At 39.9% G+C, this 72,089-nt stretch overlaps 1 protein-coding gene across 1 annotated transcript; it reads left to right on the top strand.

The window, feature by feature from the left end:
* The first annotated feature begins 29,551 nt into the window (after positions 1-29,551).
* On the top strand, positions 29,552-62,826 carry ENPEP (glutamyl aminopeptidase). The gene is made up of 20 exons (XM_066549130.1): positions 29,552-30,213; positions 35,057-35,198; positions 38,019-38,150; positions 42,227-42,347; positions 44,471-44,625; positions 45,254-45,367; positions 46,926-47,060; positions 51,099-51,164; positions 52,566-52,631; positions 53,907-54,058; positions 55,298-55,377; positions 57,029-57,156; positions 57,274-57,329; positions 58,151-58,301; positions 59,048-59,121; positions 59,221-59,322; positions 59,427-59,597; positions 61,400-61,540; positions 62,337-62,415; positions 62,662-62,826. Exons 1-20 carry the CDS (start codon positions 29,552-29,554, stop codon positions 62,824-62,826), a joined length of 2,892 nt encoding a protein of 963 aa, XP_066405227.1.
* Positions 62,827-72,089: the final 9,263 nt, after the last annotated feature.

Below are 72,089 nucleotides of genomic sequence, written 5' to 3'. Positions count from 1 at the left end.
TTGGGGTTGTCCTGCACAGGACTAGGAGCTGACTTGATGACTCTTTCACCTCAGGATATTCTATAATATTTCATGAGTCTATGAAAGAGGCGTTTGCTTGCTGAGGAGCACAGACAGAATTATCTGTGTTCATTGAAGCTGTCTCAATGTGAAGGAGAAATGGCTGTGAGCTCATAATAAGAAAGGAAAAATCAGAGAAAAATAGATCAGCACATGCAAAATTAATGGCAGATATGCTGCTATATAAAAATGTATTTTAGAACCATAAAATGTCCTGAATTAGAAGGTACCAACTTGACTTCCTGGAAATCTGGTGTCAGCCCTAGTTGCAGCTCACTTTAGTGTGTTGCATTTAAAGTGCTTCCCTTGTACTTGTAAAGGTTGTCTGAGTCCCCAGTTCAGAAAAGACCCTGAAATATCTTGAGGAGAGAAGTTCTTGATTTCTCAGCCAGGCAGCTGAAATTCAGGCATTTGTAAATGAGTTTCCTGTGTTGTGCCATCCCTCCAGTCCCTGCAGGCTGTGATCTGGGGAGCTGGCAGGAGAGTGCAGCTGGCAGAGCTCCTGCTCCCTGAGCATGGGAGTGAGCAAGGCACCCACTGTCAGCTTCAACACCTGCTAACTGGGAACAGAGCTCGCTGCAGTGATGCAATACCCATCCTATCACTTGTAAAAATACCCACATCTATACCTGTGATAAAGCTGAAGTCTTGGGTTTCTTGTAATCAGTTTTCTGGTGACAGCTAATGCTGCTTATCATCCCTGTACAACTTATGCCCTAAAAGTTCTCTGAACAGCAGTGGATATGAACTGCAAATTCTCTTCTGCAAATGCACTGGGAATAACTTGCTGAAGACCCTATTAAAGAATATTACCTGTGGTGAGAGAGGTACCAATTGGGAGAAATCTGCTTTGCCATAATAGGTTCTCAGAGCTGCTTTAAAGCAGAGTCTAAGATTATTGCTTTCAAACATATAGGGCTTATATATATATAAACTCTATATGTTTGATTATATATGAACTCTATATGCTTTATTATATAAAACTACCTGCTTTTTATTTATGCTTTTGGCATAGAAGTGCTAATGCACAAATTGCAAGAGATCCTATTTTTGCCAAAAAAGAGTCTGAGCAACAGTTAACACTTCTCAGCAAATAGGCCCATACACAACTCCTGACTATAAAAGCAGTGAGGAGCAGCAAGCAGTTGGCCTTAGTTTATTCTTCAAGAGATTGTATCTGGGAACAAATGGCTTTTCAAAAAGCAGGAGTTTCAGGAAGCTTAAAAGTCTTAAAGCAGACTTTTCTATTTTCCATCTTAAACACAGCGCTGCATTCCTGCTCAAAAACTTGTTAGCACAGCTGAGAAAACATGCTTGATAAAAAGGCATAACCCATCAACTCTAAAGATGGGATCAGGTCTTAGCATATGGAACTGAATTAAGGAAAAAAAGCTTCCAAAAATATTTGTGGGAGACACTGACTTTCTGTTCCTAATCTTCTTTGAAGGCTTATCATTAATCTCTCCTTTCTTGCTTATTTGCATGTCTTTCAGTAATTACCTCTTTCCACCATTCATTTTCCTGCTAAGCTCCATATTATTTAATTTCCCCCTATTATTCAACATAATTTCCCCTTATTATTAATCTAGTTTTTATTTTTTTATTTCCACTTTGTGCTTGCATTTTTAAATGTCCTTACAACTCCTTGTGGGTTTATTCTTCCAGGCTGCTCACACCCTGAAATGTTTAGACCTGACAGTTCAATGTGCCTGTGATCATCCTTCTCTAAGATAAGATGTCTTGCCTTAATCTCCCACCTTCCCCACAGGTGCAGAACATTGTGGGTCTTTTCTTATTCCCCTTCAGAGAAGAGGCAAAACAGGTTGCCTCTTTTTTGAAAGAGAGAGCACAAGCTGACAGGTACTGCTTGTGTTTCTTCAGATACCTCTGCTTCTCCTAAAGTGATGAGCATCCCAGCAGGACCCAAGTCATTGTCATTTCTTTTGTAGTCTCTACTGCTGGTAAATCTTCCCTTGTTTCAGCACCAAGGGAAGAAACACTTCTGTTCACAGATGGTCAGAGGGAAAAAAACCAAACCACAGTAGGATTAAATCTACTGCCTCTTAATTATTTTAAGATTTGAGCAGTTGGTGCTGCAAGAAATCAGCCACATGACCTCTTGCCTCCAAAAGAGCCTTTTGCTTCCAAAAAAGTTTCTGCTTGAGTGCTGAGCACAACTTCATCTTCAAGCTGGAGTCTTACTTGTTGGGTTTCAGAGGAATAAAATACTTTAAAAGTTTCTTTTCTGCCTGCTGGACTGTCAGGTAACAGCATTTTGCAGAGGTAGGTGCAGAAACAAGCAAAACAAGCAGACATTGAGTGGCTTTGTACTGAGCTGTTGTGAAAGAACAAACAGCTTTTTTTGAACAGACTTCCTAATCTATTAGTCTCTCTCGCCACACACAGACACACATGAGAAATACCTGTAGGCTGCCATCACTCCTGGTAACACAAGGCAAATTTATGCTTGGACTGTTGGACATTGTGTTATGCAATGTGACACCACACACATGCCTGGGAGAAGAGTTTAGAGCAAGAACATTTTGGTATTTAAACTTGTTTCAGCTGAAGTGGCAGTGCAGAGAGGTCAGCAGAGCAATGCAGTTGGATGTAGCTGCAGAGATTACTGGTGACTCCTGTGACTGGCCAGTCAGGCAAATTCCTGCAGCACTCAGCGAGGGACAGCCACCACATCCCATGCAATGCATAGCAGGAAGCATTTTGTTAGTGACAATGCAACTCTTCTGGTATGACATTCTCCCCCTCTGCTTCCATCACAAACATCACTGGCTGCTTTTATACGGATATACACGTTCTCTTCCACCTTGAATTCTACCTAATCTCCCCACTAATATCAACCTGGAGACTTCTGATTCATATGCACTTATATTCCAGGTCCAGGAGAAGTCTTAAAGCTAAAACTTTGTTATGTCCAATATTAAACTGCTGAGATGAAAGTAACCAGTCCAAAAGTCCTAAGCAGCATCTCAAGCCAAACTTTCAAGTCAGTAGGAAACTGCAAAAGACTAAGAGTTGAAAACATTATTGTGCAGGGAAAGGGCAGGAAAAGTTAAAAGTGGTAGAAGAGCTCAGGGCACAGGCCAGAAAATACATATTCCTATTTTAAAGCATTCCCATCTTAGGCATACTGAGATATGTGGTACTAGATATAGTGTCATGCAGATGGCTGCACACCTAACTCCTTCCAAACTCTTTGCATCCTGTTCCTAGGTGGTTACAAACAAAACACATAAGCAATATTTACAGTGCAATGCAGTCATGATCTATTGAGTGAGGTAAGTAAGGTTCTGGGATGATCTGCTGTCTTTGAAGTTGTCACAGTGCTACCCCTGACACTTCACTGTTCCATTCCTAATGTCACAACTGTCTAATGCAGCCAGAGAGCACTGTGGAAAAGGATCCATGACTTTGTCTTGCATCAGCTGCTTTCTATCTAGCATGGTGCAGGCCTTCTCTTACTTGAGAACCCCTGGTGTTACTGGAGAAAATTGAACCAGAAATATTTATAATTCTAAAAATCTCCAGACTTCAGGGCTGGTTTTGCTGAGCTCACAACACTGGGGTTTAGGCAGCCCTAGCAGGGGAATGAAACCATCAGCACACTTACTGGAGAGTGTGTTTTACATCATCCCTGAAACTGAGGATTATGAAACTGACAGGAGAGGGAAATCCATGGTGTTAAAAATAGGATATTCATGTACATTTGAAAAGCCAAAAAATAGCTGAGCTCATGATTTCCCCTCTTGATCTGTAATTCCCATTGTTTATGGACTATTTCAATTAATTTTTTTTAAATCTTGAAACCTTATGAACATAGCTGAATCTAAAGTCAGTCTTTGCAAACTTTACTAGCATTTAAATGCTTCTAAATCTCAAGAGACTTCCAGATAAAAAAATTCATCCATGTGCCCATATTTTTATTTTCCTGAAAGTGGGGCTGCTGTTTTCTCCCTGTGATAGATACCGAAAATTATCTTTGAGAGAAAGCTTGTTCAATGGTTAAAAGCGTGGCTCAGACTCTGGAAACCTGCATTTGCATTTGTATTTGTATTCTCCTCTGCTACAGGTGAGCCTTATGATGTTGGGCAATGCATTTGATTGTTCCTTGGCCCATTTTCCCTCCTCTAAACTGAAGAAAATAATATTTGCATGCTTCATAGAAGAGTTATGAGCATAAATTAATTAATATTTATGAGGTACTAAAGGGATTCTGATGAGTACCATAAAAAGGCTGACTTATAAACAAAACCCTCTCTGTGTTCTGCATTTCCCCTGATATAGCTGTTTCCCTCTACTTTTTAAAGCAAGGACTTTTTTTTCCAGAGTAATATTTTTTAGCTGTGACATTTCTTGATTTTACTTGAGAACAATAAGTACTTGTACATTGCAGGTCCAGCAATTATTTTTATGCATGATATGCTCTATATGAAACTTTCAGTGTCCTTTATAGCCAAACAGAGCAGAATAGTTTCTTTAAGATTTATTTTTAAAGCCTGTGAAAAAGCACCAGTCTTGCAGCTGACAAGGCAGAAGCATAGCACCTTTACACATAAAGCAGAGGGAGGATGGGAAGCAGAGAAAAGAGCATCATTTATGATTATCATTCAGTCCTCAGGAGGGCTGACTCATGGCTGAGACTGCAGAATAGAACCCAGTATGTGTAAACTCTGCTTTCTTACTCCATCTGCACAACAGAGGTTTGCAAGGTGTTACTGAAGTTATTTTCAAGTTTAGGTGACAACCAAAAATAAACAAATCAGGCTGATGTCTCTCAAAACAAAGCAGAGGAGCCAATTTTTCTCTTCTTGATAGGTTAAGCTTGAACCACTTTATTGGCATAAAACTCAGGAAACCTTTAGCAGAATTTATCCTTGCTGAGAATTTTAACACTAGCTTTGCAAAGGAAATCATGTGTACAAGTTAAGTTTGTTTGTTGACTGAATGTACTTATTTCTCTAGGTATATTTATGATGACACCCAAACATTATGTAGAAATGAGCCACACAGTGCTATTCTAAAATTCACATAGGAAATATAAGCTTTCAAAACAGGAAGGGAAAGAAATCTTTTGACTACTGTAAAAAGCAGCTTTAAAAGCTTGAGAAAAGAAAGGAATTCAAAATCTTTTCCTATGCTTGAGCAGTATTAGGAATAATAGGAAGCAGTGTGACACCATTCAGACAAGCAGACTGTATAAGTAAGCTCCTAGTCAGGGGAATTCAGTCTGCTCTCCAATTATCCTTCCCTCTGAAAGTCACTGAGCTGGATGATAAAGAGCCATAGAAGAAGGAAGCATTTTAAGCCACATACTGCCCCTTGCAGGTCAAACACAGTCCATGACAGCTACATAAAGCAAGGATAGAAGCACACAAATCCCTTGCCGTGTAATACAGAGCTTCAGTGAGAGATTTGGTAGAGGCGCTCTGCAAGAATTTATTTGACATCTTTGAGAGATAGCAAGTTTGAACAAAGTTAGCTTTGTCACCAAGGAGGAAGTTCTAAGCAGCAGGCATGTATCTGAGAGTAACCAGGATTGCATGTTCAGCTGACTGGCAGCAGAGCAGGATGTCCTGGTTTTCCCACCACAGACATAAAGGTACAGAAACATCAGAATGTTGAGTAAATGCTCTTGGATGACACAAACAGCCAAGGACACAGCACGTGGTCAGCTTGGGACTGTACCAGGGTGAGTTCTGGCTGTGGGGAAAGATGTGCACTTTTAAACCATCTTAATCACTCCTCAGGGTTTCTCTGGCTCCTGATGCCAGTCCATGCTGCCCTGGGACAGGTCTACACTGCACTGACAGCAGCATTACTTGTGGGGTGGCTCTGCTGGCAAGGAGTTGTGCCCTGTTCTTCCCCTTTGCTGAGGGAGAAGTGTAGATTTGATCATTTAGGATGCTGTGGCCATGAGTTGCTTTTCTGTAAGAAAAAGATCTCTCTGAGGTTACTCATGCCAAGGGCTTGACTCCTCACCTGGAGGAAAAAAAAAAAAAGCAGTTGAAGCTGCAGAATTCTGCAGACACCATGTACAGAGGAATCAAGGGAGAACCAACAGTCAGGAGGGGAAGGAGGGCAGCAGACCTGCCATTCCCTGCACACCATGGCTCCTGAAGCCTTGGAAGCAGGCAGATAGGCACAGTCAGGGTGACACCAGTTCAGTGTGTTCCACTTGGCACGCTCCCCAGGCTGTGGTCCAGCAGAATTCCACCTCAGGCGGCACTTTAAAGCTACTGTCTGCATTTGAGCAGCACCCCCCTCCAGGGCATTTGTGCTCTGCAAGTTTTGAAAAATGAAATACGGGAATGTTGGCCTCTGGGTCTACATCTCAATCTGTATTTGAAGGGAAGGGGATTCACAGACTTTCTGTTGAGCTTGGAGAAGGCAGGGAGTGGAGAAAAATGAGTCCAACACATATGTAAGAGATGGCCCTCATCTCACAGCAGAGATACATTCCTGCTGACATTTAAAATTAATGATTTGTCAAGGGCACTGGAATTATATCCTAAATATCATATTCTGGCACATCCCTATTGTGCCTGCATGATATCATCACAATAACTTCCTAGCCACAACCTGGGATGATGTAAAAAGCAAAAGTAGTAAGAAGTGAGAGATTATGAAAATATTAATCACTTTCCAGTCAGTAGGGTGATGGAGCACTTCAGCAAGAGAAGATCACCTGGGATTTGTGCTCTGGCTCATACGCTGCTGGACTCTGACCCACTCAGACAAGTGAGCAAGAGAATTTTTTGACCTTGTTGAAAAGGTGACTGAACCATATTGGTTTTAGTTTTTAGGTGCAATGTCAGTTTATTGAACTATTTCCATGAAGCATTAGGAATAGATTAGAAGCTGCCCTGAGAAGGGAAGATTAAATAATGGTATTCACTAAATTAAGTGGAAGTAAAAAAAAAAATGTGTGGAATTGATGGAACATACTCCTTGATGGGAAATTTAATTGCTCTGTTTTAGTAGCAGATTATAAAATTTTTCATTGACAGACAGATAATAATCATAGAACCTAAGCTCAAAGTAATTATTTACTATTTTCAGTTCTTTACATTTTTGCAATATTTGTAATTAAGTATTTTGTTTTAAGCATTCTATAGCAGTTACAAATATACATATCCTATATACTTCTATAGGATTCTCCATGAAAAGTTTGGTAGAAATTTGCTAATTTATAACATGAGTTAAAATTCTACTGAAAAGGTCTGAAATTATTAAAAAAAAAGAAAATGTACAAAAAGTACATATATAAAACATTAACTTGGGGACTCAAAACATTGTGTATCTCCAGATTTATTTTGTTTGTTTGTTATGACTGGAGGACAGAATTTAAATGTCAAGTTCTAGCAAATCTTTATTAGAACAAGTACAGCAGCATCCTAGGAAAATTAAAAGCGTACTAATATTCTGTATTTGGGCACTTCATAATTTTCTATCTTTAGACTTCCAAGAACAAATACAAACTTGATGTCTAATTGGAATAAGTGTATTCAACTATTTCTTAAAAAGTCTTGCAAGAGTAGAGGAAGAGGATATTTGAATTCAAAAATCTGTGTTTTCAAGCTAACCTTGCTTCAACTTCCAGGTCAGTCAGCTCCTCCAAGCTACAGACACCTGTCACTCAGGCAATTAAGGAGAGATAAGCCACATCCTCAGCATTTCTCTTGAAGTGCTGCATGTAACTCTCTGGTTAAGCAGGACACAGGCAACATAAGCACACCACAAAGTTCCATTAATGAGCTTCAACTGCTCTCAGATAGCTCAGACCATGTCTGGTTTGATGTCACAGGCATCAGAGAACTGTGTCTGATTTTGGTGACCAAAGGGTATGGGAAGATCACAACAGTCAATTAATCCAAACCTGTTCTGTAACCTGAGCATAAATTTGCTTTCTCAGAGCTTGGCTGAACCATTTAATTCTCTAGAACCTACATTTGATGAAATAGCTTTCCACTTGCTTTGTCTTAGAAGTTAGCTCTTTCCTATATCTTCTGGTTTAGGGTCTAAATATTTGGTGGCTTTAATACTGACCCTAGAAATGAACCAAAAGAAAATTTTTCCAAGTTAAAAAAAAAAAAAAATCAAGGATTTTGACCCCTTCAATTAAAAGCCATTGAGAAAATTTTAGGATAATTAGAAAAGCTCTAAACACCTGGAATTCTTCTGTCAGGCCCTTTGGTTGCTAATACAAATAAAAGCACCACTGAATCACAGGAGGCTTCCTTCTGGTTTTGGACAGCAGTTACCACACCTTTTAGAAAAGGGTACTGTAGGCACCTGAGACAGTGTCCTGTCCCATTTCATGCATGCTCAGGTCACACTCTCAGTTGCACACCCCCACAAAGAGTCCATTGTTGACCTTCATGGGCACATCAGGGCCCACTGTGCACAGCTTGTCCTCACACTTTCTTCTCCTTTCACGCCATTCATTCTTCATCTGTAGCTTAGCATGCTGCATTATGTATGTTATAATTCTGCTTCAGTGGCCCAAACCCCTGAGGGCCAGAGAAGCCAGAGGTTCTTTTCTGTAAGTTTCTTTTCTGTAAGTTTCACAGAATTTATTGTGCCATGAGGGGAGAGCCTACTACTGACTAAATAATCTGAAGTCCATACGCTGTGCTCAAAGTAGTTTATTTATTTATTAGACAGGTTTTGGCAGAAGCCTTTCCTGAAGGCCTAAGACACACTGCTGCAAAAATAAGCTGAACCCCCAGAAATATTGATATTTTTCATTCATGTTCAAGTCACAGCTATCACATAGCCTTCTTTGGACATCTATAGAAATACTGCCCTTACAACCCAGGCCCTATGATTCTAATTTTTATGAGTTATATGCAATTTTATAGGCACCATTTAAAGACAAAAATATAGTGGTGTAGTGTGCAAGTGACAAGAGCACTTAAAAGCCCTATTAGCCAAGAGAGAAAGAATGAAATTTTAGGACTTTTCACAGTAACAGAACAAACTGTTTGAGTATATATTGAGTATATATATTATATACTACTATAATTAGTTCTATTGCATAGAACTAATGCTTCACTTGGACTTAGCTGGAATGGCTAGAATGATGTAGCTGCATTTAGTAAAAAATAAGAGTCATGAAAGGAAGGAGCTTCTTAAGTGTCTGGGGCCAAGAAGTAGCTTCATGTTTCTATGTATTTATTATAAGGACGTAACAGTTTAGTTATCTACTTCTTGGACATTTTGAGTTAATTTTTACTTTGAAGACCATTAAGTTGTAAGTTTAAATATTAGGAGAGCTAAGGTGAAATGATCAAACATCTCAGTGTAGATCATTTCACTAACTAATTGCTAAACAATAATGATTTCTGAAGTAGTTTAATACCAAAAAAGTAGTTCTGATTATGTCACATCCTTTTTTATTAATTGAGTAGGGAATTTTGATAACTATCTCTTATCTATCCAGTTAAAGGCATCATATAAACATTTAAAGGCAACCATCAGAGCATGAAGTCTGGGACTATGCAGGGCTATCAGGTCAGAAGGATGTGGTGTTGGCTTTATTTCAAGTCTCATAGATACTGATGCATTACTTAGCACACCAGCTCCTGATAACAAGAATGTCAAGTTCAGTTGTATGACAAGGAAACCTCTAGCCTTCCTAGTTTAAGGGGTGAGTCTGGAATTCAAGTACACCTGGAGGTTTCCAAAGACAAAGAGAACCTAACATATCCCAAAATACCAGTCTTTTCTAAGCCAGACCCACGTTGGTTGCAACTTGAACCCTGATATTTGAACATTTGCCTCTTCAGGCTAATTCTTGTAATTCAGTTTTGTTTTGTAATTACAGAATGGATAATTTTCATTCGGCATCCAGCAGGACCAGAGGACTCATTTGCAGCCAGTGTCCCACTGCTTCTCTCTTTGGGCTGAGAGGGAACCAAGTCCTCTGATTTCTTCTCCTGTGCAGTTAGCACAAGAGCACAAGCCAAAGGCTGAATCTCTCTGCTGACAGCTGGTATGCCAGCTCCAACCTAGTCATACCAAATGTATCTGGACTTTTTCAGACTTCTGAAGACCCCTTTGGGTACAGTTCTACCATGCTCCTCCAGGTTTGAGATTATGGTCCCTCAAAGCCAGCTTTGCACCAATGCTGCTTCATTTGATCTCTGTTGAGGCTCAGCTAATATGCCTGACAGGACCTGAGCTGCTATGAGCAGGTTTGTGTCTCATTTTTCAGTCACGGGTTTAACAACTGCGATGGAGAGCTGAGTGTCCCGGTACTAAATTCAGTCAGGTACTCAGCACCTCCTCTTTCAGACATTGTTTTTGAGGCCCCAGATGTTTAGCTCTTTAAAGAACAGGACAGTGTCCCATTTATTTTGTTCCTCTAGTTTTAAATCCTGTATTAATGCTGTACTTGTTACTTGGCCAGCCAAATAAGACCGTGACTATTATAAGTCTATGGCTCGGAAGCCTGGGGTTTAATACTTCATATAAATTCTGGCACCACTCAATTTTCTCAACAACACGTTCTCAGAGTTAACTGAAATTCCAAGGGAGAAAAAAGGTTCCAATACATTAATGGGATACGGAAAATTCTGGTACTGCCTTTGACAAAGTTTTAACCAGATGTATAATTCTTCTCATTAGCAAACTGAAGAGGTAGGCATTTTCTTTTACAGATGCAAATGTAACATTTGTATGGATCAGTAAATAGTTTTCCACTGCAATGTAAATAGGCTTGACAGTTTGAATCTGCCACAAATTTCAGTGATAATTATGCAAATGTCATACAATACCAAAGGAAAACAATTTCTTGAAATATTCATGTGGGAATATTTGTTATTATAGGAGATACATAATATTCAAAGTGTACTGACCAAAAAATGGCTATGACAGCTCTATTTTGCATTAACAGTAAGGAATACTCAGTGCCATCCCACATACTTGTGGTCACAATAATTATTACAAATCATTCTTGTTAGTCTGCCTCCAGGGTTATGGCTGTGTAGTCCACTCACAAGAGATTCAAGTATGCGCTGCTATGTAGACTGCCAGAATGTGCCACTATGTCCAGACCACTGTATGCCACAGAGGTTGCTATAGGACATGCTCACTCTCATAACCTTAAGGAAGAGGCATTATCTGTGACAAAAGCATTTTTCTTTTACTGGGCCTTTCAGCGTTCACAGGGCAATTCTCACCTCATTTATATGTCTGCAGATTAGCAGCAAGGGAATTCCATATATAAAGTTTCACTACGGAGGCTGATGAAATCTGCTCAGTCCAGTATTAGAATTGTAACATTTTTGCTATTGTAATAGTAGGCCTTTAGCCTCACTCTTTTAGAAGTTCATGTCTTACATGACCACCAGATCTAGACTGGCACAGGGCACGGCCTCTGCACTGTTGGGAAACCCAGTGTCTTCAACTGACAATATCTGGGGTTACGCAAGAGCTCTGCTCAGTCCTTTGTGACAAGGGACCCTTGGCAGAATGAAAGATTTCTGGCATTTTGATAATTTTAAAAAGTAGCTTCTTGACAATGTACCATCAGCTGTTGGCTCCTCTTCAGTATTTAAAGAACCTGGATCTCTCTTAACAAGGTCACAGTGCTGCCTATTTCAGGGAGATACCACTATGAGTCCATCTGGAATACCTACTAAAGATGTGGAAGCCTAGGAGGTGCTAATAACCCCTCTGAAGATAAAAAGAATAATTTTCATTGAGGCCTGTGGAAACAAAAGCAAAAATATACCTGTAATTCCTTTTCAGACCCTTTCATACCACTGTGATCAGGATTCCAGGTTTTTAGATTAACCCATGATTGATGGTAAAAAGGCTGGCCTCTACACCAGGCCATGACCACAAAGAAAGTGGCTATAAAATGAGTGATGTGAATGAAACTTATGCAAGCCCTTAGTCTGCAAAATCAGAGATTGAAAAGAAGAAAGTAGATTGACAAAGAAATAGACCCTTGCTTCAGAAAGTTTCCTGCAATCCTCTTTTATCTTAATTGTTTTTCACCAGGGGAAATTGGTCAAAGGTTGTTATACTAGGAGAAGAGCAATAAAATATCATATAAATCATATCATTTTTACTGCATTCATCCTGTTAATGATTATCTCCCTGGCAGCTGATGCCAGCAGCAAATTACACTACAGATGAAATCTCTAATTTCTGATCTGGTCTCACCATTCCCTCTTTATTTCATAGTGTTACAATAGTACAGACTATTCCTAAGATGAACTTCCTGCACTTCTGTTAAAGTTGTTATAACTGCATTTAAATTTTGTAAGACTGACCTGTATTACCAATAATAATGATCTTTAACACAAGAATATCTAAGAAACAGGACATATGCTGACTGAATCAAACATCACGGTTTAGACAGTAGAGGAAAATTCACCTGACGCCATGAGTTAGATGCCATATCTAACCTCCTACCATCCAGAAAATACCCCTCTGCATCTGCAAATATCTCTGTATTCATTGTGCTGTAAGTATCTAAAGAATCTAAGCTTTAGTACAGCAACAACTGTACAAATTCAAAGTTCTGGCTCCTGACGATTTTCTTGCTACACATTTGGATTCAGGGTTAACATTTACCTCAGCTGGTCTAATGCAAGAGAAAGGGTAGTATTCAAGAGGAACACAACATAGAGACAAGGGCAATGGGTTATTCTGATCCCTTGAGGGAGCCCCTGTTTTACCTTTTCCAAAGGGGCACATTCAGTGGTACTCCACAGCCACACTAAATAATCAGTGGCTGAGTTTTGTTGGCAAGAAGCAAAAAGGCCCTGTACCTGTGGCACTCACCTCTGTTCAGAAATCGTCCTTCCCTTTGGATAGTGACCTGCACCAGCAAAGAGTCTCCTCAGCCCCTTCTCAGCCACACAAACAAACTCAGCACTCATCTTCTACTGCTCAGATTTTCAGTGAATTCAACTCTTAGGCAGGCAGCAGAGGTCAAATAAATACCCTTAGGATCATGCAGGATCTGTTTTCCTCTTCTTCCCTCAGCTACTGCATTTGGGTGTCAGAATCACAGCCCCCAGAGAGCTCCTTTGAAAGAAATGATCTGTGTAGTCCTTTCTTTCTGCACATATCAAGAGCTGAAAAATTTCCTCTTCTCCATGTCATGTTGCTAATACAGTGTGTGCAGTGCAGTTCCCCCAAAGGTGTCCCCCACACATAGAATTCAACAGGTCCTACTGCACCTGTGCAGCTTTTCTTCCTGTGGCCCTGAGGTCTTAGCATACCCTAGAGATTAAAAAGTGTTTTCCTCCCCAGAACAGATGTCTCTAGTTATGTGGTGTACTCACAGAAGCTCTGCAGTGTATCTATGTCTTCCACATGCTTTCAACATCCTTGCAACTTCCAAGGCTCCCTGATGAGCAGCTATTCCTGTGAGCCAATCCAGCCACTGCTGCAGCCCAGCAGAAACTGCGCTGCGAATTCACACACTCTTTCAGATTCACTGATAGGAAAAGCAGAGCCGGGTACCAAAGCTGGGAAGTCAGTTTCTCAGCTGCTGGATCCAACTCTTTATACTTTCCTACAGAATCAAACCAAAGCACACTTCATGGTGATTTCTAGATCTACGAAGATCACAAGGCTACAAAGAAGGAATTCTGAATTCTTATTCTCACTCTGACACCTCTCCTGGCTGCATTGTTATGCCATGATCAAGTAGTTAATTTGAAAGATATTAATGTTTTAACAAATTCCACCTATATGATGATGATGATGATGATGATGATGATGATGATAATAATAATAATAATAATAATAATGTAGGTGACTCTGACCACCATATTATTCAGAACTGGTTTGAGTATCCCTATGCAGCTGTGTCCAACTCACCACAAATTATCACTAAAGTGGGAGTGCTGGTTCCCAAGTCACAGTGTTGGTAAGGAGTTGAATCCTTTTGCTATGCTGTTCCATATATGCAATAACCATGCTATGACTATCATATATCTTTCAAACAGTTATGTAAGTGAGTTTCATATCATGTATTTTACTGTCCTTGCTTTTTCTTATCTGTGGTGCGTGTCTCATCTGTAATTTAGATCTTTGCAGGTACTTCCAGGCTAAAGGTACTTTGAGTTTCTTAAGGGAATCTCTTGCTAAGCACATTTCTATTTGCAACTTCACTTTTACCGTCCTTGTTTTGAAATCATTGCTGCTGATCATAGTAATCAGCATTTTAGCAAAGCTTCTCTTTTTATTGCTCCTCAAATACAATCCTTGTTCAAGACCACTTAGCAATATTAGAAATGTTGAATCTCACCTGTATTGCCATGCCATGCTGTAACACACACTAGCCATTTCAATACTCTGCAAGAAACAAAAGCCCTTTTTCCACCTCTGTGTCAGGCCTTGAGTGTACTACCTGGCCTTTGAGGCCCTGACCAGCCTCACCCCAGATCCCCATCCTCACCTCAGATCCCCATCCTCATCCCTACCTATTGGGGCTCTATTTAGGGTCATATTGGGCTTTTCCCTTATTCCCTTCTTCAAGCTCTGTCATAGCCTGTGCCTGGCAAGGACTCTCAAACTCTGGATGGACTTCCCAGCTAGACCTTAGCCCTGCCTCACCACTGCTAGCACCCAGGTGGAATTCTAGTGCTCTCTCAGAAATCTCCCTCTTAAGGGTGGGGAATTCCCTCAAGGGATGATAAGATTTTTGGTCCTATAACCAGGAAGTCTATGCCTTTCCCTTTGAGGAATGACAGCTTCTTCCTTGATATCAAAACCAGCCTACTCTGAAGTCCAAAACTGTAGCAAAGAAAATAATTAGGGTTTGAAAAAAAACTGCTAGTCCTGAAGTGTGCTAAATATCTGTTCTGTGGCCACATAAAGTTTTGCAAACTTTCCATTAGAGATGGAGTAGGGACTGAGATTTCAATCTTAAATCTAAGATGCTTCCTAGATGAAGAAGTATTTCCAGAAATACTTATCATGTAATAAAACTCCAAGGCCATGCTCTGTTTTATTATACAATATAACACTTCAATGCTTTGTCTTCAGTTGACACTACTTAAGAATTTGGAGTACTCATTGGCTTGCTTGTTTTTAAGTGCCTTGGATAGAAGTACCTTATCTCAGCACAAGCTTTCATATTCTAAGCTGTACAATGCCAGTAATAATGTGATATCTCATGATGCTGCTACATATATACCATGGAAAGACACAGTAATTCAAAAGTCACATCGCTGCACCAATTTTGCAAATGGCTCAAAGGATGTTGATTCCTCTGTTTATAATATTAACGGGAGCTCTCATACCCTTCTTTTTGACAAATAATTATCCAGTGAAGGATATTGGGATGAGGTTAAATACTAATCCAGTAACTTTCTGGTCATGGAAAATGAAGCCTTGTAACATCTGTCTTCCACCCATTCATAGTACTAATGGGAGAATATCTTATGGGAGCACTGGATTTAATTTTTATTAAGAGGTTACAGTATCCAGGTCTCCTGAATTGCGAATGTTTTTCCAATAACTGTCAATAAATTTATGGCAAACTGATTCTTTTTGCAGTGAAACTTCAAGAATATGAAAAATAAGCACTGTTCTAACCACCATTAGCACGACTTCAGAAAGGTAATTTCATTACTTCTTTAAAGCAGTGCAAGACATTAGAATGCACATTGCAATTATTTATGGCACTCTTTCCTTCTGCTCATTGCTCAGGCTATACTCTCATTCAGAATCCGATTAGCTGGTCAGTTTGAACGTGAATCTTGATTTGAAATTCTTCTCCCAGTAGAAAATTAATCTACTTACAATATTTCTGATTTGCTAACCCAGAGGAACAGCATGCTTTGCCAGTTTGGAACCCAGCATTTCGTGACAGGTTATGTGTTGTCTGACAAAAAAAGCCTGCAGGCTCTTCCTATTAATGGCTTTATTAATGTATGAGAGTTTAATCATTGTACTGCCCACCAGTCAGAAACTGCCACCAAAGACAATACTTTAGCTCTGGGCATGGACAAATGCTTCTAAGCATCTCCACTAAACAACTTCTGCAAGTGTTGCCTCCTGAAAGCTCACACAAGAAGCATTATTAACACTGCCCCCTGGAAAACACACAAAATAAGACAAAATGAAGGTTTTGATAATAAGTACTGTACAGGTGTATTGTTGACCAAGACTCAGAGATTGAACAAAGGCAGTCATGGCATAACAGAATTGAGGAAAACAGCTTCAGGTGATGTAAGAAAGCAGCTGAGTAAGTGCATTTCTCACTGCAGAGAGAACAACGAGCAGAGTCAGCAAAGTGTGAAATGGAACCTCACAGTCCTGTGCTGGAGAGTGCAGCACTTCTCTTAGGTAGCACCAGAGTAAGTACTGAGGCCCTGAACAGCTAAATTTTGAGTGCCTATATATAGTCTTGTAAATGATCCCTGTGTACATGAGGTTTTTGACAATAATAGACCAAAGTCCTTTTTCATTACAGAGAAGTAACTTACAGGTATCAGGCACAAACAGTGGCACAGTTCAACTTATGTAGTAATGAAATGTTGCAGTCTGGCTCTAAAAACAGCTAGGTAAAAAGAAGTACCACAGATCAATTAATGCAAAAGTACATTTGGGAACCAGAAAGACTGAGTGCACCTCAAGCATTAGCACCATCAAACACCTAAATTCAGAATGGGATGCCAGGGAAACATTATCATTCTGCTGTTCATATGAGAACACAAGTTACAGAAAAGGTCACATAGATACATTAAGAGCCTGTCCTTTTAGCATGTTGGGTTTTTTTTTTTTTTAAAGAAAAAAAAACCACCACTGAAGGATGTACCTAAAACCACAGAAGTTATCAGGCAAGTTATCAGTGCTGGGCAATGTCCCAAACAAAATAGCATTTGAAACTTGGGGCCTCATTCCCACAGCTTTGAGGTTATTTAGCTGAAGGCCACTTTTCAAAATCTTTCTCTGGTAATAAACATTTATATCAGTCTATTTTTTATACTAGCTCCCTTTTCTGTATGTGAGAACACTAATGTTCTTTCTGTGCAATTTAACAACCATTAAAGACACTCCTGATGAAAGAATAAAGTCCAACTAGATGTAATATGATAGAACCATTTCTAACATTTCAAAATGTACTGCTGAATCCTGAGTAAACCTGTTTATCTGGAAGACTAATTGCAATATCATAGTACAGAAGCCCCCCTGAAAATGACTACACAGTTTCCAGTTAAGCAATGTCCTGCACTTAGAGCCAGCAAAATACTGCAAATCTATCAGCCCAAATCTAAAACAGGACAGTACCTTGACAAAATTTGCATAGCCAGACACATTGATTAGGGTCCCCTCACTGCCACCTTTGTACAGCTGCAAACTCATTTGTTCCATACTTCTGGGCAGAAGAAGAGAACAGGAGAGTTAAATCCAGTTGTCCTCAGGGCAGCATGGATGGGAGGAGCACAGCCTGGCTTTTCCACTCCAGTCTGAGTGACTGACCAAGACTGGAGCAGATTATCTTCACAGTGAAGCTAGTGTGAAGAAAGAGAAATTGTACTAAATCAGGAGGAAATAATTTTGTTCTCCACACCTGTTCTTCATTGGCATGAAAGTGAAACATCTGTTCCTATTTATAAATGAGCAATGAAGCTGCCACTGAGTAAGACAATGGAAGCTTGTCCTCATGAGAATAGCAAAAATACCTTTACAAGGTAGGCAGCTCACAAAAGCAGCATGGAATTCCACATTCTGGAACAGGAAGATAAATCATAATCTGATATAAAAATCCCTCAGAGCCATATTTCCAACACTGCTGGGGTTACTTAACTCACAACTTTTGGAATTCCATTATATAAGGTGTAGAAATAATCACACAGCTCTGGGGACAGGCATAAACACAGGTCTGGTCCTGGCTGCTCTTACATTGATGGAAGATGGACATGAGAGGCTGCACGTGGAAGAGGATATTGAATCAGAAGTGTTACACATCTGTCATTGAGTCATGCAGGTGCCAAAAATAAACTAACCAAAACCAAACAGATTTCTTCATTAACTGCCCAGCCAGGGAAATATTTTTACATATATCCATCCTTCACTGCATATATATAGAAATCTTAGTGATCAGAGCTCACCTTAGAAAGCAAGTTCTTTTAGCCATCACCTCCTTTGACCACTCTCTTCCCAGCACTTTTATTCAGAGCAGTTGAGGCCATTTCCTCTGCTCCCTGGTCATTGCCTGACTTCACCTCTTTCTTTCTCTAAATCCTAGCAGATCAAGGGATTTAGAACTGTATTTAAGAGACTAGTTCATGCTGTTCCCAGGCAGAAGGGGGCTTTAGTGATTTGCTGAATAAAAGCACTTTCTTTCCCTTGCTACAATGATTTCTGACACTACTAAAGCTGTGAACCTGTGCTGGAAAACACCTGAGAGGGTGAATTTATAAATTTTTCCCTAATAAAAGGCACTGATGTGTGAGGGGCTTTACTGACCACAAAAGAGGAATGTGAATGCTTCAAGGAGACATTATATTTAGTGTTGCAGAAACAAATCAGAGACAGTAGAAACAATGGTCTGTCTGAATTGAGCTAGCACTTGATTAGAAAAGAGTATGACCAGATAGTGTCCCTTACTGGAACAGACTACCCCATTTGGTTAATCAGAAGGCCTGAGATATAGGGCTGAATGTGGGGTCAGCACTGCTTGGAAGAACTGCTCTAATCCCTGCTACACTGGATGATTTTGTGCTGGGTGGGGCTGTGGGATTAGTGCTAAATTTTATTTTCCAGAGGAATGATGGAGCCCTGCATTCACAGTCATCAGATAAAAGGCACATGGGCATAGACAGAATTTGTTTGGACACCACTGCTGGTCACACACATGACCTGAAGCAACATAACAACTCCCCTTTTCTTCAGGACTTTTTCAGTATATCTCAGGAGACAAAAAGTCCTGAGCCTTACTACACTGCAGGAAAGGGCTGGCACAAGGTGAATGCAGCACCTAGATAAATGTGGCAATGGCAGTAATCCAAATGATCAGAGAAGCATAACCAGAATATTTCTGTTAAAATGAGGCTGCAAGCCTGCAAGACTAGATCTAGTCAAGGGAGCAACACTGTGTTTAATAGGATTCCAGGAGTGTGAAGCTGTAGCATGTAATAGATACAGGCTTTCAGGATAACCCTGAAATGCATGTACTGAAATCAGCAGGTACTGATTTTCTTTCTACTACTTACATTTTCTTGTAAATTAAATTACAATTTCATTGTTTTGGTGGTTTGAGATTTTGGTTGGGTGTTTTTTTTTGTTTTGTTTTGCTTTGTTTTGTTTGGGTTTTTTTGTTTGTTTGTTGGGGGGGGTCATAATTTATTTTTTTTCTTTTCTGGAGATTCAGTGCTGAATCAGATGCTAGCGTTCACTAGGAAGCACTTGAAAACCAGGGCTGCTTGTTAAAATGGTTCATGTGAATCTGGGAGTCTCAGATGAGTGTGTGCCAAAATAGTGTCACAGGACAATAGGGAACAGCTTGTGCAGCATATTAAACTCCAGTGAGTCTGCCTGAAGGCAAGGCTCTGGACTCTGCTTTCTCTGCAGTACTAAATGTGCAGCTGTCTGTTAGAGAAAGATAAGAAAACCAAACTCCATCTTGGCAAAACAGAAAAAGGCCTTTCTATTTCTCCATCTAGAACACTGAGAGGTTTTTACCAGGTATAGATAAAACAGCACTATTAAAATGTTCCACATAGTCAAAAGCATTCCCTTGCAATCTAGGTGAAATATTCCCAGGATATCAGCAATTCAGATGCAATGGGACAATGGAAGATTGGAAAATTAAGAAGGAAGACTAGAGGATGGAAATAAACTTCACTGTTCTTTTACATTAACACCTTTGTTACAAAGGCTAATTACAAAGTTTTAATTATCTTTAGTTCCTTCTCCTATTTTTCTCTCCTATGGTCCATGTGTGAAGAAACATCTTTGTCAGTAACACAGATATTACAGACCAAAATACATGAAAGGAAGAGGGTGGCATAGCTTTAGGAAGAAAACAGCTGACCCTCCAGCTGGAGTAGACAGACTCAGATCTTGTACGGAGATGCCCTTATAGTCAACTTGATGTACAAATTTTTATAAACAATTAAGAAAATTATTACATTTTTGTCTCTGAGATAGGTTTTTGTTGACATGTACCACTGTAGTAGTGTATCTTCCTCAAAAAAATCATTTCAATTCTAAAAGTCCGGTTGAACTTACAGGTGTGAGAAGGATTTCAATAGATTGCACTTTGCTTTATTGTTATCCTAAGTAAATGCTTCAGAAACAATCTTCTAATCTTGGAAATGTAAGATATGGTCATTGTAAAACTATGCTGAACAGAATGTCCTTTGACTTTTTAATCTTTAGACTGATTCTCCAATATTGAAAAACATTGGTGACTGCATAGATATGAGTTCTGATAGTTCAGTTGGTGATTGCTTTGTCTGAGAGTCCAAGTGCTCTTCTCAGCTGACATTTTAATGGAATTATTTAATTTAAAAGAACTTCATTTGAAGTTGTGTCATTATGAGGAGGAAGCCAACAGAATGAGAGCCATATTACATAATTCATATTACTGACAGGTAATATGAATTATGTGTAATCTAAATTACATATATTGTATTACAAATAATCACAATGAATAGCACATGCCTACCTGCCCACGTGGCTATGCTGACATGTGTCCTTACACTTCACTTCATACTCCCCCTTTCATTTTTTAGTGCCTCACTTTTCTCTTGTATCTAAAACCAGCAGATACATTCTCTGGGCAAGGACCAGGCCTCTGCTCTGTCTAAAACCATTAGGCTGCTCTTGAATGTATGTACATAAATAGGAAAAAGTTCTCTGAGGAAGAAGCATCAAACACTCTATGTCTAAATGTTGCCCTTAGATCTAGTAATAAATGGAGGTCTGCAGTTCTCTGCTCCACTTCTTGGTCTCTCTCCAGTGAATAGAAATGATATTATCAACTTCAGAAAGAACCAGAAACAGCCTAAAACCAGCATATGCAAACTGTGTTATATGTTTGTAAAAGACATTAGGACAGAGGCTGAAAAACGGTGTTTTTATTCATATATATCATGGATCTAAATTATGGACATGTATCCATAATTTCTATTATTTTAATGTATCATTTCTGTTTCTTGGTATTTTTTGTGGTTTGTATTGCCAGAAGATCTTGGAAGGAAGTAAAGGTAGGTTCCTGTTAAAGTCTATCTTTGGCATTGGAGGAAAAGGAAAATATAAACGTAAATTATAGTAAGAAAGGAAAGAAGGTTCTGCAGGAAATACCAGTCTGTACATCCTGTAATTCAGCCTGTAAAACACCAGTATTCAAACTTTCCCATGGGCAGTAGAGGCAGCAATCCTACAAAATTAAAAGTGAATTGGTGCATATGATCCAATCTCATTTGGCATCTGATTATCAGTGGAGAAAGTCTTGTACAAGAAGTTAAAACCTCAAGTAGAATCCAGATAGCCCAAGACACTAACAGTTTATTTCCTGTTATGGTAAGCCTCCTTTGCTTCATTTGGTTTTAGATATAAAGGATGCAACTCCTTATTTGGTTTTAGAAAGAAGACTAAATATTCATCATCTGTAAGATCTCACATTGCTGTATTTCTTTGATTTTGCTTGTGCCTCTTTTTCTTCAGTGCACTCTTTATCGAGTGCTAATGTTTGCCAGACTGTTTATTTATGTCATTGGCAACCTTTTCTGCTGCACACAAGCTCAAAGTAATCAGTTATATACCTGAAGAGTAAAGGTGTCCTTATCTTTGTGTGGGAACATCTATTATTTTGAATGCTGCTGGTCATAATAAAAATTAATTTAAATACGAGGACTTACTGTTGGCCAAAAAAATGTACTCCCCGATCAGCTTGGGTTTGCTAAAACAGAAAAGAATAATATTCTTTCTGTGTGAAACTATTTGGCTGATTCTTCCTCTGAAGGACTGCTTTTTCTTTTAAAAGCAGGGGCAAGTTCAGGGGCAAAAAAAATGAAAATGAAGCATTAGTCAACCCAGTAATGGTATCTGCTCAGCCTGTAGTGAAGGATGTGACTCCCAAATGACATCAAATAAATATTGTTCATTTCAGAGCCCTCTTCCTTATATGACACCTCTTTCAGGTAAACGTGCTCTCTGTTACTCCCAGTGCATACACCTCACCACCCCTCACATACACCCCTGTTTGTGAAAGTGTGTGAGGAGTGATTTAGGAACTTGCCTGGGAATCAGTCCACTGATCTCTATCTCCTGCTCTACCCAAGCACTGCAGCACCTGCTGCTGGTGGGTGTGGGGAGGTAAGGACTGATGAAAATAGAGCTAGTCCGAGATAGGGAGACATATTGTATGCTGGGCAAAACAGATGGAGCAAATGTGGTGATGTGGTGGAAGTCCCAAAGACATAACTTGCTCTATTTCCATTTTGCATTCAAAGTGATGCAACTGGGAGGGAGGAAGGGAAGAGAGCCATATCTCTAACTGCTGATTTTCTTTAATCCTCCAATCTCTTCATTCAGGTTTGAAATGCCTTAGTACAATGACAATCCTGTTTGAAAAGGGGCAAAAAGAGGATTTTTTAATATCATAGTAAATGAAACAGTTTATGTAACTGCAATTGTTTTCTTTTTCATCTGCTTCATCTCCCTGGCCAAGAAAATGAAACAGGTAACAGACTTGGAAGTAACCTAAATACATGTTGGCAGGCAATTGCCCTGAGATTACATATCTAAACAAGCAAAAATGTTAAACTGTTGTATCCTTTTTCACTAACTTGGTTTCATTTAAGAGACTTTCTTAGTGCTGGAAATCACATGAGCAATTATTTATCTGCAACATGGAATCATTTCTGGTTGCTTCGCCAGCAAACAATCACATGAATTTATACAGCAAAAGAGATCAGAAATCTTAGTCTGCTGTTCTGCTTCTCAGTGGCTGGCATAAGATGCTTCATAACAGCATCTACGGCCCTTCACTATGAATGCTACCATGAATGAGATATTGAGATATATGTGAGAATAACATGAAAGGTTTCCTTCTAATTTGTGCCAAATTTGCTGCCTTTGAAAGTCCTATAAGTTTCCTTGCTATTACATGATGGTATAGTCAAGCTATCTTAACCTAAGCTACACATTATTTTTACACTGATATCATATACTGTTGCTCTTTTTCACATTCTCAAATAGTTTGCTATTCACTGTTATGGAATTGCCCCCAGTGCAAACAGTTGTAAGAGTGCAAGTTTCAGTCTCTTAATCTCTTTTAGTGATTAAAAGTATGATTGATTTTTCCATTCTGCCTTGCCAGTTAGTTTGATGACTTCTTTTATTTCCATTGTATATTTTCTAGTAAGATGAGAAACCCACAATTTACTGTAAGTGAAAACATGTGTCCAACTGAAAACACTGTTTTCCACAGTAATCTCCATTACCTGTTCAATGAAGCCAGTATCATACTTGAATTTAGCACTGACTGTTCCATGCTGAGCAGACACCACTACTGGGCTGACTGATTATTCATTTTCACTCCTCTGGTCTCTGAACTTCCCCTGACTTTCAAAGGAGAAAGCAAGTACAAATAAGCTTGCCCTGAAGGTTAACAGTTTCAGGCTGGGGCCAGTTGAGATAAGAAGGAAATCTTACACGTCTCCCCCATCAAAATGCTTTCCTTCTTCTGCTCTGCTTTCCAGACATAGAAATGGATCAATACAAGTGCATACTGAGTGACTCCGCAGTGCTTGAAGGCAGAGGTGGCACCTCAGGGAACTGCAGCTCATATCAGGTAGATTAAAAGTAGTGTCTTGAATTGCAAGTGGAGAGAAGAGGTCTTGTACAACATCACCCTCCCTCACAAAACAAAGTGAAGAGAGTGGAAAGCAGGTTTTTCATTCTAGAGGATAAAATGCCTCCAAAAGTTCATCAAGGAATTTCACAAGGAATTTCTAAAACGCAGTATTTCATTTTCCTGTGGATCTGCTGGGATGCCAATGTATCCTGGAAGTTATGCCATAATAGCTTATTTCTCACTTTTGTTTAGGAATTTGTTAAACAAGATACATGTTGAGTGATTTGGAAAAATTGTCTGTATGAGTTAAATCATGTTTTGTTGATACAGTCTCCTCAGGAATGTTTTGAAGACATTGGAAGGTGAAGAGTGCATAGCCATAAACTGTAACTGTTCTAATGGCCAATGTTGACAAGAAAAAGGGTACAAATTTGTAAAAATAATAAATCATGGTAGAATTGGAAAGTTGGAACTGTATTCACCACATCCAGACTATTCTGGTTTTGTATTAAAGGCTCCATTAGAATGGAGCACAAGGAATCTCATCTTGATAGCAATGCAGTGGAAGATGAAGTTATATGATAGAATATGATAAGATATCACATCAAACCATATCATCATGATTAAGTTGCAGAGGAACTTCTTAAAAGGGCATGTAGAGATAGGATAGGAGGTAATGGCTTTAAACTGGCAGGGTAGGCTGAGATTATATGTTAGGAATGCTTCACTGTGAGGTTGGTGAGACACACCCTGTCCCCAGGAGTGTTCAAGGCCAGGTTGGATGGGGCTTTGAGCAGCCTGATGTAGGGAAAATGTCCCTGGTCATGGCAGGAGGGTTGGGACTAATCCTTAAGGTATCTTCTAACCCAAGCCATCCTATAATTTTATGGTAAATTCTCATTTGGTAAGATACATGATATAAATATCTTATTATGAACATGATATGATAGAGCAAACCAAATGAATGCAGTTTGACTTGATCTATTTACGTAAATAGTATAATAGATGGCATTCACATTTCAAGGCACAGAATCTACATCCAGGAACTCGAAACATTAAAAAAATAGAGGAAGAAAACAAAGCCTCTACTTATGGTAACTCACAGTACTTCACTGAGAACAGGCTTTGAGGTAACTCCCCTCAGCCTCAACCCTAGTGATAAATACTGCTAGCACTGACCTGCTGGAGGAATACTGCAGAACACAGAAAAAGTTGTGGGGTTGCACTGCACTTCAGCTGGTTACAGACAGAACTTGTCAGTCTGCAGCAGGAAATAATGCAGTCCTCCCAGGGCACTGCATCTAACAGCATCCCACAAACTGAGTCCAGATTTTAAAGATCTGAATGGGAAAACAATTATGGCTAAACAGATCCTGACTTTCTCAAGTCAGTTCAAAACATTTGCACTTCGAAACAACAGAAAACCAAAAGAACTTGTTTTGGAGTTAAAAACTGTCATAGAAAAGATTGTGAGTGGAACAAGTATCACTGCAAGCCAGTAATTACTAAGACTTGTGAACTCTAGGGGATTAATGATTGCTTGAGGATTCAAAGCCAAAAGATAGAGACAAAATCAGTCATTACATACACAGGAAAAAAATGGACAAGGGAATAACTTCTGACAATATTTGTTTCTGACCGGGTGGAACAACACTCTAAGCAGTTTCATATTTCTCAAATTAATTTCCTAAAGATTTTTTTGGTAGGGGGCCACAGGGGAGAAATCTACAAATGCAGCTGTGCCAGAAAGCAGTCACAAAGCAGATTGCTTCATGTCTTCCTATTTTGCAATGAAAAATCGAAGGAGTGTTGTTTTAGCATAAAAAGAGACAAATTCCTCCTGCTGGAGGCAGAAAGTATCCATTTATTATTCCAAAATCTTGCAGTAAGGGCAACTCAGAGAGCAGATGGGAATCAGAGGTCCTTAGACTCTGCTGCCCTCCTGTTGCCTTTAAGTCCCTGGACACAGGGAGACAAAGAGCTCCTTGGCATTGGCCCAGTTAGTGTTTCATGTTATTCCAAGGATGACTTGGCTCAAAGGAGTTTCATTTGTTGTGAGTTGCAGTGGAGTTTTTTCCTTTTTTTTTTTTTTTTAATATATTTCATTTATTTTCATGCCTTTGATGCTTTCCAGAGCAGCTCTTTTCTCATTGTCAGCTTCAATTAAGGATATCCTGGGAGTATCTGACATCTCCCTGAGGGCCTGGAGCAGACCTTTCCTAGTGTTGATCCTGGCTGTCACTTGCAGCAATTTTATTCTACTTTCCACACTTAAAATTGGAAATTGTGTTGGAAATGAATGGCTGACAATTTGTGGATAAAAATTATGATTCATTACATTCCTGGTCGTTGTCTGAAAAGTTATCTGGGTATTGTTCCTACAAGCATCTACATGTTCACACAGCAATTTCATGGCACAGTATTGTGATTCTATACCCCCTGCATTTTAGGTATCCAAAGGGGCAGCATTAAGCTAGTTGTGGTAATTCTGGTGCAAACTGGGAACTAAATCCTAGGTTGAAGTGAAATTGATTGGATAAAAAAATCAACACCAAACAAATTATAACAGGTGTTAGCACTGCTCCGGTGACTGCAAAGACTGTTTAAATCTCATTTCTAGAAGTTAAACTAAAGCAATCTAAGCAATCCAGGCTTGGCCAACACTTGCCTGCAGTCATGCTTGTAGCTTGTGTTGGGGCAGTTTGGACGAAGCCTTCCTTGACTTTTCAGATGGGTATCCACCATTTTATGCAGGTGAGGAGAGGGTAAACAAAGTATCTATACCTTGACCATGATGGCCACGGTGGTCATGATCTACCTCTCTGGGAAGGTAGATCCTGTTCCCTGCCCCCTTCTGCCTGGAGACAGCCAAACAGGGGGAATGCTTGGCAGTGCTTTTGGGAGCCCTGCCCTCCTGCATTGGAGGAGGAGGAATTCCTCCACTGTGTAGAGGAATTAACACTTTGGGCCCTGTTTATCCTTGGCCATGTGTATTGGGTCACTGGCAGCAGGGAGCTTGTCAGGGCTGGCTGCAGGAGTGTCAGTAACACAGCACGTTTTGGATGTGGGAGGAGTTAGCTTGCTCACAGCCACCCATACCAGAAATATATCTAGTTTTGGCTGCAACTAGGTTGGAATCTCAGTTATTACAAAGAGAAGATCAGTGCTACAACTGGTGTATAACTACACTACTGCTCCTGACTGACAGCTTGTAATGGACTGTAGTACTAGTGTTATCTTTAAGGCTTAGGATAAGAACATATATATTTGCTGTTTCGGACTAGCTCATCCACATGAAGAAATCTTCAAGTATCTTCAAAACTACAGTAAATAACTTGCTCTGCAGTCTGCAAGCTCAAACAGCATTTTTCATCTTCAGGTTAAAAATGTAACAGAAGAGCTCATGACTTAGGAAAATAATAATGGGAGTGATGTAAAAGCCATGTCTGAAATTAAGACAATTTGTTTTCTTATCACATATGGCCTGCTCTGTCTGAAGATGTCTTCTTTAAAATCTGTTGTAACTCTTTTTCCTTTCCCTGCCCAATCAAAACAAAAGAAAAGATGAAATGGTTTTAAATGTTAAGACTATGATCTTCAGTGCTGGCCCTGCTGCTAAAAGTTGAATTCTTACTCAATCCATTAAAGGGCATTGGTTTCCCATGTCATATCTAGTTTTGATCACAGCAAAGAAATGGGAAACAATAAAAACAGGCATAATGTGAAACAGATTTTAGCTTTCTGCTTAATTTTTTTTTGCATCAGAATCACTTTTGAAAATACATAAGAGTTAATGTGATGATCTGAAAAAAAACCTAAAAAAAGAAAAAAAACCCCAAAAAACAAAAAAACCAAAAACAACAAAAAAAACCCCCAACCAAACCAAAAAAAACCCAAACCATTTTATTTCTCTGTTCCTGTAGGAAACCCTTGCCTTTAAAACAAGATGATATATAAATAGCAGCGTGCTGAAGCAAAGTGGGTGGCTAAAATTCCCTGTGGTGACGGTCAGTATTTAGAAGTGTGGCTTATGAACAGATCAATTTCTGAACAGACTGGGTGAAATTCCCCAGCTTAGTGCATCTCACTAGAAGCATGTGTTAACTGATTCTAAAACCTTAGTCAGCCCATTCAGGTGAAACTTCATCCATCTGGAAAAAAAAAAAAAGGGAAGGGAAGGGAAGGGAAGGGAAGGGAAGGGAAGGGAAGGGAAGGGAAGGGAAGGGAAGGGAAGGGAAGGGAAGGGAAGGGAAGGGAAGGGAAGGGAAGGGAAGGGAAGGGAAGGGAAGGGAAGGGAAGGGAAGGGAAGGGAAGGGAAGTCTAAGTAGTCAGAGAGTTGTAACTGATGTAAAAAATGATAATAATCCTAATATGATAATAATCCTAACATTAATAAAATCCTATTCTAATAATCCTAATATTAATAAAAGAATCCTAATATTAATAAAAGTGATAATAATCCTAATATTATGACTCCTAATAAACTAAATCAGGAGGCATAAAGCCAAACTGATGTGCCTGATTAAAAAATCTACTCAAGTGGACTACATAAGTGGAGAAATAGGGCTAAGAGATGCAGAGACTGGAATTTTTATTCTACATTATTTTCCTTTAGTCCAGTTTCAAACAAGATCAAGACTACCACTGTGCTCAGTTTCATACTGCATTAGCAACATCTTGCTTACAGGCTTACCAAGGCCTTACAAAAAGTTCCCTCAAGCAGAATCAGGCTCTATTCAATTAATTTGCTTCAATGAAGTGTCACATTTTGATGACAAGCAATAAATGGTAAATTAGATCTTTAGTGCATAAATCATGCTTAGAAGTGTCCCTCATAGCAAGGGTTCACAGGCAGCACTGTAATTGTGCTGACTGACAAAGCAATGCTGTCCCAGGCTACCAGCTTGCATGCATGGTTATGGTCAATCTCCTGGAAAAGTAGCCCTGTGAGTGGGAGAGGAGTTAGACAACTTTCAAAGTTTGAAGCAGTGATCAAAATTTATTGTTCCACTGTGCATTCATCTGTCTGTGACTGCCTTGAGTTACTCGGCAAAGGTAAATGAGCCCAGAAAAGAGGGGAAACAGCTGAAAGATATATGTGATTTTTGCAAGTTTTGAGATGTCATTTCACAAACTATAGGGTGGAAATTCAAGGAAATCTTTGTTAGTAAGAGGAAGAAAAATAAGCCAGCCCAAACCTCAAAAACCTAAACAAGACACAGCAGAGGAAAAAAAGGAAGAGGTAGTGGTGAAGGTTGAGGGTTTGCCTCCATCTGCAAACTCTTTCTGAAAGCTGCTGACAGAGCTTTGGCATCTGATCATCTCCTGACTGCTGATTAACATAGCGCTGTTTTATATTTAACTCAGGCCAGAACAGGAGGGGCTGGGGGTGGGGTTGTGCTGCTTATAAGGGGAGCACGGCAGAAACAATGTTCTTCTGTGTCAGTTCCCTCCGTCTCGCAGCCCGGCTGCACTTTGATCATTCACGTTTCCTCCAAATGCATGTTGTCTTTAATTAATTGAGTGTCTTGTGGACAGCGAGGTGAGGGAGACAGGCAGAGAACAGCTATAGCTACACAATTAAAATACAAACCAAGACTGCTGAGTTTACTGAATGCAAGTGCTGAAGTGACTAATAAGCTTTTTTGTGGTTAATGTTTTGCTCTGAGAACAGATCTAGGAGCACAGATGGAGGGCATGGATTTTGAGGATGAGAAGTCCAAGAGGTACTGCATGAAGAAAAAGCATGTGGCTATCATCTGTGGAGTCGTGGTTGTTGTAGGACTTGCTGTGGGGCTTGGTGTGGGATTGAGCAGACCTAAAGCTTCAGAGGCAACAGAGCAACCAACAACAGATCAGACGACAACGACAACAACAACGACAACGACAGCAACGCCAACAATGGAACAGCCTCCTCCCCCAGTGGATTTGGGTCCCTGTCCTTCCAAGAACGATGACACTGGAGACTGGAGAGAGTTTAGGCTGCCCACTTATGTCAAGCCTGTCCACTATGATCTGGAAATCAAGCCTGAAATGGAGCAAGACACTTACAGTGGGACAGTCAATATATCTATTGCTTTGGAAAAACCAACCAGCTCCTTGTGGCTTCACCTGCGAGACACCAAGGTTACAGAAATGCCCACACTCCGGAAATCCTCAGGACAGCAGATTGCTGTGATTGACTGCTTTGAGTACAAGCCACAAGAATACATTGTGATGAAGGCAGCAGCAGAGCTCCCTGTCACTGATGAAAGTGATCCCTATGTGCTCACCCTGAAGTTTCAAGGCTGGCTGAATGGTTCGCTGGTTGGGTTTTATAGGACCACCTATACTGAGAATGGACAGATCAAGTAAAGCAGTTTTATTTATTAAGCTTTCTTCTCTATTTTTACTTGCTCAGGCCTGCTGTATTCCTGTTTCAGCTTTTCAGTCTTGTCTCTCACCAACTTACTGACATTTCTGGGCTGTTCTTTAGTTTTCTCATTCCCCTAAGCAGGATGCTGTATTCAAAGCCCTTTGGCTTCTGACTAGTGAATGTGGGCTGGAGAGATGAGGGGTTTGTTACAATTAATATTCTGAAAAACCTTTTCAAACTCTACTGGTCCAAGCTTACCTTTGAACTGAATGGCTCCCTCAAGGAGCTGGAGGGATCAAGGCCTGTTTTTATCTCTCTAGTACAATAAATAGCATACAACTATCACTACTCTCTCCTGTTATCCCCAAGGTAACAGTTTTGGTGTAAAGCGTTCTTCTGATAGTTTTCCTGATAGCATATCTCCTTGATGCTGTAAACCTGAGGAATATTCAAACCCGAACTTTCCTGTCTCTCTTGCAGCTGGTTTAAATTATATGTAGGAAAGCCCAAACAATTAGGGTCATCTTTTACTGGGGTTTTTTGTGCTCCATCTCTTCCTTATTAATATATCAACACTTATTGAAAGATTACAAAGTCTCTACCAGTTCAGCTAACCCATTCAACTTACCAGGTTTGTACTGCTTCAACGTGGAAGCTTGAAAAAGCCATTGCCCTCTGCTCAAAGGCTGCTCTTCACAGTTAATGTATGGAGAGGACAGTCACCCATCTTCTGATATTTACATTTCTGAAGTGATTTATTCCAGCCTTTACAGCTGGTAGATAAACTTGGCTAGAATTTTACGAGGCCCTGTAGCAGGAACATGGAGACAAACACTGATGTGTTCATGGCATTTCTTTGCCCTCCTGGGACAATGGTGTCATGAGTGAGAGTCTCATTAGCTCCATTCAGCCACTGACAGGAGTAGCAGCAATGACAGGCACCAGCAGCAGCGGATCCAAGAGGTAGAGGATAAAGCAAGCATTGATTTTTCCTGTGGAGAAGTCATGCAGGGAACAGCTCGAACACCAGACAGCTCTTTTACTCTCGTTTTCCTCCATATATGACCTCAGCATTGCTCTGACTTAAAAGGTGCTTTGGTTTCATACTTTGAGCAACTTTGGTTTCATACTTTGAGCATCTGACATCTCTACAGCAGTTTTAAAGTGCAAAGTCCTAGAATCCTTCTAAGTTGTGTGTTACTTTTCACTGGTGAAGTATATCTAGATATTAAATGTATAGCCCCAGGTCTGTCACAACCCCAGAACAGCAGGACCAGAACACAGGCCTTCTGAGTTGCAGAGCAGGAGAGGTGAGTGCCTATCCCTTTAATCCAGACAGTACAGGTAGACAAGGTCCAAGCATCTGATACCAGGAAGAAAGGAGAACTCTAAAACTAAAGAAAGTATAAAATGTGAGCTCACTTTGACTGTTCCTACTTCTTGAATTGAATGCTGGAAACTACAATTGCAAGGATGATCCTAGCCAGCAGCCTGAAAACTCAGTGCAGAAAGGAGCTTGTGGGTGTGAGTGTGTTAGGCTTGAGAAGGGCTTTAGTAAGAACAAGTGAATAGTAAATTCTGAAATATTTTTCATGTGATTGACTTTAGGCAGATTGCAGAGGTGATGTACATGATAGTGGTAAGTACAGCTTTGAAAGTAAGGCAACCAACAGCCAGGTTGTTGCTATGCAGCAGAGGGTAGGGGATAGGATGGGGTAAGGAAGGACAGTGAGGGAAGGGTTTTATTACTTATTAAAAATGCATTTTCTCCCAGCTTTCTACTTAAAAACAATGCTGACTGGAATGAGCATTTTTATTTTGCCTTTGCGTGAGGTACACACCACTCTTGGAAAATTTCAACCCAAGTAGTTCTGTTGTTGTCATGTTGCAAGTAAATACAAATCAGATCAGGTAACAGCAATGATCAAACAAGTCTGTTAATAGTGGATGTTAAAGAGAAAGCGCCTGAGGTGAGAAGGAGATCCAATATACAATTAACCAACTCTATTATCCCTTCTGTGCAGTGTTAGAAGCAGCAGCACCTTTAGAGAGACTTAATAACACTGAAAGTCAGCTTCTAGGGCTGAGCTGCTCCCCAGATGTTTATCTGTGAAGGCAAAGGTTTGCCAAAGCATTGTTTTAAGGCCTTTGGTTTACAAACTGGGCACGTTTCCAGGCTCTGCTGTTGCTTAGATTCAAATATCCAAATAGATTCAATAATCTATGTTGCTTAAATTCCTTGAGAGGCTTAGGAGAAGAACACCTCATTTGGGGATCCTGTTCAGACAGATCATACAATCCCCATCAGGAAAAAGGTGCTTTTGGACATGCCCTGAAGCAGATTGTGAGATACCTTGGAATCATGACTATTAAATTGATGTGCACCTGCAGGTAGGGAACAGGAAAGCAGAAACTTTGGAAATGTAGATTTTGGACATAGACTTGCCTAGATGCTTCTGTGGGTTTCCAAATCTAGCTGTAAGCACTTAAGTCCTTTGGTAAAACTGTTCCTCTGTCTGCTCATTTCATTTCCCCATTGATGCAAAAGGAATAGCACTCCTCCCTACTTTGCATGATGCACTGAGCATAACTACATTACACTTGTATTGTTTTCAGATCTTATGGAGAGGAGCAAAAGAAGAGTCCTTGGCTGGTGACCTGGCTTATTCAGGTCATTAGCTTCTCTCAACGAATGTGCTAAAGCCCCCTTATATTTTTTCCTTAGTATTAAAAATAATATAAACATGTCACAGCAGCTGGCTTTGATTTTGCACTACTATTAGAGACAAGGTATGGCTTCCTGTTTTTAGGAATTCCCTCGGTTGTCTGTCAGAGAACAAGAGGCTCGCAGATGTCTAACAGGGATGTATTTAGGATTTTATTGAATAGACAAGGGAAGAATTTTCTTCTGTTTACAAAAGTAACACTTCTGATTTTCTTCCTGAAGCAGAAAGTTTTCTCAGAAGCAGCAATGAGTTGGAATTTTAAGGAAGACTAGGAGAAAAATGCTTTAATTAGTTCAGGGAGGAAGGAAGTTGTTTGACACTAACGACTTGAACTTCAGGGGGAGGGGGGAAGGAAAATTCATCATGGTTCTAAATGCATCACTGTTTTATTTTGAGAACAGCTGGATGCAGTCTCAGCCAGATCTTCACTTCTTATTATTCTGATGTTTACAACTGTCAACTCTAGTTCATATTTAAAGGTCTGGACATCAAGAGCAGAAGCCACCAAGCAGTGAAGAAAATCTTATCTAAAAACTACATTATGTTGTTTGAAAGTGAATTACAACATTTCATGTTTCTATTGCCACTTCTGTGCATGCCATAGTCTGGAGTTCTCATCATCTAGCCTATAGGAAGGGTAGTGCTGAAGTTTTTCACTCCTAATGTCTGTCTGCCTCTGCAAACATATGAGGATAGATGGATTATCACCTTATAAATCAACAGTTGTATCACAGTGTTATCAGTCTGTAAGAACAAGACATAAATGTGTCAAAATATATAGCCAAGTTTTTAACCAATAGCTGTGAAGCATTGCCCTGGAGGCTTGGAGTTAACTTAATTGTGAAATAGCTCTCAAATCCTATGAAAAGTAGAGAATGACAGCAAAGAATGCACCAAGCAAAATAAACTCTGTTGAGTCTGAAATGATGTTAAAGTGAATGGTCATTATGCTTTCTGCCCGTGAACCTTTGAGCTACTATTCCAAGGAACATGAATGGAGAGAGCCCAGACATATTACCTCTGTCAGGTTTGTAAATGACCCTTGCTGCTACAAGTTCCTAATGACCAGTTTAGTATTTAACCGTCACAGGGAAATGCCAAGGGCAACAGAAACCTTGAAAAATTGGTTGTCAAGTGAGCTTGTAGGATTGCTGCAATCTGTAATTTATGATGTACACTTTTAATTACTTTTTGGAAAGAAAAACTACCTTAATATAGTTGGAGCATCTGTAGAAGTGCTGTCAGAAAATGCTCAACATTCCAGATTAATTGAAGGAGCATCTGTGATCCCTTTCACCATCAATCACTGGAGAATATGCTCTGCCACTGGTGTGGGTCATTAATGGGGGAGCCTGATGTCACTGGGAGAAGCAAGCACAATATGAACGCTCACAACCTTCACCTTATGTTTTTACATGACCCCTATTGTCTAGCTCCTCCAGCTGGTTGTGCATAACTGAGGTGACTTTCTGACCCCCCCCAAAAACAGCTTGCATAGCATCAGTTATGTACTAGGATGTTCACCTGAACTTTCCATGCTTTCTCCAGCAGTTTCACTAATGGAGTCAGGGGAGCATAAGAGCAGCAGGAGGAAACTGTATGTGGTAAATGCAGAAAAAGAAACACAAACAGGATGAGATTTATTGGCATTTGCACAGTTCCAAGGTGTCGCTTCAGGAGATGTTCAAGACCCTAATCCCAAGATATGCTGTAGTGGGTAAACAAGTCTTGGAGTGACTTATTCCTTTTAGGTGATATCATCAGTTCTTTATTTTAGGTGATAAATCAATGGTAAAGCTGAGCAGGAGGGAGAGCAAAGTTTTCACTATGCATGAGAGGTCATGCCTCTCTTATTGCCTGGCTCCTAAAAATATTTGATGATAAGCAATTTGCATTAGCTTTTGCTCTGAAACCTTGAAGATGTTGATGACAGACAGATGTTGATGTCAGCTCCTGCATTTCTTATGTCACCTGCTTTTATGGATGGATAAATATGCACAAATATTTGTAGCTGGATTTAATTTGTGAAATACTTTAAAAAAATGCCTAGAAATTGCAGACAAGATTTCAAAGCCATATAATGAAGCCTTGCCAATGTGTTGTTTGTTTCAGGAGCATTGCAGCTACTGATCATGAGCCAACAGATGCGCGGAAATCATTTCCCTGCTTTGACGAGCCAAACAAAAAGGCAACTTACACCATATCCATCATCCATCCAGATGTGTACCAAGTGCTTTCAAACATGCCAGTACAGGTAAGTATTTCCCAACTGCTGCCTAAGTGCAACAGTTCTGTAGAGCCACAGAAAGGTAATGTGGGTCGCCAGGTTCTGGCATGTTCACAGACTCTACCACTCAGGCACTGGAAAACTCACGCTTAATAGACATTCCATGAACAGAACTGGTTGGCTGGTTAGGACTCAAAGTGGTCCATCAGCACACAACATGGCAGCACAGAGTCAAATCCAAAGCAAAAATGGAACACCTCTTCTGTTGTTATCCAGCTGACCCTCTGTTCAGATATTCTAGGTGAGCATCCCCTGCTGACTATAAATAGATATTGGCAGATTCTTCAGTCAAGCTGGGTAGGCTTGGAGAATGAGTACTCTGCAAGACAGCTGCTTCCCAGATGGAAAGTCTAAAATAATCACTAAAACTGCATAATGGTCCAGAACAAGGGTCTGCTGATCACAATATAATGGCAAAGAATCCTGCTAGCCAGAAAGACTAGGATTATTCTTTTTCATAATGGAGCATCTGAAACTGCATCTGTCAGCTCATGGGTGTGGATATTTGTCATTCTACCATGTCTATAATTTCCTAAAAAATCCATTTCTAGACCTACTGTCAAATTCCAAATTTTGCATGAAATTCAATGGCATCAATTATCTACCTCTGGGCCTTCTGGAAGAAGGCTGAATGGCTTTCAGATAAGAGGGTTTCTACTGAATAGTCAACTGAATGTGCAGTCTATTGTATAATTTCTACTAATAAGTTCTGAAGTGGGAGATAAAGTGCCAAGTTAAAAAAAAAAAAAAAGAAAGAAAAGAGCTTCCAGCCTCCAGGCTGTTGGCATTTGCATTTTTCCAATCACTCCCCCACCCAGAAAACAAAGGTCTGCTTTTATTTAGAATGCCCCAAACTTATTCTCCTAGCAATGCAGCTCAGATATCTATTACCAGGCTGATACAGATGCATCCATACCCTTTGCACATTTAAAGCTCTGACCCATTGTTATTAAAAACATTTCTGTGATACCTAGAAGACCACTAGGCACTTTGATCAACAACACATGAAAGGAGATTGCTGTACCTTTCCTCATAGACCTCATATAAGTGAGAATATGAGCAAGGAAGTAAGGGGATAACACCATATGTTATCAAGATTTACTGTGTTTTGAGATTTACTTTACACCTTGACATGTGGACCTTGACTCTATTATGGATCTATAATAATAAGTGTGCAAAGGGCTAACTACTGCTTCTTAATTGATTTGCTAAAAAAATAAATACTGATAAGAAAATGTAGATTATGCTGAATTCATATTGAAGTTTGACTAAGGGATTATAGTAGGGCAATTTTCATCTGGTCAAGGTCCGTAGCTCTGGTCTTAGTAGTGGAAGAACCTTGGGAAAGATCTTTTCCACAGATGGAAATGTAAGAGTTTGTAAAGACAAGGCACGTTGTATGTTACATGTCCTGTAATTTTGGGGGTGTGAAGCTTTATAATCAGCATGGCAAAATCAGATCAGAAAAATCAGAATCTTGTACATTCATTTTTCACTAGAATTTCTTCAAATTTTTTTCCACTGAAGTCCTGACTTTGTTGAAATCACAGAAGATATCAAAATAGAGTCAAAATGGGTAAAATAATGGAAAATTAGATTGTGAATACCTTTTTGAAAAGAGGCTATGAATATGTCTGTGAATATGTGGTTTTGTTCATGGAGTCATATTACTTGTGATATTAACTGTCTGTGCTTTATTTATATTGTGTTTATAACAAACAAATCTCATGAACCACTGTATCTCTAGAAGGCTAACATCTTTTATGTTTTTGGCTTTTGTTCTATTATATAGTCATCGAGTCAGAAGCACAAAAATTTTTAGACTATAGCAGAAAAGGAATAGAAGAAATATATATTTAGAATAGAATCATAGAATAAGCTGAGTTGAAAGGGATCCATCAAAATCATCAAATCCAACTCCTGGCCTTGTGCAGGACACCCCAAGAGTCACACCACATCCCTAAGAGCAATGTCCAAATGCTTCTGAAACTTTGTCAGGTTTGATGTTGTAACAACTTTTCTGGGGACCCTGTTCCAGTTTTCACCCTCTGGGCGAAAAACCTTTTCCTAAAATCAAACCTAAACCTCCCCCAACTCAACTTCATGCCATTTCCTTAAGTTCTGTCACTGGTCATGGGAAAGAAGACATCAGTATCTACCCCTTCCTATTTAGTATTGTCAGCAAACTTAGAGGAAATACCATCTAAGAAAATCAGGAAATTTTAAAATTGATTTGGTAAATAAAAACTATGATCAGCATTAAATTTTATGTATATGTAGGCAACCCGCCTAATAACCTAACCCACCATTCATTTGTATTTGAGTTACTTCAGGATAGATTGATTAGACTGGTCTATATCCCAGGTAGCATCTCTGCATCCTGACTTAAATACATGATGCATGTATTAAAAGAGGGGAGAATTCAGTCTCTTCCCCTCTCTGACCAAAGTGATATTATTTTATGCAACTATTGCAAGAACAAAACACAGCATACACCAGAAAACTCCTGTTGGCAAAATTTCGGTTCATGTGAATGATTTCAAATCCCTGATGAAAATTAGAGCAAGGTAAACCTCTTTAGTGCCAAAAAAGCAAAGTAGCATTTCATGTATTGCAGAAGAAAAATACCTTGTCTGTTCTCATGCCTTCAGCAATGAAATGCCAGAAGAGGTGGACCTGGAGAGGTGATTTGTTGCTCCTATGCAGTTGCAGTCTTCATACAAATGTACTCTTATGCATGTATTTGCAATTTCAAAAATCAATTTGATTATTTTTGCATTTCTGCAGCGAACTGTACAGCTTGGTGATGGCTGGAATCAAACAACTTTTGAGAAGTCAGTTCCCATGAGCACTTACTTGGTATGCTTTGCAGTGCACCAGTTTACCTGGGTAGAGAGAACATCCGCAAGTGGAAAACCTGTAAGTCCTTCTGCAGCCTGAAAGTGGTTCAGGTGACAGATGTGCCTTGATTTGCATTTTTTCTTTAAAAATCTCTTTTTATTCAAACAAGGACATATTTTTCCTTTTCCTGTAGCATATTTTCTGCAGCCTATTTTATCAGATTATGTGTTCACAGTGGTCCCTCTGACCTGGATTACATAGAGTGTTTTGCAGTCCTTCCCTGTCTCCCATCTTTGTTAGATCCCAGTTAGTACCTCCCATATGAGCACACAGGTGAGGAAGGAACACTCTTTCCAAACTCATCCCTGACTTGAAGCCTAGTGCCTGAAGTAATGTACAAGTTAGGGGGTACAAGAGAGTCCCAGGCCATGAATACAAATACTTTATAGTTTTCTGTGAGTTAAAATTGCATTTGATATTATTACAGCTGTTGAGACATAGGACTACAGTGCTATGTGCCATTATGTACTGGCTTGCTTTATTTTACCACAGTGGCAACAGGCAACTGCCCAATATAAGTTCTGTAAAAATAAGTATAGAAGTGATAGTGTCTGCCTAAACATTTGGATATTTGGTTGATCCCCTAATGAAGCAAATAGGTTTGAATCTGAACCTATTAAATTAAAATAGCTCCTTCATTTAGATGCAGTAGGCAGGCCAATCCACTTCTTGCTTAGATTCAAATCTCCTGAAGGTGTAGCTGATCAGGCATAAAGAGATAACAAGACATTGCATTGAATCACAAACTGAAATCCGAAATACAACTTGCCCCTCAGCAGAAACTCCTCATTTAGCCTAAACCCAATTTGGGATACTCAACCTGCTGTTGATTGTTTATTGGTTTAGATATTTTTTTCATCTGATACAGAGAATGATCTCTAGAGCTGTATGCCCCTGCTTCTTCCCCTTCCTTTCCTGTTATGTAACACAGGGTCTTGTCGTTGACATGAGCTGGCAGTGGTTTCTTTGATTTCTGGAGACAATGTCACAAATGGACAGGGAATCTAGAATAAAACCCCAGTCATTCTACTATTTCCTTAGCAAGTTAGCTCTTCCTTAGTTTCTTTAACCAAAAAAGATCATCAAATCATTCCCTACTGAAAGCTGTTCACTGATTTTAAAATCTATCTTGTAGAAATCTCCAAAGTTCTGATTCAGCTCTTAGCAAAGACTTCCTGTCACAGGACTGTGCTGAGGCCTCCCTCTGTGCCCTTGCTAGCGTCATGCTGTATGCTTATATTCTTACTTGACAAATAACTAAAGCTAAATTACACTTAGACAAGCAAATGGAGCCTGGTTTGAGATATTCTTAGTTCTCTGCTGTTTGGCCAAGTAATTCATAGGAGTACATTTTTAGGCCATCCAGTCACACAATTTTGTTAACCAACTGCTCTTCAGCATAGCTGGTCCACTCATTATCAGGGACAGGACCTTGACTACATGGTCTCACTAGATATACTCTATAGTTCAGTTCCTTTAAAAATCAAAATTTTTCTAGATTTTTCTGCAGAATATAGTGCAGTAGGGAAAAATGTACTGAAGAAGTGTGTAACACTGTTTTCTACATGCAGAAGTTAAACATTTACTACTTGTCCATGCCATGCTCCAGACTATGGTCCTGAGGTCAATATTTTTTTTTCCCCAAGCAAAACAGTACAGCCCACAATGTTCCTGACTGGTTGCAGCTTTTCTAAATAGAAGGGAGTGTTCACTGAAACAGGGTAATTAAAGTGCATGTGTGTAGATGCAGGGGTATTTGATTCAGTACAGGGGTTGCCTGAAGAAACATCTTATAATTCAGGCCTATGTTACTACATATTTTATTAATGCTGTTCACTAAACAATGTCTGAGGACTTGCCTGCACTAGAAAACTTGGGGTTTAAGTGAGGTTAAAATAATAACTTTCCTTTCTCTTAACATGGACATAGTTTTACAAATATAAAATACATGTGGAAGATCAATCACTAAAAATTATCTTCTCCCCAGGGAAACCAGACTATCTTTAGGGTTTTTAATCATATATATAGAAAGTTATTCTTATAGCCTTTCCAAGGCTTCCTGTCCAAGAACTTTGAAGACCAGCTGAACAAAGGTATTTAGATTCACCAACCCCTGAAAAGAACATTCCATAGTTTGCTGTGTAAATTTCTAACAATAAATCTCTCATTCAACAGAAAGTATCCACTTGATCCATAAATTACTTTCATAAACAACAGCAAGAGCATACAGCTCACATGACACAGTAAATTATTTAAAAACTCTGCTGTTCACTCTGAAAGCCCTAATGAAGACATTAATGAAAGGAGTGGTGGGAAATGTGCCCACGCTGGAATCAATGCTCCTGAACTGATTACCTGTCAGCTACTAAATGTCTGGTTTGGAAAAATCACAGAGGAGATTATACAAATGAAACACCAAGTCAGTTCTAGTGCAGGCTGAAGGTTTTGGAAACCATTAATATGGATCAGCTAGGGGACTGAAGACTGCTAAATTGGGTAAAGAGCTTACAGAAGTGGAAATTGCAGATTGTAATTGCAAACTGACCCAGGGGGAAATCCCCTGGCTGGAATGTATTCCTGTTTGAATTTCATAAGCTTTTTTTGGTTTTGTTTTGGTTTTGTTTGGGATTTTTTGTCTAGTTTTTTGGGGGTGTTTTTTGTTTTCTTTTGTTTTTTTTTCCAGCTTTATTTCTGAACACTTGCCCATCCTCCCCTCTCATTGGAGGAAGTGTAATTTATAGTATTGAAATCAATGTGTTTTCAGGCTCCAGAAGAGTTCCTGGAATAGACCAGGTCCTTTGCTTAGCTTGGGCCCTAAACTCCTGGCTGTAAGACAGCACTGAAGGAGTAAACAAGCCACACCAGTGCAGCAGATGAATGTGTCCCATTCATAAGAGTCATGGAGGTGGCAAAATGAGATAGATCAGTTTCCCTAAAACCAGAAATTTCACTGCATATAGAAATCTCTCATCCACACTGGAGATCTTCAGGGGTGGGGAAGAGAACAGACTACATACAGCTCCAACAGGCTTCGGGACAGAGAGACTGAGGGAAAGATCCCCAAAAGGCTCCTTGAATTCTGAGCTCAAACTTTGCCTTCACAATGTGAAGATAACTTCTGAAAAGTTTTTTCAAGTTACAGGCCTCCTCATAATGGGCATGGGTGCCATAAGATTCTAGTTCTCCAGAGCTTGTTTCCTACTGCTTGACAGCCATAGCCAAAGTGGTACCAGGCACCAGGTTTCAGTGATAGAAAGGTCAACATTCAACACATCATTTTTTGCATTCATATATACAGTAGGAACACAGAAATGGTGACTCATCACACCAAACATGCCAGGGCTACCAAATATGCCAGTTTTCGCAGACTCACCTGGTCATAAAAGAGAGAACTGATTTTTGCTTATGATTTCCCGGGGTGCAGCAGCCCAGAAGGCATCAAAGCTGTGGCTGTGTGGCCCAAGGTCCTTCTCAAACAGCCACTCAACCTGCATGGGACAGCATGTCTGGGAAGGGTCACAGATCTAGTAAATGCATGGTTGTCGTGGGTTTGAGGTCTTCAAACATGCAAGAAGAGGAAACTATGATGATAGTATACATAGGAAAGGTACAAAGAAGTTGAATAAAATAAGGTGCTATGGGCTTCTGACACATTTCAATAGAGATGTGCTGCTGAAGATTGATCTGATGAGATCAGTCAAGATCAGTGAACTGCTCAGAACAAGTGGATCCCCTCTGACTGTGCTTGCCCAGATTTCCTCCTTGGGAACACCAGGCCATGGGGAAGTAGGGGCTGGTATGTAACCAGGCCCTGCTTGAGGCTTGGCCACTGCGAGCTTCTGGATATGGGTCTTGCCAATTTTAAAATTCAGACAAACAGTGGAAAGTGTGCACGTGTTGGCTTGGTATCTCTTATGTACAACGCTTGAAAAACTTTGTTGAATATATGTGTTAGGGAACCGAATTCAGCATTCAAATCAGTCTCAGAGAAAACTTGCAGTGTTATTGGTATGTATGCTAAATGCCTTTTCAGTGTCAGACACCTGATTCCTCTTAACTGAAAACTTTTCTAATTGTCTCTCTGTATTTTACAGCTGAGAGTTTATGTCCAGCAACAGCAAATACACACGGCAGAATATGCAGCAAATGTAACAAAAACTGTATTCGACTTCTTTGAACAGTACTTTAATTTGAGCTACTCTCTTCCAAAATTGGGTAACTATGAACATTTATATTTTTTATTTTGTTAGTTCAGTGTCATGATTATGTTGCTTCTACAGATCTCTGTGCTTTGGTGGAAAACAGCATGAAAGCATTTGGTTGCTAACTGCTGATATTTTGTCAGGATCTTTTAAAACTGTACCAAGGTAGTTCAAGATGTTTCTAAATGTCATGATGGATGAGTTGGTCTCAGTCACTGTTTTATTGCCAGTTCTCACAGTTCAGTTTACTGAACTGAAGAACTGGTGCTGGCATGTTTATTTTAAAGCATCTTGTGGAAAATCAAGGCAAGCATTGGTGTCATCAGCAAAGGACCATCATGAGTTAAAACAGAGCCAGAAGTTTCAGAAAAATATGTACCACTTCCATATGAACTTCTGGACAAAAGTCAGCAGTAAGATAAGTGAAGATGTAAACTGCCAGAGAGTATGTCATATTATTTATTAACCTTAGTACAAAGTGGGTGTGTATCCACGTCTTAAAAAGATGAATGTAGTCCAGCATCTAATTTGTAGTTTCTACTGCTGGGCTAAATAAAGATCTGAGACTAAATAAGAGCAGGCACGCTCTCAAATTTTGCCCATGGTTACAAAACAAGCAAAGAGATGGTAGTGGGCATCCTTTAGCTTGAGATATTTGGACTCTGCATCTGATTCACACAGTTTAACATGCACAATAATCAAGCTGGGAATGCAATCAGAGTTTTGGAAATTCTCCTTACTAAGACCTTCAAAGAGGTAATTCAGTTAGTTCATTAAATTAAAAGGATGGAAAATTACTAGCTGCAAACAAGTCAAGACAATACAGGGGGGAAAAATCCCCAAAACTTTGAAGACAATTAATAATGTTGTGCAAACCTTTTGTTGGCTATTTGTACCTGTACCTATCAGGCTAACCCATGTTACTTTAACAAAAGACTTTTACCTCCTCCTTTCAAAACAGCATGTGAGTTTACTGTAAATATGTTTGCATGTCAATGACAACTGAATTAGGGAAATTAGTACAATATGTTGTTCTTTCACACACTGGTCCCCCGTAATAATAGGTACTATATCTCACCTGTGCTTTATATTCAAACTTTCACTGTCATGAAAGCCTGATGACATTGCCATGGCAGCATCTGGATAAAGGCCTGTCTGTGTGACAGGATGGACTGGTATCTTCCGGTTAGCAGTGTCACAGGAATGATACTTTTGTAGATTCTAGACTGTTTTTCCCAGAATGTCTATTTGTTGGATTCCTAACCTTGACTTGCCATGTTGTTCCTTTATTATTATAAGTTATTCAGTTCAAACCTGATGAATCAGATATGTTTCTGCATAATGATTTATTTAAATATTGTATTTCACATTGATTTATGGCTTCTGTCATTACCTTTCTCCCTTCTGTCATTGAAACCCTTGCCAAACTATCAGCTTGATTCTGTAATCAAGTTGTTTAATTTAAAATAAATAATTCCTTTCTTCTGTTGGAGTGGGGTGAGTAGTTTTCATTCTATTCAGTGTTAAATCCATCTTTACTTTTTCACTAACCCACATAGAAAGCCTGTGGTCATTATTTGCAGAAAAAAATGCCAGTTCAGTTGAGTCTGCAATTCTCATTTAAACCTGTATTGATTACTGACCATAAATGAGTGACCCCCACAAATTGCCAGGCGTAGAAGCAGATGTTGTTCACTGCATGGGGGATTTAGTTCAGTTAACGTGTCAATAAATATTTTTAATACAACAGTGTGACAAACAATGTCATGCCTCATTATTCTACAAATAGTTTCAGGAGGTTTACTGCCTACAGCACATCCCCAGACAATAGTATTAATTTCTGGAGCCAAAATTTAGTAATGTATGATATGCACATTCCCAGGAGATGGCATAGCATCACGTTCCAGGACAGATCCTCAGCCAGTGCAACTGATCTTACCTCTGTTAATCTCAGTAGATCCGGGGCACTTGCTTTAGGCCAGTTCTTTTCTTGAGCACAGATCATAGCCTGCAGTCCACAGTAGTAAGCCAGAGTCACAATTGGTAAGCAAAACAGGCTGTAAATACACAGAGAGAGGAAAAACGAATTGATTTAAAGGATACAGTGGTAATTGTTTTCTCTTTCTTTTAATGCAGATAAAATAGCTATTCCAGATTTTGGGACGGGTGCTATGGAGAACTGGGGGCTGATCACATACCGAGAAACAAACCTGCTGTATGATCCTGCAGAGTCAGCCACATCCAACAAACAGAGAGTAGCTGCTGTGATAGCCCATGAGCTCGTTCATCAGGTATATTTTAGGACATGAGTCACTTTTACAGTGTTTCAAATATATAGTCACAACATTTTAATCTTGAAAATACTGTCATTAACTTCATCTCAGCATCTTCTACACGTGCTCAAAATCTGATTGCAAAATATCATGTTAAAAGAGATCCCTGTCAGAGCTTTAAAATACTATGACTACTGCCTTGGAATTTTTCTCAGGAAGTTAGATGCTTGGGCCCAGACTGTCAGCCAGTTTATGAAAATCTGTCTAAAATGTCTTAGAGAAACTAATTTATGTGTGCAGATGTCTCTTTTGGGCAGTCAAACAAGAACAGTTATACACTGTGGCGGCTGTCTGAAAACATATCCTTAAAAGCAGAAATCATCAAATCAAGAGGAAGAAACTAAAAATATTTTCAGTGGCACATGAATCATTAGCAATCTCCTGAGTAATATGTAATTTTATAATAAAAGTGGTGTTTTAACACAAGGCAAGGCCTTCATTCCTATTCAAACCCCAGAATTATGATAATTTTCATCTGGCAGCAGGAAGAAAAGTAAGCAAATCAATGTTCTGTATGCAGATGGGAGATACTGAAATGTACATGTACTATTTATCTAAACCTATATCTTTATGTTTATAATTGTAGTGGTTTGGAAATATTGTAACCATGGACTGGTGGGATGACTTGTGGCTAAATGAAGGATTTGCCAGTTATTTTGAGTTCCTGGGAGTAAATGCAACAGAACCAGATTGGAAAATGGTAATTATTTCTGCCTTGTAGAGGGTTGGCAGGGCTGGGAGGAACATTTTGGAAGGGAGTAAAATTTAGATGAGGATGATGAAGACCTAAAGTATATTTATAGAAAACTAACATAGTGTGGTGCAACATAAAGAAAAAGTTGGTCTAAGTTTTTCACCTACCTATGTTCTGGTCTGCAGCTAGTCAAAGTAAACTTTGTGAAGCTTCAGTCTGCAGGGAAGAGTCATTCTTTTTTAACCAGTGAGTCAAGTGTTCAGTTATTATGGCAAATAACACCTAGGTGGGTTCTGGACAGAACCTTAACAGTTTTGCACTGTTGCTTAAAGGTCTAACTCTGAAAGATGGAGATCTTCCTGTATTTATTTAGTTGGGCTGTACTGTCTTCATGGTACTTAGGATTGCTATCTGATCTGGTAAGGGCTGGGAACCTGGGCCTGTCTCCACAGCTTGAGCTATTATCAAGGAAAATAGTGGACTTCCATTCAGCTCCTGCCAGCATTGTAAGTGTCCTTTCTAATGCTCCAACTCAGACAATCTCTGTTCTGTACAGTACAAAAATAGGCAGTGACAGTGGATAGCCAAAGTGCTAACTGTGCCAGCTCCAGATGCTTTAAGGGGGTTGCAAAGAAGTTGACCTTAAATAGGCATTATATTCTGTGAATAAAGGGAGTTTTCTTACTCCTTCCTTCCTCCCCTCCCAAACAGATGTGATGGCAGAGAGCACACATATTTTCCCCAGCTGTCCAGGTGTAGTGAGGTTCTGGGTGCTAAGACATACACAACATATGCCAGTGGAAGGGAGCAGAGTAGGTTTTGTGTAGGTTGAACCTATTAAAATCTACTATCTCCTGAGCCTAGTGACTTTAGAAGCAGGCAGTGCCTATTTTTACACTTTAAAGTAGAAGATCTGTGGTCCTATGTGAGAAAAAATCTAATTACTGAGTTTAAAATATAAAAGCCTTATTTTTATCTAGATATTGTGTTAATCTAAGATCTAAGACATTTCAATGCTATCCTAGTGAGTATTAGAAGAGAAAATCTAAATTGAATATTAGTCTGTTTTGGTCAATGTTGATTAGGAAATAAGGGGATTTTAACTGATGGCTACTTAATCTTTTTAAAAAATACAAATAATTTAAAAAAACATTTAAGCCTTGGGGTGAGAAACCCTGCCTCCTTCTTCCCTCCCTCCCTTCCTACCCAGCTCCTCTTTTCCAAGAGGAGACCAAGATGCTTTGTAAATATTGTCACACTTCTGAAATTGGTAACACAGGCTACTCTTTTTGCCCTACTGGGAGCAAGGGAGGGTGGGATGGGTGTGTCTGTGTTACGATACACACAGGAAAACAGGATCTGAAAAAGGCAATTTCTCTTAGTTAAGGAGAAATTGTATCTCTCCCCTCTCAGATATAAAGCAAGAGTTTGCAAGTCCTTTGTAGAGGCATGAAATTTCATTCTATTTCAAACTGCCTAGAGAAGTTGAAGTTCAAGCTACTTATTTGAGAAGTAGGCATATACTCCTGCCTTTGTTTCCATTCTAATGTCTTCTTTTTCTCAGCCTGAACAGGTTTTAATTGAGGATGTGCTTCCTGTACTGAAGGATGACTCTTTGCTCTCTTCCCACCCAATTGTAGCCAATGTGTCATCTCCAGCTGAAATCACCTCTGTGTTTGACGGGATATCCTACAGTAAGGTAGGACATCCTTTGGTTGGGGAAACTTAGGAGAGGAGATAAAAGTCAGCTGTGCTCATAATCAGGACTCCAAACTCACTTGAGCTATGTCTGTGCACATCTTTGTTCTGGGACATTCCCAACTGCAGTCAGTGACGATGCAGTTAAAAGCAGCTGTGAGAGCAGCAGAGCCTGGTCAGCCACTGTGCACCATGCAGGCCTGCTCACAGCATGCAGTGATGCAGGCAAAGCACGGTGTCACCGGCCTCTGCCACTAGAGTGCTGGGTTTAAAATTAAACTAAACAAGGTGCTAATCATGCCCCTCTCCCATCACCTTGTGCTGATGCAGCCCAGTCATGTCAAGGCTCATAATCTAACACTAGGGTAGAGGAGGCAAGGGCAGATGTCCAGGTATCCTTTCTGTCACTTCTCCATCACACCTGCCAGCATAACTTCTCTTTTGAGGAAGCAAGGCAGGGAGCCAAGCAGTGAAAACAGGAAAGTGACTTTTTATCTCAAGTTGCTCACAGTATCCCAGCCACCCAAAAAACCTTAGCAAAGATGGGCTACACCAGCCTCTACTGGCATTGGCTTAAATTGGGAGATAAGTCAGCTTCACATTTCACTGAAAGTTGTGGAGCTCAGGAGCGCATTGGAGAACAATAGTCCAGTAGCCCAGGCGGTGGTAGCAGACACTCCATTAAGCATTTGATAAGATTTTTGCTCATCCCCTCCCAGAGTGTGACAGTGAGGACCTGTGCCCATAAAGACTCCCTAAGGAGCTAGCTGGAAGGATACCTTGGGTCTGCCTGAGCAGAGAGACACTGGAATGCTGGAGACATCCAACCACTGCTGTGACCAGGGCACACAGAGGCCTTTGGGAACCCATGGCCTCTGGTAGTACTTGCTGTGTGAGGCAGCAGCCTGGAGATCAGCACTTGTGGGAAAGTGCTGTGAGGTCCAGAGCTTGAGGGACACCAGCGGCCATGCTGAGGATCATCACTTTGAAGACCCAGCCTAGGGGGCTGAGGCCAGCTTCTCTCTCTCCATATCGGATGTAGCCAAAGCCACTTAGTCCTTAGACAAGTCTTAGACTTGGAACAAAGCAGGTGCTCCCCCCATATCTAACCAGGGGAGTCTCTTGTCTAAAGGGCCCCAACAACACTGTTCCCTCCAGTTGTTTTCTGCAGGGCATCAAGACACAAGCCAAAGAAACACAGGAGAAAACACTCCTGCCACTCTTCTCCTCAACCAGCCATCTCCCATGCTGTTTCTGACCCTGATACACCATATTTTATTGGCAGCTTCTTATATGACCCTGTCAGTGTTCCCTATCTGATGCCGTAACATGCTCCCACTGAACACACAAAATCCAGCATTATTAAACACTGCTTGTGGCTTTCCCTTCAAGCTCCCATTATCAGCTAAACATACAGTATATATTGCATTGACTTTAGCTTCAGCTGTGCTACAGTCTGTAACTATAGATACTACTTTTATTAGCTAGACTTGATCCATCCATTTCCATCAGTTTTCTGTTTTCAATTGTTAAATCCTCTATCCAACAATACAACCAGTATTTATTGCATCATAAATGCCTCACAGTCAAACCATAAACCATGTAAAAACCTGCATTGTGTAACAGTGTTTAAATCAAACTAACAAAAGTCACGAAATATACAGAGCTAAATCAAATACTCTGGATCAAAATCTATTTTAGTGGTGAGCTAAGTAAGAAACATACTTTTGCAGGGTCTGTAAAAACAATGGAGAAAAAAAAGTCCTAGCTTTTACTCATCTCTTTGTGCCTAGATAATTACAACATGAACTCATTTTTTTTAAGCAAAAACACTTGACGACTTGTGCATTGTTTGGGAACAGTTTGCTTGGGATATAATTTGGCTTGGGTTATAATTTGGCTTGAAAGAGAAAGTCTTTGCGTAGATTTAGCTCAAATTACTGTTGGTATTTATATATAAATGCGTGACAAAATTAGCTTGTTTCTTTTTGGCTTTGTTTTGGCTTCTCTTCTGTATTTTTCTTTTAAAAACCATCTTCTCATGATAATATTCATTGCTAAACAAATAAAGCATAATTTGGAATGCTCTCTGTTAGTCTTACCAGAACAACCAGAGAGCTTATCCAATCCTAAAACCCAAATGAATTGCCTAAGGGTCTATGGAGTCATTGCAGTGTATTCTGTATGAGATCCTCTAACTGCTGTGGGATTGATAGGGCATTATATGCCTAGGAAAGCTCTACTAGAGCAGAGCTGGTGAGTAAACAATTAATGTACATAATTGTTTTAATCTGTTTTTTAAAAGTATTTGCATCTCATCTCTTTCCCAGTTTAATCCTCTCTCTCATTTTGAAAGGTTTTATTAAAGTATCAGTGATCTTTTTGTCTTAAATAAGTTCTGTTAGAAATTTTCTCTTGGACCCCCATATTTTTGGAACTTCCCAGCTACAGAAGTTTAAGATTAATCTTCCACATTTCTGCCACAAATAAATCTTGCCACGTACTTGGCAATTACTATGAAATTATGTGGGTGTTGATAAAAGACTCCCTCCTATACCCCCATCAGAGAATGTCAGCTAGTCAAATTAAGGTCACTTGCTGAGCCTCCCCAAATAGTTGTCAGAAAGGGAAGTTATTAAAACACTGGTGTTCCTATAATCAGTAATTTTTGTTACGATGAGTTTTTTTCAAACACACTTCATCATGGACTACAGAGGAATGACACAAGGGGGGAAGAGACTGAAATATAATAGTAGAAGGTGCAAATGACTAACTTTACATTGCATTTTAAAGCAAAAGTCTCCATGTGTAAGTGTGTATTTGTACTTTGGCTTTTAATATAAATGGGAGGGGATGGTTTCTGAGTGGTGATATCAGATAAGAAGTGGCTGAGAGAAAAAGCTGAGGAACTGAGGTTCCCTAGTGCTTACTCATGGCCTTATGATCACCATTGATCATTAAGCAGCTTTAGGATTACCACTAATGGATATCTGTTCTAAATGTTACTGAATTGGTTTTGAGCATATTCCATGGCAAACACATCAGGTTTCTGTATCAGAAAGCAGTCATCTGCTGACCACCTTGATTCTCCAACAATAGCCTGGAAAGCAGTTTGAGGCATATCTGTTCAAACAGTCCCTCTACCATGACTCATCTAGTCCTTATTCTCAGACACATAAATAGAGGAAAGAGGATTTACTGAGAATTCAGATAATATTATTGTTTTCATGGGACAACTGGATTTTTAAACCATTCATAACATTAGGCTCTCAACTGCCCCTTGATTTCGCTCAGAAAATGAAAACATGCAAATCCTAAAATTATATTTTGCATCTTAGATGGAGTTTGCACTGCTTTTTTTTTTCTTCATCATCTTGTATGCACTCTGTTCTTTGTTCCACATGGCTCTTCTACTTCTCTCTCCTGTCTTCCTTTTGTTTCTTTCTTCTTTCAAGGTCCTAATGGTTTGGGTTATTTTCTGTGAAGTCCCAGTTATTAACTCCTCTGATTCCAATTCTACCCTGCTTCAGAGGCCAGAGCTCTTACACTACTCCTCAGCAAATCTCATTCCTTATCTTCAGATGGCATACCCAACCTGTAAAACCCCAGACTTGCAGCATTTTTAGAGTTCCCTTCCTGTTTTGTGTTCATCTGAAGTCACTGCCTCTCTCAGGCTGTTCCCTGGACAGGGGGAGTCCCCAGCTGCCCTCACCCCTGAGCTGTTCTACACAAAACAGGGAGCCCTGCTCACACAAACTGGGACAGTGGCAGGACAGTAAGCTGCAGCAGCAGGGCTCGGGAGCTGAACATAGGAACAAGTGTCTGATCACATCTAAAGACTGATTCTCACATCCAGATTTAAGCTCCACCTGGTAGGCATGCTATCAAACAAAGGAAGTAGAAAAACCACTTCCTTAGTCTGATGGATGATTTCTATTTTTGCCTTGTAAAATACTCATTCACATGTTGCCTTTTAGATGAATGAAAATCATGTTAGAGCAGTGTGGATTGACCTTCTCCCCTTTCCCTTTGTCCTCAGGGTGCATCAATCCTCAGAATGATTCAAGACTGGATTACACCAGAGCTCTTCCAGAAAGGCTGTCAGGTAAAGGTGGCATCAAAACCTGCCAGACACACAGCCCATCTTTATGTGACAGTAGCAAAGCCATTATTCAAAACATGAATATCAGAGGTCCTGGTATTGGTAGCAAAAGTACATAGTGGATTTCAATACTGAGTGGACAACACAGAGGGGAAGAAGTTCCATGCTCCCACAGAAGCAGGAATGTGAACTGGATAAAGATTTGATAGCCAGCCAGTGAGGACCTAAATTCCTGACAGCTTTTAGTGGAAAAACCTCCTCTACCCCACTGCTATCCTGTTGTCAACTGGGATCCCCTCATTCTGCTGTAAAGTGTGTCTGTGGCTTTCTATGGCCACGATCCTCCAACCCACACAAGGCTGACGTGTAGGGACACTCTTAGAGGCATCAGCTCATCCATGCCCTGAGGCAGGGACACCCAGCCCTAAAAAGTGAAGGTAATAGGGAGAAGAAAAGAGATACATTGCACAGTTCATAGTCCTTTCTTGTGGAGGAAAAACGTGGTGCTAAAAGGTGACAAAATGGGAGAAAGGAGCCAACCTACAAGGAGAAAACTTGTCTGTCCTTTATTCTGAACAGACATTGGTAACAAGCGCTACAGTGCAGGCTTACCACATTTGTTCTTACTTCCCTCTCTCATGAAGAGCACATTTATGGGCTGTTACAAGATAGTTGTATTTTCCTGTACTCCCCTTTTCACTTAATCAGAACAGTTACCCAAGATGGGAAAATACAGCCACCTTGTCTCCAAGAGCCTAACCCTTTCCTTCTGCTCAGAGCCTTCAGGAGCGCTAAGGTAGGCAGCTGCGGCCAACAGCGAAACAAACAGCACCATCTACTGACTGAACACCGCCGGGAGCAGGTGACAGGGTAGGAAAACACCCGCCAAGCAGCCAGGGAAGGCGCAGGATAGGAATAAGGTTTAGGCATTGCGAACTCTTTGCTGAACACCATTACTCCGTGTAACAATCGTTTTGATCAAAACGTAGAGGTCACTAGACTTTCCTGCTTCCACTCTGAGTCCACAGGTAGCGAAATCTCATTAAATATCTTCTTCCTGCTAAACAGCCTCTTATATTAGTCAGAAATTTGCAGCAGGGTATAGTGGTGTCCATTTAAACAAAACCCAAAAAAATCTTCAAATACAAATTTATTTCCTACTAACAAGTCACTCTGGAAAATGCTGACTTTTGATGTTATGGGATGCATTGGACAGCAAAGGAATTTCATCAGCTGAATACTGATCCATTCAATTTCCCACTCACAGAACTACCACCCATGTGTAGATACTCTGTGCAACTGAGAGGTGCTCTCTGTATCCCTGTACAACTGAATATGTGTATTGTTTTTATAGGCAAACAAGAAACACTGGTAGTATTTTCACAGTCATCCATCTCTCTCTAGGCATATTTGAAGAAACACCATTTCCAGAATGCCAAGACACAACAATTCTGGGAAGCTCTGGAAGAGGTGTGTTTTGCATCCACCCAAACCCTTGCTGATAAATGTTTCATATCTCATCCACTGATTTCAGTTTCTCAAAGTTTTAATATTCTGTAGCTCTTCTGTCAATGAGAGATCACAAGCTAGGCAGCCTCCTAGTATATTTCTCTTTTGTTTTCTTTCTTTCTTTCTTGCTTGCTTGCTTGCTTGCTTTTGCATAAGGCTGTGGGAGTGGAGTAAGAACCACGAAAGGAGGCCTTGCTAACAAACACCCTGCTGCTGAAACATTCCCCCTGAAACTTAAACTCATTCACGTGTGAAACACCTCTCATCCACCATCATGCACCCCATACTGTCTCTTTTCTCTCTCCAGATTCAGGTGTTGGAAAGCTATCAGTAGCATCAATTCACAAATAATTTTGGTGCTTATATCCCTCTCTAGCTTCTGAGTCCCAGTTGGGTCATCATCTGTGCCACCATTTTCTGATCTTTCCTGTTCCTTGAGGCTGGACTATTTTTTTCCATCTATCTCATTAGCCCCCATTATGCTGGCATACTGCCAGGTTCTTCCCTGGCATTCTTTCCTTTTCTTCCAACCCCGTGGACATGCACACAGACTAAATTGTGCTTTTGCTTTTTAGTTCCAGTCTTCTCCTTGGTCCCAGACTTCTTCCTACCCAGCAGAACTTCCTGCTTTCTCTCTCTAGTGCTTTGCATCTTCACATCATCTTCCTCATCTGTAAAAAGTCACTAGAAGTGACTCTAGCTCACTTCTCTCACAGGTGGCATCCTCGGGAGGTAGTGACAGCTTTCTTCAGCTCCAGTTCCTAGGACAGATGTTCAGGGTTCACAGAATGAATCAAATTTTACACTGGTGCAGCTGCTGGTGGTTAATACTGGCTCTTTCTTCACACTCAAAACAGGACACACTGCAAGGAGGCTTCTGCCTTTAAAAATCCCACTGTGTCCTTTCTGTCTTGTTCAGTTTTTCTGTCAGAAAAAAATTGAGAGATCTTTGAGCATGCAAGGGGCCTCAAAGGTTCCTCAGTATTTCTTGTCCATACTACTGGCCAGTCTCTTGCCTACACATTTCTCATTTCTTCTGTGGGTGTTCAAGTTTCCAAATAATTTCTTTCTTCAATGACAGGCACCATAAAAGGATTTAATTGAGGATTTTTTTGTCCTGAACATGCTCTTTCCTCTGCCCCTTTCTGCTTTTCTTTTTCTTAATACCAGAGAGACTTTCTTTCTCCTTAGGACTGAGTTTCCATTTTCACTACAACCTTCTTCCATCATTCACAGGCAAGTAATAAACCTGTGAAGGAAGTCATGGACACCTGGACTAGGCAGATGGGCTACCCTGTTTTGGAGATGGGAGATAATTCAGTATTCACACAGAAACGTTTTCTTTTGGATCCCAGTGCAAATGCTTCTCATCCTCCTTCTGATCTTGGGTAAGTTCCTACTGCAGATGTTGATTCATACCAGGTAGAAACTAAGTAAAATGTACCTCATTAAATGCATTTACAAAAATAAGTTTAAAAAACCAAACCAAAACGAAAAAAAACCAAATGAACAACAACAACAACAACAACAAAAAAAAAAAAAACAAAACAAAAAAACCCCCAATGATAACAACAACAAAAAAACACCCACAAATAAACAAACAAAACCCAAAAACATATATGGGTTTTCTCTTGGGAAACACAGTACCTGTCTAAATTCCATCATAGTAAGCTCCATAAAAGAACAAGTAAAACCAGAAGTGTATAAATCTGTTAAGATATTTTGTTTAGGAGATACAAAATATTTAATCTTTCTTCCTGGAGGTAGGAGGAGATACCATAACCTTATTTTTTTTTTATTTTCTGGAAGTTAGTGACCATTTACTTAACCTAGGGTTATAAAGATGACATCTATTTCCCATCGCATGTGTCACCAAGGAGAAATCTCCCTGGGAGAAAGTATAATATACTAATATGAAGAGCAGCTGACTGCTCAAAAGGGCTTGATCATTTTAGCAGCCCTATGCAGGTGGCTGACGTTACACTCGCAGCATGCTCTGCTGTCCCACATCCCTGATTGCCTGGTCACAGTCTTGGTCAGGCTGTGCTGTGGCTCCATTCCTGCCCAAATTTCTCATCTTTTTCCTGGGCATGCCCTGGAGTGAGGAAACTACCCAATAAAGATATACAAGGAGCTGAGGAACAAGAGGTAAGGTCGCATTTGCCTCCCAGTGCTTTTTAATGAAGGAATTAGGATTGTCTTGGAGAAGAAAAATAGGCTGGAAAAGGCAAGAAGCCCTCTTAACTGCATCACAGTTGTTGCTTAAACTCTTTCCTTTTTTCCATCTGCAAAAAAACTTCTGTAATACTAACTTCTGTAATACTTAACCATTTATTTCAAGTCAGCATTGCAAAGATTAGTGTCTGCACAAAGCCCTAGATGCATCAACATCAACCTTGACACCACTTATTAACATAAAATCATCTTTTACTAAATCAATTGCTTTGTATCCTGCTAGAATATTGCCTGACATTATTTAGTATGTATATGTTCATAAGCACAAGTCAGCTTCAAAAAACAAGATGTAAGCATTAAAATAAACAAAGAAACAAAGACATATTGGAGGGGTTTTTTTACTATTTGGCTTCAAATGTAATTTGATTTTCTTTCCCATTAAATAATTTCAGTTACAAATGGAATATACCAGTCAAATTTAAGCATGGTGATTCATCATATTATGATTTCTACAATGCATCAGATTCTACAGGTAAATGTATTCTCTTTTAAGGATAATGAATGGATGAAAGTTTTCCATATAATTTACAAAAAACAGAGCACAGAATGAACTTTCATACTTTGCAGTTTTCAGGTCCAGGAGGTAGCACACAGCTTGGTTATTCCAGGTACTAGAAATTTCACTGATAAGATTACTATTTCCCCTGTACAAACATGATGTCAATTTAGACTCAGTTTCAGTATAGTGCTTAAGCATCTTAAATACAGTCCTATTCAAGGAAACATCTATGCATACTCTTAATTATAATGCACTAAAATCAATTTGGCTTAGATATGGCCGTTGTCCAGTCCAGGAAAAGAGGAGAAGTGGGAGGCTGGTGAATGCTTTTGTGGCATGGTAAACTGGCAACTTGAGTTCAATTAAAGAAAAAGAACTACAAATGATTAATCACCTTTTCTTATGCTGATTTCCGAACTGAGAAAATTCCTACGTGGTTCTTTTTGATCATTGTTCGATTATGCAGTCAAATCTGAATTTTTTCTACTACATCTCCAGTGGACAAAATTGTGGGGAAAAATTACTTTTTTCAGATTTTTTCAGATTTTAAATTATATCCCATTGAATGTCAAAAATATTACAATTGGCTTATCTTTTCTTGTACTTGTTTGTTACTTTCTTAAAATGCAATTTGTCTTTTGTTCTGGGGTGGGTTTTTTTTTAAATGGTTGCTTTTAGTATCCACGCAAAAACAAACAAAAAATATCTTACGTTATAATACAAGTCAGAAGTTAACACAAAGAAATTTTCTTTCTCTGATTTCCACATGATCTGAGGGCTGCAAGAGGCTATTAACTTCACAAATCATGCAAAGTCTTGATTAGGTGCTTACTTCTACATTCACAAAATTTCTGTCTTGCAGGGCAAACAGCAACTGTAGGGAAAAATCTCTTTAGAAATACTTTGTATGTAACATCCAAACATAAACATGCTTTTAACTACAGCCACCCTCAAAACAGAGATTCAAGACCATTGTTTTCAATATGAAATAGAAAAATTTTCATAAGTAGCATCACTAATTGGACCAGGCCAAGCTTCTGAGAAAGAAAAATTTTCAAGTATTCATTTTAAATGGGAAAATCCCTAAACATGAGTGCTTGCATGAAGTCTCAGCCTATTTTGTAAATCTTTTATCAACAGTTACAAAAATAGAATCAAAGAAGAGTAAGGAAATAAAAGTTAAATTTAGTTGAAACAAACTGGAAAATGAAACTAATGAAGGATAAAATATGAGCACTTTAATAGCGCACACGAGGATTAAAAATGTTTAAAAATATATATTTGCAAGAACTGCTTCTTTGCAATTTTTTACTTCTTACAATGACACTAAATCTCACCATCCTCATCCTACTCAGAATGACCTCCATTTCAAATTTAACAAACTAGCTACCCCAAATAATTACTGCAATTTATTTGTGTAAGACAAGTGCTGGCATTCATCAAAATCTGTAATAACTCATCTTTACTGAGAGCTATTTAGAAGTAAATAAAGAAATAAATTAAATTAAGGGTTGGACCTTATTTTGATATCCATTAAAATCAAATAAAATGTTTGGAGTCCAGGAATCTCCAGTGAGTTCTGCATCATATAAGGTGCACAAGCTGATGACTGTTTGTTTTGTAGGAATTACAGTACCATCTTCTACTGATACTTTTGTGAATGTTAATCCAGACCACATTGGATTCTTCCGGGTGAATTATGATAGTCAAAACTGGGCCAATTTAAGCAATCTTCTGCTCCAAAACCACACAGTGAGTGTTGTAATGTCTAACTTGTCTGGTGGGTCTCTTGTAAGAGGTCTGTAAGGCTGGGGTTTTTCTGCAAATAATCTGTATATTCTTGATCCCTCTTTTCCTCTTTTCATACAGATGTTTTCACCTGCTGATCGTGCAGGGATTTTGGATGACGCTTTTTCTTTAGCGAGGTAAACTAATTCTCTACAGAGATTTCAACACAAATGTTTCACTTTCTGTTGCCTAATAATTAGGATTCAGGCAACCCAGGTGGTTGAAAGAAATTTTCTGACTTTGGTATGAGCTTTAATTCTTTATTGCTTTATCTTGTGGGTGCAAGGGGGTGCATTTAAGTATGAATTGCAACTTGCATTACCATTGCAATCACGAGAAATGCTCCCTTTCAGTACCGTGGCAAGAAAAAAGCAGGCTTCAGTTGCACAGGTCTTAGAAAGGGGTGTTTTCTCCATATAATTAACAATAATGGAAGCACTCCAGAAGAGGTTAGGTATCCAGAAAAGCAGAGGTGTGCCTACAATGCATACCAAGGCATTGAGTAGCTAACACCTCAGCTAGTAGTTTGCTTAGAAACTTGATTGGAAACTTCTAGATCTTGAACCCAGCCATGCTGACACAGATAAATTTTAAGCAATCTGTAAGAGGCTCTAAGTCTCCTCAGCCTTTCAGGATGTCACCAACCAGCAATTCCTTTCTTATTTTGTTATATTAATGTCAATCAGTTAAAGGCTGCCCACTTCTAGGCATACTGGGCTGCTGCACAATGCTAGCAGTCTTCTCACAATGGCACAACTCCTATGGTTAGGCATTGATCAACAGTGATCCTTGGTTATCTCTTTGGAAAACACCTTCCAAGTTACATTCCAGACAACTTTCTCCCTCACAAACTTTACTATTTCAGGCCTTCTAAAGTAAATAGTAAATCTAATATCTTTGGAGAAGCAAGATTTCAAATTCATTAAAATAACAGAAGTTATGTTTTCTCCTTCCACAGACCTGGACTTGTGAATTACACTGTTCCCCTGGAACTCACAAAATACCTAGGAAAGGAAACAGATTATTTGCCTTGGAATAGAGCTATATCAGCTGTAACGTACCTTGCAAACATGCTTGAAGATGATAAAACTCTCTATCCCCTGTTTCAGGTGATGAAGCAAAATAAAACCCAACCCAGCTTGGGACCACTGAATCTGATAATTCAGAATCTCTCACAAGAATAATACTGAAGTTCAAGTGATTTTCAGTGTTGCTGAACTATTACATTTACTTTTCATTATTGTTCTCTTAAAAAAACCCCTCTAAACACTGCTTCATAGTGGTATCTGAATTACTTGGATTCTGCATTCAGGACCATGCACTTGGAGAAAAAGACATTATGCCTAATTATTCTTATAATCTGTCACCATAAGGCATGTTACAGGTATTTATTAGTCAAGGCTAATGCATTCAATAATAGGGCAGCAAAATCTCAAACACCTGTCCTCAGCACAAAGGATGGCTATATCTCTATGTGGCAGTGAGTAGGTTTGTTAGTTGACCTAAAATACTGAACATGATTTAATGGTCACTAAAGTAGGTATGTCCTGGACTATCATCTCTGGAAAGCAGTTGTGGCAGTGTGTCCTTACTGTACCCCAGCCTTCATCTGGGAACACAGACAAGGCTGGAGAGCACCAGGTTGGCTTTGTCCTGTCTGCACATCAGTATTGCAAGCATTCAGACTTGGCATGCTGTGGGGATCTGGAAAGATTGTGTGTGTGCCTGTTCATGTTACTTTTCATTCAAGAGATGCTAGTTCTGAAAAAAAATTAAGGAGAACAAACAATGAAATTAAATATATTATTATTTAAAGAAATCTACACATGTAACCAACATCCTTTTTCTACTTCAGAAATATTTTCGCAATCTGGTAAAACCAACTGTGGATGAACTGGGCTGGGAGGATTCTGGAGACCATTTGCAGAGGTGGGACAATCTTTATTTTTTCCTTCTCATGTTATTGATGCATTCAAACAATAGTTAGCAGTAGGAAAATATCTCTCTCTCTCTCTCTCTCTTTCCAAGGCTTCTTCGTGCATCTGTTCTAGACTTTGCCTGCAGTATGAATGACCCAGAATCTTTGAACAATGCTTCTCATCTCTTCAATCGCTGGTTACAAGGAGAAACGTGAGTGCTCACATCTTTTGTGGTTTGTGAAGAACACAGCATGTGACCACTGATCTCAAGTAGGAAAGGGGGAAGAATATTTAAGTTCTGTTTCTTTATTTTAGTATTCCTGCAAATCTCCGACTTATAGTATATCGCTATGGGATGCAGAACTCAGGCAATGAGACATCATGGAATCACATGTTTGACAAATACCAGGAAACTTCATTAGCCCAAGAAAAAGAAAAGTTGCTATATGGCCTGGCATCAGTGAGGAACATCACCCTTTTGGACAGGTGATTTAAACACACACAGATTTCTCTTTTCCTACAGAAGCAACTGTTTGCTGTTTGCTCTTTCCCCTCTTCCTCTCTTCTGTGCTGTCATTTTGGTCAGATTACAGCATGAGGAATGCAATACATTTTCAAGACCAATTATCTAACATGCCCCACTGAGATTGTACTATGGCAGGGAAAAAGCCTTGTTCTTTTAGCAGAAAGGTATTGAAGACATGGTAGTTGCTGCACACAATCAACAACCTTCAGCTCTTCCAACAGTGTGTGCACCCTGTGCAATTTTAGTTGCTTAATAGTTAATTATTGGGAGTAAATTAGTCATCCATTTCCTCTTTAATCAGTGAAGAGAGGCTAGACCTACAAAGCACTGCTTATCCCAGACCAGGAAAGGAGCTTAAAATCAATGGAAAGAATTGCTTTTGGGTGTTGTCAGTCACCCTCCATTAGCTCCAGTTTGCTTAGCCTAGATGTCTACTTTCTAACTAGCTAAAATTAGGCAAACAACCTTTAGCAATTGTTATTAACAGTCCTATGAAGGCATCCACGTGAACTTGCAATGCTCCCTGAGGTGCTGTGCAAAAGTGCTCAAGCTAGAACCAAAAATGTTGAATTCATGCTGCCATGGCAATGATGAGGAGTCTGGATACTGCCCCAGAGTCATCCAGCAGACTGTCTGACTTGGCAAGTATCTCACCAGGCTGTCGTCCTGCATAGGCACATTGGCTACTTTAGGCTTATCTGATAACTTTGCATGCATGTTACTGTATCTTGTAGCACTCATGCAAGCAAACACCCACACCAGGGCCATTCACCACTGTATCAGAGCCCTATCTAAATACCATAACATGGAGCAGGCTCTGCTTGAAAGAGTTCCAAGTTTAAAGGAGGTGAAACATGGAAGTATAGGAGATTCAAAAAGATTCAGAAAGAATAAATAAAAGATTTAGATTAATTGAAATAACAGTAGGAAGCAGCTGCATTCCTAAATTTTTGTGACTGCAACAGCCTTAATCTAAAGCCATTAAATAGCTAATGGCTGACATGATTAAGACATGAATTAATTAGCTAGATCAGACTATATTTGCAGAAAATAAAAAATTCCTCCTAAAACAGGGAAAGCTTTTCTCTCAATTTACTATTAAAATAGCAAACAAGGAGGGAAGAGCAAACAGATTGAACAAAATGTCCATTACATATAGGGAAAAAGAAGACAATCCTTAATCCCAACACACAACAGCTTGAAAGGGTGTTCTTTTGCAGCTGCTGCTGTGAATCCATGACCATGCTACTCATCTCCCTGCAAACATGTGTGCTTCACCCCGTCAGTCAAAACCATCTGTGCCATAACTGGAACTATAGTTGGAGGCATGCTCTTGCAGGCATGCTCTGCCCAAATGAATTTTAATTTTGTATGGAAAAAATTTTCCAAACAAACAGCACAGATGTCAATGTGAGCAAGCCACCTGTGCATGTATTCATGGTCCCTATAAAATCTTTAAAGTCTGGACTACTACTTTTTTTGGTGCTTGGCTTAACAGGCTGAACTACTAACTGATCTAGTCTTGTTTTCTCTACTGCATTAAAATATAGGAATAATAATGGGGTTTGGCTATTTTCAAATAGAGACATAAACTCTACCTACTTTGCTAAAGATTCCTAACTAAGATTTCTTTCAATACAATTACCTCTTGACACAAATTACATTTTAGATCTGTGTACTTTACCTTTAAAATGCTACAGGAAAAAAATTAATATTCCTGTTTGGAAATGGTTCTCATTGAATCCTATGGAATTTCCCATAGATATCTGAAATATATTTACAACACCAGCCTCATCAAAAGCCAAGATGTGTTCACGGTCCTGAGATACATCTCATATAACACCTATGGGAAAACAATGGCCTGGGACTGGATACGACTGAACTGGCAGTACTTAGTTGACAGGTACTCTAATGAACTCATGGGAAACTACATCCACCTGTAAATCTTGTTACATGCCATGTTTTTCTGTGTTTTCATTGTACATTTATAATCACTGACCTTTGCAAAATGAAAACTGAAAGCTTATTCAACACAATTATGTCCATTTGCTGTGGAAAAATTATTTTGTTGCTAACTTGAAAACCATTCTTTCCCTAAATGATCGCTACCAGTAAATGGTCATCAAGGAGAGAAAGTTTTACCAAGGCCACAGAAATCTGGTTATTGCATGGAAAATTAGTGAATCAAGTCTCCACTCTTGCAACTGATTTCATACCAAGAAGACAGAGTATAAAATGGGGGGGGGATTTTTTAAATTTTATTCTAATGGTAACAGCAAGCAGCAGACATACAGATGAGCAGTGGAAGTAATCCCAAACCTTTTCACTTTTCTCCTCAATATTTGAGTGACTTATCTCTCCTTTCCATCTCCTTTTGGTGAGGGCACAGAAGGAAAGCACACCTGCAAGCCCAGAGCTGTGATCTGGACAGTTTTTGTATTGCTGAGCAGCAATATTCCTCACTTCCAGCCTGAGACAAGCAGTAATTACTTTAAAAAAATTATTCCACCATAAGAGATCACTCCATTAGTAAACATATTTAAGAACAGCTCAGATATTATGTAGGAGTGCTATTTTTCAACTATTTCAAAAAATGCTGAAATTTGAGTGTACCTGCTTTATTGTAATACAATTAGAAGTTTACACTTCAGATAATTATGGTTTTGCATCAAACATAATTTATTAAATTGTTTTTCTAGATTCACTATAAATGACAGATATCTTGGTCGAATAGTAACTATTGCCCAAACCTTCAACACTGAGCTCCAGCTTTGGCAGGTATGATGACATCAATTCTCTTGAATTTAAGTCAATATATTTCACTATCTTCTGGACAGGAAACTTATTTTTTTGTCCTCTGAATGCTTAAAGCAGCAGGAGTAAACTGTAAAACTATTCCAATGCTACTAGCATGAGCTTATAGATCTCTCCCAGTCAGAATTACCCCTGACTGTGTCTTTGTAAAAAGCTGCTTGCCCAATAGCAACATTATTTACTTCACATCAATTCTTTTCTCTTTTCCAGGTGGAAAATTTCTTTGAAAAATATCCTAATGCTGGGGCAGGAGAAATGCCCAGGAGTCAGACACTGGAGCAAGTGAAGAGCAACATCGAATGGCTGAAAGAAAATAAGGAGGAAATACTATCATGGCTGGAAATCACAGTAGGGCCTCAAAGTCTTACTTTGTGAAAAAGATCAGGCACTCAGATCTTCAAAGATGTTTACCAATGTGGATTTCTCACCTAGTTATCTTACTAAGACCTAATATTTTTTTTCTACAAACACTCAGGAGACCACTGCCAGAGCAATGTTGGTGTAGTTGCTTAGCAAGGATAGCTTGAGAGCTGAATTTGACTGAACAAACAGGACAAAGGTTTAAAGTCATTCAAAGCAGAAGTGATGGCAGAACTGGTGTCCTTGCTGATCACTCTGGACTCACTCCTTATGCACGCCACTCTGCAAAGCTACTTCTTGGTTTGCACAGAAGTATGTCTAGTATACTCAGGGATTCCTTTCCAAGTGCACCTCATAGGAGCTTCCTCCTGAAGGAAAGGGAATTAAATGGTAGTTTTGACATTGTCTGAAAATCATCTCCTATATTCATAGCTGTAAAAATTCTATGTCTGGGATTTGGGTATGCTTTCTGATACTACAGAAAGGCCAGTTAAGCTTTCCTCTCAACTGATTTTTGAAGTTTAACTACTAGTACACAAGGGATCAATATTATCAACTTCTTTTTCAGTGTTATTAGTTGGGATTCTGTAGCTTAGGGTAAGGGTTGTCTTGGTTACTTTTGTCTTATTTCTTATTCTTTAAAAAAACTAACTTGTGGCAGCCAATACTGCAAACAAGACATGCTTTACTTACTGCTTCTTTTCTTATAGAAAAATAAAATTTAAAAATCTCCATGAAATCTCAGTCTCATTCTAATGAAATTATGAAACTTTATGGGTTATAGAAGAACAGCTGTTACATAGCTCAGCTGTGCTGTACATAATAGCTTCAGTGACTTCTGAAGGGGAAGAAGCCTATTAACTCCTCTGAGAAAAAATGGGAAATGCACCCAGAGGGGTCAGATGAATCCCACTGCTGCAACTGAGTCTATTGCAGGACTACAGACAGCAAAGAAAGAATTCTCAGTGCCAAGTCCCTCTGCCCTTGTGATTCTGGAGAAGGCTACTCTGTCTCTCCCAAGCTGGAAGCTGGGGCGTTTTGGAGTTCTCAGGTTTCCATGTGCTGTGTCCTGACACTGGACAAGCAGCAAATTTGAGCACCTCCTTGCCTTCTCCCTGGTCTCCTGAGCAGAGACCACAACCAGCTAGAGCCAATGTCTGTCCAGGTGTCCTGGGAGCAGGATCACAGAGCACCCCATAGTAGGTCGCCCAGGGAGATTTCATGCACAGCTGTCAGGAAACTCTGCAGTTGGATCAGAAGACAGGAGCATGGAAAAGCACTTTCCTTACCTTCATTCTGCAATGCTATTCAAAGGGAAGAGGAGATGACTTTAAGGTACAGTAGTTTTGGCACAGACTATGTGCTTGCCCCTGAGCCTTGGTACAGAGGACTCCAGAAAACTTAGTCCCAGATGGAAACACTTTCCTCCACTTCCACACTTCACTCAAGGCTGGTACTGTTTTGTGCCTCTCTCTAGACACCCAAATAGCTGTGACAAGCCCAGACAAATGTGGTGACAAAGTCAGTTGTCCTGTTGTGCTGGTTTTGGCTAGGATAGAGTTAATTTTCTTCACAGTAGTTGGTGTGGGCTATATTTTTCATTTGTACTGGAAACAGTGCTGATAAAACAGAGATGTTTTCATTACTGCTGAGCAGTGCTTACAGTGTCAGGGCCTTTTCTGCCTCTCACACCAACTCCCCAACAAGGAGACTGAATGTGCATGAAGTGGGAGGGGACACAGCTGAGACAGGACTCAACCACAACCAACTCAACCCAACTCAACCACAGGATATTCCATACCATAGTGCATCATGCTCAACACACAGAGATGGAGGGAAGAACAAGGAAGGGACAGACATTCAGAGTGATGGCGTTTGTGCTCCTAAGTAGCCATTATGTGTGATGGAGTTCTGTTTTCATAGATATGGCTGAACACCTGCTAGCTCATGGGAAGTGGTGAAGGAATTCCTTGCTTTGCTTTACTTGCATCCGTAGCTTTTGCTTTAATTAGCTTTTTAATTATTAAACTATCTTCATATCAACCCATGAGTTTTCTTGTTTTTACGTGCTCAATTCTCTCCCCCATCTCACCAAGAAGGAGTGAGCGAGTGGCTGTGTGAGGCTGAGATGCCAGCTGGGGTTAAAACACAAGATCTGTCAAAGGAAAATGTCAGTCATTTGCCTCCTGCAAACAAAACATGGCAGGATTTTGACTAACAGTGGTTACAACTTGCTACAGACACCAGCTGCTCTTCAAGGTGAGGAGGTGGCAAAGGGCCAGGCAATTTTTTCCAGTTTTTCTTGCTGCTCAGATTCACACACAGAGAGCAGTGAAAGTGAAGCAGCTGCACACACCCAAAACTACCAGCAGCAGACAGGGAGCAGATTGTCCTTGAGCAGCTGCCAGTTCAGTGCAACATACAACAACTCACCTTCACTGTTTTATGCTTTTGATGGATTGAAGGAGTGGAAGCCAAATAAAAACTCTGTTGGTTTCAAGGTCACAAACAGGTTTGGTAGCATCACACAGTAATGCCATTGCATTGTATCACTGTGACTATCAACAGTACAATCGCCTCTGAAATTTTTTCTGTGTACAGTATGTTTTGATTGAAGGTTTTTAATTTCTGCTGGCCATGATGTGGAACATTGCAAAACCAATATAAAGATATCCAAGCACACAGCTCAGTCATTTTCCCTTTCAGAGATGATTTAATGAAATTTTGGCAAAAAACCCTGATTTTATTTTTCATACATTTCTGCCACAAGCTGCTGTAGAAAGAGAAGTATGACTGTTGTGGTAGTGGTACAAGATTAAGAAGTTACTTCAAGATATTTTTATCCCTTGTTACATGTAGTCTCTACTACCACCACCAAGTGGGACCATGCTGGCCAACTTTGTCAGTTACAGTAGTAGGCTTTTATCAAGGCAAACATGGGAAGTAATGAAGATTTTCTGTGATGCTGGAAAGCTACAGCAAAAGCAGCCTTCATCCAAGTCACACAGACAATACCACTTTTTCAGAGACAAGACACATATTGTGCATATTGTACATCACTGTAGTAGAAAGAATAAAAAAGGTCAGAGGGAGAGAACAGAAATATATCACTGAAGCACAGAGAGAAAGAGAAGCCAAGGACAAGCCTGAACAACTACTGAGCTCATGGCCCTGCATAAATGGGGGAGAGAAGGAGATTTAAAGAGTGAACCAAGCAATTGCCACCTGTCAGTTGATTCTCATTCCGTTTAGGAAGCTCTGACCAATTGCAGCTTTTGTGCCTGAGCCACACTGGATCAGAGAGAGTTTTAACTAGTGCTTGGATACTTTTGATGTTACAGAAAGGTTAGCTGCATTTCTACTCTGGTCTTAAGTGGGTCAAGGAACATGGAAGAAAGTCCAAAAGCCCAGAAGGCAGCTGTTTTTATGATAGGGTAAAGATTCTGTCAATTTTAAATAATGTTTTCTAGATTATGCAGCACTCTTGCTACCTTTAAATGGCTTATGGAGAATGTACTGTATGGCATGTGCCTCTTTCAGACTGTTTGTCCGAGATGGATAACAAATCTGGTACATGCTAAATCTTTCAGTCAGGAACTGGTGCATTTATAAATGGTCTGTGATAAGCTTAAGAATGCCAATTTGAAACTGAATCCAAAGAAATGTGAACTGTTTTAAAAAGAGATAATTTTCCCTTGGTCATTCGATCAGCAAGGAAGGAATTTCTACTGATAAAGCCAAGTGAGGGAGTGCAGAACCAGCTGGCCCCTTAGATCCACACAGCTTTTTGAGACTCTGCTGTTCCTATTGTACCACACCAAACGCTATTGCAGGCAGTGAGGCAGAGAAACATCTTGAGTAATCGAAGTGCAATGTGGTGGAGTTAAAGAGGGGTCACTTACCACTTCTGCAGTGTTGCCTTACACCAGCTCTGCAAATCTGTCTCATATCAGCTACAGCTGTGTGTCCTATAGAGCCTGAGCCCATGGGCCCCAGGAGGCTGTAAGCCTGATAGGAGTACCAAAATGCTTTATCTTGATAATTCAGGTAAAGAAACAACTGAAGACATTGTATTACTGCACAGAGCAAAAAAAATGAATAGCACCAATGGGAACACCGAGGCGTCTACAACTCCCCGACTCAGCCAATTTCTGAACCAGCAGTTAAGATCACTATGAGTATGCAGACATAAAAAAAAAAAAAAGACCCCCACCTTAAACATATGGTATGTCTGTTGAAAGAGAACGTGACTGGGAAGTATCCCTCCAGTCTTCCCACAATAACCAGTACCATTTCTTGGCATTTTGTGTGATGGCATCTTCCAGCAGCTTTTGGAACTCAAGGTGAGAGGGAAAAAGCTAGCCTGTGCTGTGTCTGAAGGACAGGAACTTCTCTTGTTGCTAGCAACAACAATACCATACTGCCAGATTAAAGCTTTGTCTTGTGTTATATGTATCCAGTTATGAAAATTAGTCAAATAAGGTTGAGTTAGTTTTCCCAAGTGTTTACACAGAATCCAGTATTCCGTTAGAAGTCAGTTGTCCTGGAGGTATTTCAATTTCACATCCACACCTATGGCAGTTGAATGTATGCCTGTATGTGAAAAAGTGGCACAGAAAGATATAGGTATATGACACTAAGGAAATATTCTCTAGCTCACAGGGACTACAGTGGTTCACAAGGCTGCCCAGATACCTGAATTTTTCCAATATGTGTTTTGGAAAAAAAAGAAAAAAACCTACAGATATATTTATAAAGCATCTGAAACGTATATGGTTCAGGTAAGTCTGAGAGTTTCTGGCTTCCCAGTGTACATTCCAAAGAGTCAGGAGGAAAGAGCAAATTCTGAAAATTATGACCACAATATAGTGTGAAAGAAAATGACACGACTTCTGTTGCTGCAGAAATGTCTGTTGTGCTTTTAACAACACCTAAAATCTAAAAAATACCATTAGTAAGTAGCACTTACTAGTTTCAGTAATCCATCACTTGCAGAAAGCCCTTCCATATCAACCCTCTATTCTTCACAAACTGATATCCAGAGACTACTACCAAGCTGACACCTGCTTGCTAATGGTTTAATGATGCTGAAACAATACACATGGATGGTCTTAAGAACCAGGTACCCAGGGAAAGGAAGATAACCAGGCATGAGAGAGGACTGGAGTCTACCTCTTCAAAAGGAAGGCTGGAGGTACATGCTCATTATTTTAGTAAAAATCAAAAGTTAATGTGAAATAGATGTTGCAGTTATAAATGTTATATCCACCACACAACCTTCACGCAGCTTAAACCATCAAGGTTAATATTCCTTTGGAGATGGATGACATGGCCAGCTGACTTCTAAATACCCTTCCCAATATTTTCTTTAACTGTTTGTAGTGAACAAAGGGACTGGTCACTGATATGATTTCTTCCAAGGAGTGCAAGGCCAGACGTGGGTGATGAAGTTCTGCCATTCCAGAGCTCCCATTCTGTTTTGCCTACTGTCAAATGCATTTGTTCACCACAGGTCAGTAAGGAAGCCTCTCCAATCAGGAACTGCAAACCCCTGACTGCAGAGCTCATATCTGTCTTAGGGCTTGTTTTTATGTCTTTCTCAAAGAGGAATCCTGAAACCAAAAAACTGCAGGATGCATTTAGGAGGGTTGCTAACACAGCTATTAGCCAGAGCAAAAGTTGAGGTACCTCATGCCAAAAAAGGCGTTAAGCTGTCGGTCAAGTTCTCATAAGCCAAAGGAGTTACTGTGGCAACCTAAGAGGAAGATTTTCCAGGTGTTTGGTGGGCAGCCAAAAACTGATTGGATTCATTTATTTTAGCAAATAGTCACTTTCAGCAAAGTGAAATTATGGCCCACCCAGGTTCCTTAAGCAAATTCAGCTGGAGAAAACACCACGGACCCAAAGTTACATAAACCCTGCTGAAAAGTCATCACCCCCGCTTTTTCTTGGGCTGGAGCACTTGCAAAGAAAGCAAACAGATCAAGGCTCAGTTCTGCCTCCTCCAAAGAAATGCACATGAACTCTTCCACACAACTCTACTGGGCCTAGTCTTTCCAATTTTCCCATGGTACTTAAATAATAGTCAGAATCAAAAGTAATTAGTAACTGCCTAGTTTGCTGCTTCACATGAGCACCTGAGAACACAGGCATTTTTATTAGTATTTTATTGCAGAGTATTTTTATCATTACTTTAAATAAAGATGGATACCTTCAACAGAGGCTGCTAATAAGCTCAGATCTGTATCAGCAGGCCGTAAGTAATTGGAAATGTAGAGGAGCACTGTTCTGTGGTACAGTGGTGTGAGTAATTGCCTGGAAGGGCAGGCATGGGATTTAAAATTCTCTCCAGCAGAAACCATAATTCATGAAGTCCACTTCCCACACAAGATCTCCAACCACTGCCTGTAAGAGGCATTCCTCTCCTCCAGTGCTCTTGCTTATTTTACCCTACCACCTCAAGGACTCCAAACCAAAATGCTCAGTCCTGTGCAAGGGAAAATTTCTATGTCAGGTGAGACAAGACTTCAGGTTTCTACTTCTTCTGCAGAAAACAAAGCTCAAACTGCATAGAAACGTGCTCCTTCTCCTTAGTTCAGGAGAAAAACAAACATAAATGTGCTCCTCTATTAAATGCCCAAAATAACATGACTGTTGGCTTCACAGACAGCTTGTTCAGCTCCCTAACCCAACAGCAACAGAGGAAAGACAAGCTCCAGGCATGAAAGACAGCCAGTGCAAACCAGGAGGTGAACTAGAGCAAACTACCCCCTCAGGTATCACCTTAGCTACGAAACAGAAGCACACAATTGAGCAATTTGAGAAGGGCTGGTGCAAGCTGGGGCTGGTTTTAATGAACATCGACTCAGTCACAAAAAAGAACAGCCAGCAGCAGAGCCAACACATAATTAACGCTGAAATGTCACAACCAAGGGCAAGGTCAGCCATGGCTAAAATCAGATTGTAGGAGGGGCAAATCAGGTACAACACTAAAGGGCACATCTTAGCTGGCACTGGCATTGCCCAGCCAGAAAGTCAGGGCTAGGCCAAAGGATGGTATTCATGCAAGCAAGGTGCTCCACTAACACACCAATCTGGCACTTTCTGTGCTGCACCCCATGCAGAGCCCGCCTCATGTCCCCTGCTCATGCTGCAGATGCACAGCTAGGAGAAAACTGAGCAGAGCAAGAAAGGTTTGGCCATCTTTGCAGTTTGAATAAATGGAGAACAACTCATTTAGCCAAAACTGCTCATTCTGCTCTAATGGATGGGTGGGTTTACTCAGGAAAAAGACATTTTTGGGGTGCCTGCCAGGCTGATGAGGTGAACATGGAAACAGTGTGCAGGACAGGGAAACAGAGAGGCAGTTAAGTTATTAAAGCAAGTGGACACCCGTGTCCTAGTGACACACACACAGCTTGTGTTTTGTTTATTTAAACACTCTTGGCTTAGGGGCTAACAGTTCTGCAGAAAATATTTAAGAGTTCTGTGCAAAATATTGAAGGTATTTTTATTCTTTAATTGTGACTCCTTGCACAGGAGATTAATGCAATCTGTCCAAGACAAATCAGATAGGGAAGATTAGGGACAGGAAAAAAAGCAAGCATCAGAAAACATAATAGTGAAGTAACATTAAGTTTTTACTATGGGAAATATATTATCCCAAAAACATATGTTAAAGCAAAACATAAATTTCTGACTGTAATTTTAGGAGTTATTGCTCAAATATTTCTTAAAATGCAATCCAAAAAATTTGATCTATTTGCTGTGTTCACTCGAAAAACAATGAGAATAGATAGTCTGGGAAATATGGTTTGTTCTTGCATTGGATTGTAATAGCTAGAGTGATTTTATGGTTAGCAAATCTTTAGCAGTGGAAATAAATAGGATAATCATGAAGATGCATCATGGTGATAGACTTCTTTTCCTCTTGTTAAAGAAAAAAAAAACCTTACTTTATGGGAGATAGGGGACGTGCAGTGAATTTTTCCCTATTTTTATTTCTTCACAGTGTATTAAGAGCAGCCTCTAGTGGCAGTTGGTAGCCATTACATTTAATTATACTGGCTTTAACACCAACACAAGCACCTCCTCAACTATTTATAATACATCTTCAAAAAATATACAAAACAGCCCCAACCTGGTTTTAGAGACCAGCCACTAGGCACACAGGAGCTTCTAATCACATTGCATAAAACTACTTAACCTAGAAGAAATGGTAATCATAAAGGTTAAAATTTATAGGTATAAAAAAATAACAACCAACCCATATAATAATCTTATGTCACTTTTTAGTTTTATTTAATTCTATGTCACATTTTAATCATAAGATGGACTGGGTTGGAAGGTGCCTTAAAGGTGATCTAGTTCAGCCTCCTTGCTGCTGGCAGAGACCTTCCACTAGACCAGGTTGTTCAAAGGTCCTTGAACACTTGCAGGGATGGGACACTCACAGCTTCTCTGGGCAGTCTGTGCCAGTGCCTCATCACCCTTGCAACAAATAATTTCTTCCTAATATCCAATTTAAACCTACCCTCCTTCTGCTTGAAGCCATCCCCCCTTGTCCTACCCCTACATGCCCTTCTATAATGTTCCTCTCCACCTCTCTTCTAGGCTACCCCAAGAGTCTCCCTACTGGAAGGCTGCTGTAAGGTCTCCCCAAAGCCATCTCTCCTCCAGGCTGAGCAACCCCAACTCTGTCAATCTGTCTTTACAGGAGAGGCACTCTTGTCCTCTGACATCTTTGTGACCCTACACCAGTTTTGGTCCAACAGGTGTGCACCCTTCTTATACAGGGGCCCAGAGCTGAGCACCAGCACGGTGCTCCTGGTGGGGTCTCCTGAGAGCAGAGTAGAAGGGGAGAATCCTCTCCCTCACCCTGCTGGCCATACTGCTTTGGATGCAGAACACAGTTTGGCTTTCTGGGCTGCAAACACACATTCCTTGGTCATGTTTAGCTTCTCATCCACCAACAACCCCAAGTCCTTCTCCTCAGGGCCACTCTCAATCCATTCTCTGTTCAGCCTTTGTGCTTGGGATTGCCATGACCCAGGTGCAGGACCTTGGCACTTGTCCTTGCTGAACTTCATGATGTTCACCCAAGACCACCTCTCAAGCCTTTCAAGGTCCCACTGCATGGCATCCCTTCCCTCCAGTGTGTTGGGCACACCACACAGCTTAGTGTTATTGGCAAACTGCCTGAGAGTGCATGCAATCCCACTGTCCATGTTGCCAACAAAGATGTTAAACAGTGCTGGTCCCAATACCAACCTGTGAGG

This window comes from Molothrus aeneus, chromosome 4, assembly GCF_037042795.1.
Source record: "Molothrus aeneus isolate 106 chromosome 4, BPBGC_Maene_1.0, whole genome shotgun sequence".
Lineage (NCBI taxonomy): Eukaryota > Metazoa > Chordata > Aves > Passeriformes > Icteridae > Molothrus > Molothrus aeneus.
This window is presented reverse-complemented; position numbering and strand designations above follow the sequence as displayed.

Excerpts from the sequence above, each read along its gene's own strand:
- ENPEP (XM_066549130.1), top strand. The coding sequence starts at position 29,552 with ATGGAGGGCATGGATTTTGAGGATGAGAAGTCCAAGAGGTACTGCATG. Across the intron at positions 59,323-59,426 it reads CGCTGGTTACAAGGAGAAAC|TATTCCTGCAAATCTCCGAC; the intron begins GTGAGTGCTCAC and ends TCTTTATTTTAG. Across the intron at positions 62,416-62,661 it reads CTGAGCTCCAGCTTTGGCAG|GTGGAAAATTTCTTTGAAAA; the intron begins GTATGATGACAT and ends TCTCTTTTCCAG.